A 56274-nucleotide genomic window follows, 5' to 3' on the forward strand; every position below is an offset into this window, starting at 1 on the left:
AAATCATGTAGGGGCCAGAGAGCGCAGCGGCAGGTGCCTGCCTGGCACACAGAGGCCCTGGGTTTGAGCCCAGCACCACGTGTGGTTCCCCGAGCACTGCCTGGAGCCGTCCCTGGGGGTGGCCCCAAAGCAAACCAAAAATTAAGTTCTCTTAGAATGGGCCGGTGCAGGTGTGAGTCCCTGCTTGCAGGAGCCTCAGCCCAGGTGTGCTAAAAGCAGGAGTAGGGTGTGGGGAGTGGGGCCACAGGAGCCCAAGGGTAAGAAAAGCCCAAGAAGCGCTTCCGTGCTGGGCCCCTGAAGGCCCCCCCCTTCTCAGCTACGGGTGTGGGGAGCGGCTCTGGCCGCCAGGGTCTGTGGCGGTGCTGGAACCCACTGGCCTCAGCCCGGGAACAGGCAGTGGGGGGTCTCCCAACCTTCAGTTTGGCCTCTCTCCCTCACCGTGCTCACCCTAGCCAGTCACAGGGTCAGGGCTCAGGAAGACCCCTCTTCTCTGGGCTGGGCTGAGATGAAGAACTTTTCTGAGACTTCCATAGAACCAAGAATCCAGAAAGTGGCAACACGCAGGCCCTCGTGGGGTTCTTTTAGGAATATTAGGGCCCGGGCCCAAACCCAAGGTGGACTCTTCACTGAGATGGGTCCAGACAGGCCCCCAAGCCCAGTCTCAATGCTCGGCCCTCAGAGAAGGGTCCTGATCATCTGGTTAATGCCAGGGCAGGTGGCCAGCATGGTGAGGCCTCGGCACTCCTGAGTGCTGACCCTGGAGGCTGGCCTCGGGGCCTACCACCTCAGACCTGGTGAGTATACTGTGGGCGGCATGCTTGGGAGGACTCTGCTTCCCAGGATGGCTGGGGATGGGGCCCGATCCACTAATTATCATTCTACTTCCAAACATCGTTTGACAAGAGGGCTGGAGCGATAGCACAGAAGTAGGGTGTTTGCCTTGCAAGCCGCCAGCCCAGCCGAGCCAGGTTTGATTCCTCCACCCCTCTCAGAGAGCCCGGCAAGCTACTGAGAGTATCTCGCCCACACGGCAAAGCCTGGCAAGCTCCCCGTGATATATTCGATATGCCAAACACAGTAACAACAAGTCTCACAATGGAGACGTTACTGGGCCTGCTCGAGCAAATCGATGAACAACGGGAGGACAGTGCTACAGTTTGACAAGAGGGATGCAGGGGCTTGGGGGGGGGGAGGCTAGGGGGAGGCCCCTCCAAGGGCAGCCCTAGGCCAGCCCAGCACCTGGCTGCCCCCAACCTGAGGTGCCATAGAAACAGAAACAATCATGGGCCTGGGAGCCGACCCTTCCTGCAGGAGAAACAGCCCCTGACGTGCAGAGCGGGCCCGGAGAGGAAACCAGCCTGAGAAGGAGGAAATGGCCAGAGGAAACTGCGCCCTGGTTCTGCCGATAGAGGCCATTGACCACAGCAGACAACAGAGCGTGGCCAGCGGGGACAGATAAACACGCATCTGCAGCCAGGGCCGGGCCCTGCGGCTGCCACAGCCACAAGGTGTAGCTGCGGGAACCATCACATGGGCCGAAATTTTCCTTTCTCCCTTCCCAACTCTGGCTGATCCCGAAAAAAACACAGCGTAGGACTGGAAGCGGCTTGGACTGTGGTCTGTGGTCAGTGCCAGACATCCCACCCTCGCCCCGAATTCTCTGAAGAATGTCGGCTGCAGATGCTGCTCCCAGGGAAGGTGAAGCAGAACACCCAGAGGGACCCACACCGGTGACTTCACTGAGGTCTGCAGTGGTCACCAGGACAGCTAAGACAGACTCGAGCCACAGTATGGCAGGCAGGGCTCCTGTCAAGGTCATAGCGAGCAGCCCCGCAAGGCTGGCACCAACCAAGTGGCTCAACTTGCCTGAGCTCATACAACTTGTATGACAAGCTCATACAACTTGTGTGGGTGAGATGGTCCAGGAGGGAAAGGCTCTCCTGCTAAGTGGGTGCTGCTACAAGGACCCTTCAAAGGCCTTTTCAATGTGACAGTTTTCACTGGGGGGCTAAGGGTCCCCCTGTGAGTGAATGCAGAATATTTCTATCCTTTCTTTTTCCTTTTTGATTTTTGGGTCACACACAGCAGTGCTCAAGCATTTCTCCTGGCTCTGCTCTCAGAAATCGCTCCTGGCGGTCCTCAGGATGCACCATATCGGATGCTGGGAATCGAACTCGGGTTGGCCGCTTGCAAGGCAAACGCCCTCCCCACTGTGCTATCACTCCAGCCCTGAATGCAGAACATTTCTGCAGTTCATTTAGCATTTGCTCCTGCTCCTTTAGCAGAATGACAGTGAGGCTTGTACTGGCCTTACCTTATCTTCATATGCCTATCTTTTCCATGATCAATCTTTCGGACATGTCTAAGTGAGAAGTTATTGGTAAATTTATAGATTTTTAGATTTTCAAACCTAAGAGAAAAGTTTTTGGTTTGTGTTTTTTGAGAGGAGGGGTAGTCCTGGGTTTCATGGAAGGTTGATGAGCCTCGAGTCCCTGGGCTGACCAAGGCCTTAGCTTTACTTCATGGTTATTGCTGCATTTTCCACAAGAGACTTCTCTGTTGGCCGTCTGCCTAGTGGGTGTGGCTCCCCGGTCTTTTCCCTGTGGGCCCAAAGCCTAGACTGCAGCCTCCTACATGCTCAATAAAAGTTCAAGAAATATTGGTTGGACGTTACAAACCCACATCATGAACAAGTTTCATGCACCCAAGAGTCTCTCAAAATTGAAGATGTCCTGGGGCCAGAGAGGAAGCTCTACAGTGGGTAGAGAGCTTGCCTTGCACGCAGCTGACCAGGGTTTGATCCCCAGCATCCCATATGGTCCCCCAAGAATTACCAGGGCTTAATTGCTGACTGACCCCTGAGCACTACTGAGTGTAGCCCCAAAACAAAACAAAACAAAACAAAACAAAACAAAAAAATTGAGATATCCTTCATTCCCTGAAAATGTAGAAGCTGGGGGCTCCACTTAAATTTTGTTTGTTCCTTGCTTTGGTGCCATACCCAGAAGTTCTCAGGGCACACTACTGGCTCTATGCTCAGGGACCACTCCCAGCAAGCTCTTAAGACCATCTGGGGTAAAGGGGATTGAATCCAGGTCAGCTGCATGCAAGGACACATACCTACCAGCTACAGCCCCTCTACTTAAGTCTTATTCTCTAGAATTCTTCCCATCTCCTGCAGAAACAAATGTTGGAACTAAACAAACACTAAAATTCTAAGTCCATTCCTTCCTTTCATTCACACACACTCAATCCATATGCATGCACACATACACTCACCCACACACACACTCAGACACAACACAACAACAGACAAATGTTTCATGCTGGCTATTTCTAAACATGGTTTATAACCAAGTACATAAGGAACAAACTGAACAACAACAACAAAAATTTTTAAAAAGAAGAAAAAACCCAACCCAGCAGCAAATCTTTTATTTCCAGTTTCCGATAAACTCACTTCCTGTTATTCTGCCCAGCTGGGTAGCCCATGTGTAGAATAAGAAGCACCGGTACAGTGTCTCTCTGGATATGGACGAGGTGCTTTGTGCTAGGCATTTTAGATGAAGAAACTGTCAAAATAAGCAGCATGTTTTTAAAGAACTAAAAATTCAGTAGCTAAAAAACAAGTCAATTAAAAAACTAAATGAAAAACTTGGGGCTTGAGTACAGCGGGTAGGGCCGTACTCTAAGTTGCCTTGCACGCAGACAACCCGGGTTCGATTCCCAGCATCCATATGGTCCCCCGAGCACCACCAGGAGTGGTTACTGAGTGCATGAGCCAAGAGTAACCTCTGTGCATCGCTGGGTGTGACCCAAAAAGCAAAATAAATAAATAAATTTGGTCCCCTTGACTTCATTCTCCTATTGAAAACAATAATTTTTTAGTCTTCTTAAATAAGTTTATTCATGAAAACTGTTTAAAACTGTAACTTATAGGGGCCAGAGAGATAATACAGTGGGTCAGGCACATGCCTTGCACCCAGCTGACCTGGGTTTGATCCCTAGTCTCCCATGTGGTCCCCCGAACTCCACCAGGAGTGATTCCTGAGTGCAGAGCCAGAAGTAACCCCCAAGATCACCAGGTGTGCCAGTCTCTAAAAGAAAACAACCAAAAAAATCCTTGAAACTTAGTAATTGCTCAAATATTAAATGCTAAGTATGCTTACTACATTCACTATTAAACAATTTTGGTTCCTCAATAAACCTTTCTTTGTCAGTCTGGTTGGAAAGATAGCTTGTGTGTAGAACTTTAAGTGCTTCTCCCTCCCCCCCCCCCCCCCCCCCCGCCACATCTGGCTGCATTCAGGGTTAATTCCTAGCTCTGTACTTAGAGATCACTTCTGGCAGCACCCCAGGGACCATACAGAATGTTAAGAACTGAATCCAGGTTGGCATCATGCAAGACAAGTGCCCAACCTGCTGTACTACCACTCTGGCCCATAAAACTTAGTGTTTTGTACACGTCACTTCAAATGGTGATGGAGGCAACTCAGGTTAGAAAGCAAAACACATGCAGGCTACTGTGAAAGATGTGGGTTCTAATTTCTCCTGTTTTCTCAAAACACAATGTGCACAAGGAATTCAGAATCTCTCAGTCTCTCTGTTCTTGTTTTCTCAACCCAGGGATAGTATTGGCATTCCTTAGCTTATGAGTTCTGTATGTGTTATGGGTGTGGAGTGGGAGAGAGATATATTCCATTTTTGAAAGCATAGCACTCTCCTTATTAGTCTGACTTCAGAAATAAACACCTGAGAAAGCATAGGTAGAATTCTTAGAGAGCGAGGAAGAAAAACCAAAGGCCTGAGAAAGATGATACAAAATCAAGCCCTGGCGATGCTTTGAGAAAGCCACTCAATTTGAGGTAAAGTTTCCCCTTGCTCCTTTCACATCACAGCTATTTTCTACAATTCTGACTAAGTTCATTTTCACTTCCTTTCATTCACAGACTTCATTAGAGGTCACAGTCCAGTGACCTTCAGGGTCACAGCCTGGCCAGGGTACACCCTCCCCAAATGCTGGCCTTATCTCTGCAAGCAGAGAAGCAGGAAACAGCAATGCCTTCCGGTCATGGCTCACTCTCATTCTGTAGCCTGTCTTGAACCAGGCAGGGTGCTGCCAATGGCTTCTGCTCTGGCCTTCTGAGACTCAGCTCTTCGGGGTGTTTTCTAACAAAGTCTTTCATGTGTGACTAGCTTGTCTTTTCCCAGGCCCAAATCCCAGGATGTTCAAGTAAGGTTCCCTGAAATCAGCAATCAGAAATTGCATTTTCCCTTGGAGGCTCAGAGGAAAACTAGGCGAATGATCCTTTCCAAAATTCACAAGCACATGAAATAATACAATCTAGCTATGTAGAATTATCATTAATACCAACTCAAGAGAATGTTGAGGCGAAATACAGTCCCCCTACTTGAGAGTGATTGCCTAGCCCACAAGGCAGGATTGTGCTGACTTAAACTGTTAAGAGTAACTTGACATTAGTTTTAGGTTTGCCTGGATGGCTTGGCTCACAGCGATGATTAGTAATCATTCCTTAGTCATGAAATATTTTATTCATATGCTGCTGAGCTTGCTGAGAAGTACATTTTCCACAATACAGAGCATCACTTCATATCTGGACAACTTAAACTCCTTTGAGCGTATATTCATCTCATCATTTGAGTTTCTGACTCCCATTAAGAATGTCAAAATTTTGAAAGTGGCCAAGATGGGGTGGGAGTGATAGTATGGTGAGTAAGGCACTTGCCCAACCCCAGCCCCCATATAATTCCCTGAGCACAGACCCACCAGGCATAAGCCATGAACACTGTTGGGTGTGGCCCAGCCCTCCCCCCCAAAAAAGTGGCTAAGAATTATATACAAATTATTTTGGGAGGGAACCACAACCAGTTCAAGAATACTCCCAGCTCTGGACTCAGGGAACCATGCCACATAGGGGCTTGAACCTGAGACTCCTGCATACAAAGCACACACTCAGCCCGCTGAGCTCCTTCCAGGAGTGCTCTCCTGTATATTAATCAACTTAAAGCTGAAGATCCCATTCTGAGCACATCTGCAAACTTTCAAGTGGTAACTCTCAGTGAATCAGAAACTCAAGACCCGACACATTTTCCGATGGAAGGCCATCGAAATGTAGAGGAAACGAGCTAGATCTCAGGTCTAATTTCCCCAGCGCCCACTCAGCAGGGTAGAGTCAAAATGCTTCATCTTATTCCCAAAAACCCCAGTTACACTTCCCCCCATTCCCAATGGGCGTGGGACCTCAGCCCCCATCGAGCTGTCCCGGTTACGGACCTGTTATCATCTGCTGCGCGTCATATGGCTCCATGTAGCCATCATTCTCACCAACTCTCTCGGCGTCCCTCTGGCCTTTGGTTCGCTTGGCATCGTAAGGGTCTGCATAGTCTTCCAGGATGATGACCTGTGAGAGAAGCAGCAAGGAGAGTGTGTCAGAGCTATCATAAGTAGAATGGCAATGTGGTCAAATCTTTCCCTGGAAATCTCTCACAGACCAGCAAAGAGCTCACCAGTCTCTGATGAGTTCAGACTTTTTGTGTCATGGACTGTGCAAATATATGACTTGGTAGCACAACTGACTGGCAACCACTCACTGAAACTTGCTAGTCCCTGAGATTCTTTTGATTTCTTGCTCCTCAAGCAAGCAAGCTTTTGTTGGGTGGTCGAAGAGAACGGAGGACACCTCGGATTTTAGAGCAGTAGACATCCACTGAGTGACCACCTTCCCCAAGACTCTGGTCTCTGATGGCAGACCAGCTGAGCAATACAGCCCTCTCAGGTCAGGCAATCACCAGTGACCACTGACCAGCTACCAGCACGACTTGCATCATGAGGGAACCAAAACAAACCCTAGACTTGCTTCCGGTCCTCCAGGAATTTCTAACAGTTCTTAGGAGACAGGCTTTATAATAAGCCAAGAAATAGGTCAGCACTAAACAGGACTGTGGGAATTTCCCAGGTTCAATAACTCCTGGCAGATGGGCTCCCAAGGGCTCCCTTTTAGGCAGTTTAGGGTTTTAATGGGACATTTCAGCCTATTTGAATCATCTGTCAGGGGCACACTGGGGTCTCCTGGGTTATTCCTGTTTTACTGTGTGTGCTTCCAAGTGGACACTGGCCAGCCCTGGAAAGCCTCTCTCCTGTCCAAAGAGAAGGGAAGCGGGTATGCAATCACTGTTCTGCAGCCATGGAGGGGCGGGTCAGGGACCCCTCCCCACAGAGGAAGGCCTGGCCCTGCTCCGCCACCCCCTATTACCTCCTCCAAAGACTTGGCTCTCCCAGGAGAAGAGTGGTGAGGAGACCATCTAAGGGAGAACTTCCAGATGTCTAAGGAGCATCAGACCTCAAGGGAGGCTGACCGTGAGGCAGCCAGACCTCCACTCACGACCTTCACTTTGTCCTTCCTCATCACCTGCCATGGGCACTGCATTCCCTGGGGAACTGGAAGGAGTGTGAACATTGGACTCAACCCTTGCCACAAGGCTCTCACCACTCAGTGGGCCCCTGGCAAGGATCAGCCCGAGCTGGTCCTCACCAGCTGTTCCTCCATATTTGAGACAAGAATGAGGACAGAACAGAGGAACCCACACAAACACACATGGCATGTATGTTATAAACTCCACTTTTTCATTTTTTTGGTGGATGGGGGTCACACCCATGGATGCTCAGAACTTACTCCTGGCTCTGCACTCAGGATTCACTCCTGAAAGGGCTCGGGGGACCAAATGCTGGGGGATCGAACCTGGGTCAGCTGTGTGCAAGGCTGTGCTCTCTCCGGACCCCTCTCTCTGACCCCCCTGGACCCTTGGTTTGGTTTTGGAATGACACCCAGTGGTGGGTGCTCAGAGCTTACTCCTGGCTCTGGGTTCAGGGATCACTTCTGGTGGGATGTGGGAATTGAATCCAGGTCAGTGTTGGGGATTGAACCCAGGTCAGCCGCACCTTCCCTGCTGTTCTGCCTCTCATTATAGGCTCCTGATAGGACCCAGTGGGCAGGAGGTGCAAAGCCCTGATAATTAAAATACCAGAGCCTGGAGAGCCGCCTGGGGAGAAGAGTTTGAGAATACAGGTTGAGGTCTTCCCTCTCTCACACAGATAAAATTCATGCAAAAGCAAGGAAGCCCAAATTTCTCTGGGAGAAGAGGCGTTCCCAGGCACACACTCCTTTTCTTGGGAGCTGCTCCCACTGGAAAACAAGCAGAGAGCCTCTGGCCTGCAAGTAGCAGGAAACACCTTCCCTCTTCCTCTGTCATTTCCTTCAGGGCACTTCCTTCTCTCTTTTTCTGCCCACACAGCCTTTGGAGCGTGGTGCCCCTCGTCCCATAAGGCTGATGCATAGCACATTTCCAGAGAATGAATGGGAAGGCTGTGGGCGGTGCTGAAGAGACTTTTCACAGCAGTGAGGGGAGCTTCCGAATTCACCCAGGAGTGTGGTGGCCACCAGCCCACTCCCTGGGTCTCTGAGAGTCCTGCCCAGAGGTTCAGTTATCCTCCCTTCCTTGGAAGCAGAGCTATACCCTGGTCTGACTTTCCAACCCCCTGGATGGAAATGAAGGTGAGCTCACCTATAAGAGAGTGAAGCTAAACAAAGACACAGGGCCATCACATTCTGGTTATTTCACTAAATGAACTCACAAAAGGAAGCAAAGATGCCATCCCAAGATTGAAGGGTGCTCAGGACTGAACCCCCCTCCCCATGGGTTTAAGTGACCATGCATAGGAATCAGCAAAGATTGGGGCTGGAGAGACAGTACAAAGGGTAGGAACTTGCCTTGTATGCAGACACGCGGGTTCAATCCCCAGCACCGCACAAGATCCCCTGAGCACTATCAGGAGTGATCCCTGAGCACAGGGCCAGGAGTAAGCCCTGAGCCCCCCTTGGTGTGGCTCCTCCCACTACCTCCCAGCCCACCAAAGAATTGTTGGGGCCAGAGAGACAGATGAGGTAGGGCGAGATGAGGACCTGGGTTCCATTTCTGGCACCCGCATAGGGTGACCCACCCAGTCTCCCCCCAAAAGCCCTCTAGAAGTGATCCCCGAGTGCAGAGCCAGCAGTAAGTCCTGAACACTGCTGGGTGTGGCCCCAAAACCCAAAAAGAAAAGAATCAGGAAAGTCGGTGGGACACACCCTTTCGGTCGGCACCTTCCCTGCTGAACCGCCAGGGCCTTTTAAGCTCCCTTCCCACCCGTTAGCTTCAGCGGGGTTTGGAGAGATGGACCAAGGGGGCTAAATTCCGTTTTCTGTGTTGTTTTGTTTGGGGCGGGGGGGAGGGTTGAGGAAGTGGTGTGTTCTTACCGTGTCTTGCTGCTTCACAGCCTTGCCCTTGTCCAGGTCAGGGCCCAGGGAGGATGGGGAAGAGGACGCCGAGGAAGAGCAGCTGCTGCTGCTACTGGTGCTGCCACCCGCGCCGCCCGGGTACGCGCCCTTGGCGCCCTTCTCCTGCGTGTCCACCTTAATGAGCCTGTTGATGTAGGTGCTGCAGCCCGAGCTCTTACTGGCGCCCCGGTGGGGCTCGTCGTCCGTGGCCCGCGAGTTCTTGCGGCCCTTGCCCGCGGCGGCCTGGATCAGCCCCTGCAGGCTGTCCCGGGACAGCCGGCTGTCCTTGGGGGGCGCGCCGCCCGGCCGGCCGGCCCCCAGCTCGGCCGCCGAGTTCTTGCGGCCCTTGCCCGCCGCGGGCCCCGCACCGCCCGCCTCCGAGTTCTTGCGCAGCTTGGCGCTGCCCGCGCCGCCGGGCCTGGCGCGCTCGGACACGGTCTTCAGGTTCAGAGGAAACTCCTTGAACCACTTGGCCGCCATGAGGGGGGCCCGGCCGGCGCGGCTCAGGAGCGTCGTGGCCGCGGAGCAGGCGAGCGAGGAGGCCCAGGCCAGGCACGGGGAGGCGCCAGGGGCCGGGGGCCACTGCATTCCCCGGGGTTCGGGCGCTGCAGGCCGCGGCCAGGTCCCGCGACGGCAAGGGAGCCGCTCCGGCTCGGGGTGGGGGTCCCCGGGGCGCCGAGCGGACGGCCGGGCCGCCGTTCCGGACACGAGCGGCGACAGGCACGACGCACCGGGGCCCCGCCCGGGCTGGTCCGCAGCCTGAGTTGCCCCGTTGGGGGGGATCGGAGTTCTCCGCGCGCTCCAGGGGCTGCCCCCGACTTTTTCTTTTTTCTCCGGGAGGAGAGGTCAGGTTCGTGGAAGCCCCCCGGACAGCCCAGTCCACACTCCCAGGGACGCGAGGGGACAGAGAGGAGGCGGCGGGAGTGTCCCTGGCGCCGCGACGGCCGCCCACCGGCTCCGCGCGTCCCTCCCCCCCGCGCCTGGCGCCTCCCAGCCCGCTGCCTCCCGCCCAGATCCGGGGGCGCCGGCTCAACGCCTCACTGGCCCCGAGGGGCCAGGGATGCAGGACTGGGAGAGGGAAGAAGCGACTGCACGTGCTGCGTGGACGCCCTCCTTGGAGACACCCTCATTTGGGCACCAGCGGCTCCCCCTTTGCACCAGCAGGACGGCTCTGGTCCGCGCACCGTTTCCAAATGCGCTCCGAGCGCGCACGTGCACCGCTCCAGACCCAGGACGTACACCCCTCTGCTCCCCGAGAAACAGGCCCTGCCGGGGCGCTCCTTCCATTCGGCTTGAAACGTTTTGGGGGTGTCGGTACAGGGGTGGCGACCAGGGAAAAGCGCAGAAGCAGCATGCATCGGCGGCCCAGCTGGCACCGCTCCTTTCCCCGGGAGCTCCGCCCTGGCGCCACAAGTGCCCGCCCCCAAGTTGCGGCAGGCTCGGCGATTGGTTATTGAGAGCTGGCCCCGCCCCGCGCCTGCGTTCTAGCCCCTCCAAGAGCCTGGAGCGCGTCCGCAGCAGGCGCGAAGGCTCGAAGTCTCGGCGACCGGTGGCGGGGCTGGAGGTCGCAGCGGCGAGCGGTGGAGAGGTATGAATGGTTAGTTGCAAGGCCCTAGGTCGAGGGCTTGCGGGGACAGAAACGGCACTTCGAGAGGCACGTGTGGCAGCTGCGCCCTGTCTGGTTGGCCCTCTGGGGTGCGGGGTGCGCCTCCCCCATGCAGGTTGCCTGCGGATGCTGCATCAGGCAGGTGCAGATTTTTAGATACCGGACAGTGGGTACAAGTGGACAGCGCAGGGAATTTGTGCACGTGTGAGGCGTTTTGTGCAGCTCTGTAGGCTCCTTAATGTTGAAAGGCGCTTCCCTCCTCTGCCCTCCTTTGGAAACTCCGTGCCCCAGGGGCTTGTGAGATGTCTACCGCGCCCGTTGGCTTCATTTCTGTGGGATCTGGGTGGATTGTTGAGCGGGGGATAGCAGAAGAAATATTTTGTTTAATGCCCGCAGTTCTTTGAAAATGTCTTGACTTTTAAAGAAAAGTTACTGAAATAGTTTCACCATAAAATTTACCTGGTTTGAGTAAGATTCGAAGTTTTTTAAAAAGGCGTATTTAGTATATTAGCACTCCAGTCCTCACTGCAATCTAATTTTAATGAACTTCCATCTCCCCGAAAGTGAAATTTTGTGCCCCTTTGGGACTACTTATAATCTATTTTCTCTCTATATAGGGAAGATTTGCGTATTCTGAATTTTTTCTGCCATACATTAAGTGTCCTTTTGTGCCTGGCTTCTCCCCCCCGCCCCCTTAGCATCATGTTCTGGAGATTCATCCCTGTTATAGCATATATCAATATTTTGTTTTATCTATTCATCACATGGGGGCATTTGGGTTGTTTGTTCCCACTTTGGGACTGCTGTCAACTCTTGCCAACAAATCTTTGGCCATATGGGGAAATGCAAATCACCTCAATAATGACACTTTACACCCACGAGGATGCCTAGAATAAACAATAATTGTGGGGACTCTGGAGATAAGTCTTTCTACCACTGTTGGGACTGTAAAATGGGGTAACCACTTTGGAAAAGTTGGGTCGTTTCTCAAAAAACCAAACCAAGAATTCTTTATGGTCTAATCAGGCCATGCTCAGATTCTCTTCTAGCTAATGAGTTGTAAGAGTTATATGATTAGTTTCTCAAGATTTATTATAAATAATAGTAAATTTTCTCAATTTGTTATTTTCTCAAAATATTTTCTATCAATATATTTTTTCGCTTTCTTTGGCCAACTCCTGGCTCCATTCTCACAGATCACTCCTGGCAGGGCTCTGGGGATCCTCTGTAGTGCAGAGATTGAACCCAGATCAGCCACAAACACATCAAGTGCCTTACTCCCTGTACTATCTCTAGCTCCCAACATATGTATTATTTGTCTTAAAAAAATAGCCATTAAGATACTTCTCCAAACTAAACAGTAGAATGAGTGCTCATGACTTTGGAGTCAAAAGGTCTGGATTCAAAAATCCAGATTCCTCATTTCTGTGCATTGATTAAGTGACTCGGGGGCACATTACCAGGTGTTTCTCTTTAAGCCTTCTGGACTTCACTGGTAAATTGGGATAACAATCCCCAGCTTTTAAGATTTCTCAAAACCTGAGTGGGACAATTAGCTGCTTAGCAGATACCTGGCAGGTCCTATAGGGCATCTTTGCAGGATTTATACAGGGTCTAGCTTGGGAGGTGTTGGTTTGTCTTTTCAAGAAGTCCATGGACCTTTCCACGGATTCCCAGGTAACTGGACTAAGTCCCAGATCTAGTGGAAACCTCTTCATTTTTTTGCATCTGTCTCTCAGTCTTAACGTTCTCAACCACTTTGAGTTTTGTTTAGATTTCGTTACTGCAAGGGCTGTTTCCTCCCACAGCTGGGAACAATTTAGGGGAAACCTGCTGCTTTCTTTCATATTTTATCGTTTTAATGTGTTTATTCTTAAAGAAAAAAATCCTACTGTGACTATGACAAACTTCTTAGCTGTAGGAAAGAACCTAGGCTTTGGAATTTTCAGGCATGATCAGGAGCTGTAGATAGGGCCCAAGGCTGTGGGAAGGACCTGGGACCTGATGTGTTCAGGTTTGTTCTACTACGTAAGCTGTGTTGTACCCTTTTCTGAGTACATTTTATTTTATTTTGTTTTGGGTCTACACCTGGTGATGCTTCGGGCTTATCCATGGCACTGTGTTTACAACTCATTCCTGGCAGGAATTATGGCACCTATGTAATATCTGTAATATCTCTCCAGCCCCCTGCCAATATTTTTGTAGTTGTAGTTTTGGGGCCACATCTGACAGAGCTCACAGCTTACTCCTAGCTCTCCACACCAGGATCACTTCTGGCAGACTCAAGGGACCATATAGAGTGCCGGGGATCAGATCTGGGTTGGCCAAGTGCAAGGCGAGTGCCCTACCTGCTGTACTATCACTCTTGACCTCCTGCCTGTATTTTATTTCATTTTTTATCAAATAAATTTTTTCTACTCAATGAAATTTTGTTATCTTTAGGTCTAGAAGTAAAAGAATATTAGCTCAAATTTCTCACTACAATAATTACCATATCTAATATAATTCTTACATGGTGACTTAGGTTAGACACCAATTAAGAAAACCAGTCAATAACTTCACTATTGATTTTTTTTCTAAGAAAGCTATTGGGTGAATATGAACAATCTAATTTTCTGTCATAAACTTTCAGTGCAATGGATTGGTTTATTTAAGTCAATTTCCTTCAAATGGAATCACCAAATAAACTGCCTGTATTTTAAACTAGGCAGTGTATCATCTGCTGTTCTTAGCTTTGGCTTTTCCATCTGCAAAATAGGAAGATAATACTCTAGCAGGGTGTAGAGAAATGCCTATGAAATCCAGCAAAAAGCAAATCCACGGTGACAATTATTGAGCACTTAATAGGCTCGGGCTTTAAGCAGCCTCTCACCTTTGTCATCTATGGTCAAGACTGGTTTGCATCTGACTGATCAAACGTGCTCCAGGTCGGGAGTTGGGCTCAGCTGCATCTGCCCTGCACTGTGGGAGGTGGCTGTGGAGTTAAAGACACTCACAGGCCTTATTCTTTCTCTTTTTGCCCTAACAAGCTCCAACTTGCTCAGGGGCTCCACCATCACAGTCTGCCGTCAGAAGCCTGACCCATGTGGACAGTGGAGGCAGCTCTGGGGGCAAACCTACCTTTTGTAGCTTCTCCAGGACTCCAGCACTTCCTGGTGTACGTCTCTGCCCTGTCGCCAAGGCCAGGAGCGGACACCGACAGCATGGCTTTAACCTGCCTCTGTGCTTATATCTGTTATCTAATCTTTTTACCTTTCTTTTAATGGGGATTAGTGTTTTCATTTATTCCTCCTCCCTTTCCCCCTCATCCTCTTCCTCCCCTCTCCCCATCTCCCTTCTCCTTTTCCTCCCCTGCCAGCCTCCCCCCACCCGCAGGATTTGCACTCAGGGACCATACATGGTGCCAAGGATTGAATTTGGGTCAGCTGTGTGCAAGGCAAGTGCCCTATCTTCTGTACTACTGTCCTGTCCCACTTATTTAATTTTGTTCCTTCCCCTGCTTTCTTTTGCAGCACTCAGGAGCTACTCCCAGTTCCCTGCTCAGGGGTCACACATTGCAGGTGTCTGGGGGACCAGAGCCCGGGGTCAAGCCGAGGCCTCTGCAGGGCAGAGCAGGTGCTCCAGCCTGTTGACTATCAGTCCAGTTCTATTTCCACTTTGTTTTTGTTACAAAGACCAGAGGTGACTTGCACTGTGTTTTTCTTTTTATTATTATTATTGTTTTCAGATTTTGAGCCACACCCAGCAGTGCTTAAGCACTTACTACTGGCTCTGGGAACAGGGATCATTCCTGGCGGGGTTTGAGGGACCGTTTGGAGTATTGGGGATTTAAGCTGGGTAGGCTACATATAAGGCGAGGGCCATACCCAGTGTACCATCTCTCTAGGCCCCAACAGGTTCTCTCTTGACCTTCCATCGTCCTAGGGATCCAGGGACTGAGAGGGGTGGGGTCCCCTCACTGTTGGGGATGCTGCCACTGAGCGTTAATGTCCAGGTGCCTGCCGAAAGGAAGGATTTGGGCCTGAGCCTCCTCTTGGCTTCTTCCCAAGGTGCTTTCTGTGTCCCGCTTCCTTGCCCTTGGCACTGTGGGTACAGAACACCCCCTTCTCGAGGCTGCATCATCGGCCTCTGTGTTCCTCTGCGACCCTGAGAAAGGGGTTTCCCAGGCCAGGAGTTGGCTTCTCTGACAGGGGTGGGGGGGCATCTTCCCTGGGGCTTTCCCAGGTGGAGGACACAGAATGTCTCGCTGAAGCTGGTCCTGCTCCCATTCCCAGTGGGGCCTCCAGCCACTGGGTCCAGGTATGGGGATGCTTTTCTGCTGTCAGACCCAGAACAGGGTTCCAAGCTTCCCCTGGCTGGAGCTTTATCCCCAGGGATGGGGGGGGGCGTTACTAAAAATGGAGAGGCCATAAGGAGGGAAGTCGGAGAGAGCAAAGGTGATGTGGGCTCACAGTCCAGTCTAACTGGCCATCGACTTGGGAGAAATGGCAGAATTTCACTGACCTGTCCCCCAGCCAGGAGTCAGTACCAGGGGTTAAACTGGACATGAAGGGATCCTGGGTGGACAGTTGCATGAGTCTCTGGACATCCAGCAGCGGGTGCCCCAACTCCGGGGCCCTGTGTTGGGATCCCCATGCACCCCCTCCATGGTAGGACGAGTGCCTATCTTTTGCTCCCATTCTTCCCTCCTGAGTCAGAGAACGGGCAGCTCCAGGCTTGGGGATCCCTCCGCCATCACAGGAGCTTCTGGTCTGTTAGTGAGAAAACTTGGCATCTGGTGACTTCTTGCTCTGAGCTGGGAGAAGAGTATGACAGAGCTGCCCCTTCTTTACGAGAAATTGGTTTCTTGCTCTCAGCCAAAGAGAGCACTGGGGGCTGAGCACTGTGCGGGCTGAGCTCATGCTGCAGTTTAGTTTCCCCAGTACCATGTGGCACCCTGAGCACCCCTGGGAGGGAGCCCCTGAGCACTGGGCTGGGAATCACCCACAAACCCCACTGGTTGTGGGCCAAGAGAAAGCGAACAAGAATTTGAAGGAAGGAGGAATACTTGGGTGGGACCGAGCAGGACGGGCTGTGAAGGGTTTGTCACAGATGCTTCCGGCTGCACCTTAGAACACCCATCTTAGAGGGGGGCCCAGCTGCGTTGTTCATTATGGAGGGGAAGGACTTTAGTGCCCGAGAGAAGGATGCAGGGGGCACAGGGCTTCCATGCCCCGATGGTAGGTGGAGCCGTCGCCTCTCTGGGGCTCTACAGCTCCAGGCTGCAGTAACCAGCCGCAGGGAGAAGGAACCAGAGACTGTACACCTGATTGGTGTCTCCCTCCCACACATGGGCAGCAAACCCAACAAGAATGTCTACATCTAGGGCTAGTGTCATAGAACAGCGGGTAGGGCGCTTGCTTGGCATGTGGTGGTCCCAGGTCCGATTCCAACACCTCGTATGGTCTCCCAAGCCTGCCAGGAGCAGCCCCGATCATTGCCTGATGTGGCCCCAACACCAAGAGTTTAAAAACATCCTAAGCTAGCAAGTGAAATGTTTCTCCAATTCCCTGTGGCATGTCATGTGAACCCAAGGAAGGGTGCCAGGGACCTCTGCTTGAGTGAGCCCGGGGTCCACTCTGGTGCGCAGGGGTTACCTCCTGGCTTGTTGATTGGTGTCTGGAGTCGGGGTGGGGGTGGGATGAACCAGAACCCGGGCACTTTGTGCTGGGAAGCCCTCTCCCATCCAGCGTGGGGGTGTGGACAGGGAGAGTTTGGGGCAGGGGAGCATTATTCTGCAGTTGCAGTGGCACACTGGAAGATGTTCACTCTCACTGGGGCTGCTTGGCTTTGCAGGGAACCCTGTCGGGAGGAGCCAGCAGCATGTGAGTTGTTCCCTTTTGCTGAGTCAAAGCACCTGCTTTCTCCTCTTTGCCTTCTTGCTCCTGTTCCCCACTCACCACTCCAGAGCTAAGATCCGCACCTCTCCGCCACCCAACCCCCAGCTTCTCTTACCTGTGACCATAAACCTAAACACGTCTTGGCTGTGAGCACTTTTCTGTTTTTGTTTTTGTTTTGGGGTTTTGGGCCACACCCGGGGATGCACAGGGGTTACTCCTGGCTCTGCACTCAGGAATTACTCCCGGCTGTGCTTGGGGGACCATATGGGATGCTGGGGATTGGACCTGGGTTGGCCGCATGCAAGGCAAGCATTCTACCTGCTGTAGTATCACTCTGGCCCCAACTGTGAGCACTTCAATTGGAAGCTGAGTCTGGGCGGAGGAAGGGGGCATGAGACTTAGCCTGCTGCTCAGCTCCGATGCTGAGATTGTTTCGTAGGTCCTGGGGCAGCCATGCCCAGCCTTCTGCTCAGCCCACCAGGAAGGATGGTGTGTGGGAGGAACAGAAGTCTCCAGGTGAGTTGACATGGGTGCTTGCTGGGATCTGAGCTAAAGAGCAAGTTCCTCAGCTAATCTGCTCTACTACCCAATTCCTGGGAGGGGAAAAAGACAAAAAGAAAATCTGCTCCCCGGAACCTCCGTCTTTAAGTGAACAAACAGAAAGCAGCCTCCACTAGGTGCCTGAGTTGCTGCCACCTCCTACCCACTGATTCTAGAACCCCCCAGCCCAAGGGAGGGTATCCCCATTGGGGGAGAGTACTTGCAGCAGGGGTAGGGGGGTCTACACCTGGTAGTGCTCAGGACTTATTCTTGGCTCTGCTCTCAGGAACCACTCCTGGCAGTGCTCAGGGGACCATATGGAATGCTGAGAATCGAACCCAGGTCAGCCACATGCAAGGCAAGTGTCCGGCCCACTGTACTATGTTCTAGCCCCAAACCCGCTTCTCTCATGTATCTTTTCTTTTTTCTTCCTTCCTGTGTGTGTGTGTGTGTGTGTGTGTGTTGGGGGTGGATAGTACAGCAATGCTCAGGGGTTCCTCCTGGCCTCTGCACTTACTCCTGCACTTACAGGAATTACTCCTGGCAGTTCGGGGGTGACAGGGGTTGGCTGTGTGCAAGGCGAATGCCTGACCCGTTGTACTGTTGCTCTGTCCCCACTTACGTCCTCTTTGTTGTAGGGTTCCAGAAGAGAGGGACAGAGGTGTATGTTGGCAACCTGCCCGTGGACATCTCGGAGGTGCTCTTCCGCATCATCACACTAGTCTGGCCTCTCACCCCCTTCTCTGTGCCGCCCTGAACTCCCCTCCCTGCAGTCCTGGGGTCTAGACTTAGCACAGCCCCTGCAGTGACCCTGGAGCCAGTGAGTGGACGGAAGGGCTCCTGTGCTTAGCCCTCCGCCCTCACGACCCACTGCTGCTCTGGGCCCACATGAGCTTCTGCCCTCCCCTGCCCAGTCCCAGTGCCCTCACTGGCCCTCCCTGCTCCAAACTCCAAGGCTACCCTAGTTACTCCCCTCCCCCAAGATTGCATACTCCTACCCCCCTCCCCCCACCCCATGTCTCTTTGCTTTAGGGCCACACCCAGTAGTACTCAGGGGTTAATTCTGACTCTGCTCAGGGGTCAGTCCTGCAGGATTCAGGGGACCCTTTGTGGTGGTGGGAATTGAACCCAGGTCAACCTCCTGCAAGGCAAGTGCCCTTGCCGCTGTACTATCTCCCCACCCCCCACCCCAGTCTCCTGATACCTTCCACTAAGGGGATTCTGTGCATGTGACTTAACGCCTCTTCTCCATGAGCAAACCCAGCAGGGATGAGGGTTTGTCTGCCCCGTTCATGGCACCGGAAATATTTTGCCCAGCCCCAGCAGGTGCTGCCTCAGCACTTGTTGGATGAAGGAGCAGAGTAGAGGCTGTGGGTGCAGATGATGTTTTCACACGTTCTCGGCAGAAGAGAGAATCAGAGTACACGCTAGAGGACAGTGTGGGGTCAGAGGTGTCTGAGTTGAGCACTCACAGGCAGAGATTTGAGAAGCTTGTGTATGTGTGCAGAGGGGAAGTGACACAGAGGGTGGCCACTAGTGCCTGCGACCCAGACCAGGTGCAAGGAAGGGCCCACCCACCCCCAATCAAGGCTAGGCCGCGCAGGGGTGCAGGGGTTGGCTGGTAGGGCAGGTGGGACTCTTGACTTTTCTCAGTGAAATCAGAACTGGAGGCATCACATAGGCAGAAGAGGGGACTGGGAGGTTTGGTCAAGATGGGGATGCCAAGTGATTCTATAGACCAGGGAGGGCTGAGGACGAGGGCGGGTTCTGGGAACCACAGGCCACAGAACAAACCCAGGGTAGGCTGGTGCTGAGGAGCAAGACACGGGCTGAGGGTGCGCAGGATGGGTGGTGGAACAGGGATGCTGGGAGCTTGCGGATAGCAGGAGGCACTTGGAAGTGGACATGGGGAAGTGGCAGAGTCAGAAAGAGGGTCTAGCACACGGGATTTGGTTTTTGGGCCACACTGATCAATGCTCAAGGATCACTCCTGGCTCTGAGCTCAGGAATCACTCCTGATGGTGCTTGGGGTACCATGTGGGATGCCGGGGATCCAACCCAGGTCGGCTGTGTACAAGGAAATGCCCTCCCCACTGTGCTGTGCTCCAGCCCCGCACATGAGATTTGAAATGGCTCTTGGGTAGTGTGTGTGTGTGTGTGTGTGTGTGTGTGTGTGTGTGTGTTTTCAAAAAGTCTCTTCCATTTTTATTGGTGTACTGTGTTACTCTGGATGATAGTTTTATACATACATCATTACAACTCCACCCTCACCACCAAGGCGTCCTTCCCCCCACCAGAGGGCCTGTTTCCCACCACCAGTGGAAACAACCCCTTCCATCCACCTGCCTCCCGCCCCAGCTCAGTTCTATAGACCAAATTTCTAGTTCTGTTGTCTTTGGTTATTTGTTACTCCCTTACTATATATCTTTATTTTATTTTGAGGTGGGAATATTTGGGATACACCGGGTGGTGCTCAGGGCTTACTCCTGGCTCTATGCCCAGGGATCATTTCTGGTAGAATTTAGGGAACCATATGGAGTTCCAGGGATTGAACCTGGGTTTATCACATACAAGGCAAGAGCCCTACCCACTGTCTCTCTAGTCCCTATAGATAAAATTTTATTGGCACACAACCTCACACTTTTCCTTGCAAAGTTCTATTGGCACACAGTCACACACATTTTCTTATAAAGTTTCATTAGCACACAGCCACACGCATTCATTTTCTTATAAAGTTTTATTGGCATATAGCCACACACTTTCCTTATAAAGTTTCCTTATAATTGACACATGCATTTACTTCCTTATAAATAAAATTTTATTGGCACACTTTCTTTTCCTTATAAATAAAGTTTTATTGGCACACAGTCACACACTTATTTCCTTATCATCCATGTCTACTTTTAGGCTACAAAGGGAATCTGAGTATTTCTTGCAAAGGCATAGACCTGCAAGCATAAATAATTTTCTGTCTGACCCTTTACAGAAGCTTGCTAGCCCCTGTTGATATCAGTGGGGCCTGATTTTCACTGCACAGCAACTTCAGTGGCAGTTACCTGCATCTTTCCAACCACAGTGCCATGCATGCCCTCACCCCCATAAAATAAGGGTTCCTGAGAATAGGCTTCAAGCTTTCATGTGTTTTTTTAAAAACTGCTGAGATGATTTCAACATGTAGCCAAGGTCATTAACTACCGCTCCATGTTATGAAACAGATTCAGGAAATAGTTTTCATCCTAAAGAGAAGAAAATACTGGGCTTGCTGGATCCAGTGGAAAGGATGATTTCAAGTCAGTAGCCCTGTTTTCAAGTCCTGACTTTTTTTTTCTGGGTTTTTGCCTTTTTTTTTTTTTTTTTTTTTTTTGCTTTTTGGGTTGCACCCAGTGATGCACAGGGTTACTCCTGGATCTGCACTCAGGAATGACTCCTGGTGGTGCTCAGGGGACCATATGGGATGCTGGGAATCGAACCCGGGTCGGCCGCGTGCAAGGCAAATGCCCTACCTGCTGTGCTATCACTCCAGCCCCAAGTCCTGACTCTTGATTGACTGTAATCTTAGGGAATCAGTTTACCTCTCTGTTCCTTATTTTGTTGTTGCTCTTTTGTTTGGGGGTTACACCTAACAGTGCTCAAGGCTTCTTCCTGGTTCTGTGATCAGGGTCACTTTTGACAGGGCTCAGGGGACCATATGTGATACTCAGGATCAAACTGGGGTCAGCTGGGGCTGGAGTGATAGTACAGCAGGTAGGGTGTTTGCCTTGCATGCAGCTGACCTAGGTTCAATTCTCAGCATCCCATATGGTCCCCTGAGCACTGCCAGGAGTAATTCCTGAGTGCATGAGCCAGGAGTAACCCCTGTGCATCGCTGGGTATGACCCAAAAAGAAAAAAAAAACTGGGGTCAGCTCTGTGCAAGGCCGGTGCCTAAGCTGCTTTACTATCTCTCTAGCTCTGACAAGGAGGATGTCACAGAATAATCCCATTTTTCCATTTATTTTGTTTTACATGGTTTTGTGGTGCTGGGAATCAAACTCAGAGCACTCAGACACAGGGGGCATGTACTCTATCACTGAGTTGCCTTCCTGGTCCTCAGCCTTCATGTTCATTTTTGGGCCACATCCAGTGATGCTCAGGGCTTACTCCTGGCTTTGCACTCAGAAATTACTCCTGGTGGTGCTCAGGGGACTATAGGGGTTGGCTGGTTATCAAATCTGGGTCACCTGTCTGTAAGGCAAGCACCATACCCACTGTACTATCTTTCTGGTACCCTGGTCTTAAAGATTAGGTGGAAAAATAGTCTATGGAAATGCTCCATAACTGGGAATGCCAAACACATATTCTTGTGCCCACAAATAGTTTGCTCAGCATCCTGTAGATTCATGTGCAATAAACATTAAATATTTAAAAGTGAATCAAATTAGAAAATTTGAATTTAAATATAATATAAGCAGCAAAGACAGCGAAAAATAAAAATGAGTTATTCATAAAGCATTTCTCTTTTCCGAAGCAAAGTGACTTTAGATGGTTAAAAGCCACTTTAAAAAAAAGATTGGTATAAATATACATTTTCCCCCAAATAAAATTTTCTATGGAGATTTGTTCATCACCACTGTGGGACTTACAAGTGTAATGTGCAGGTGGGAGGCTAAATTAGGAGTTGCTGTGGAACCTGCAGGAAAGCTTTTGCATCAGGAGTCCATTGGAGACCTTCTGGAAAACTCTCTGGGTCTGGGCAGGAACACAGGCCAGGCTGCAGGGAGTCAAAGGAGTGGACAGAGAGGAAACCAGGCAGTGGCAGCCTGGCCCTGGCTTTTGCTTGCTCTTTGGCAGAAAAGAGAAAAAAGAGGGGCTGGAGCGATAGCTCAGTGGGTAGGGCATTTTCCTTGCATGCGGCCGACCCGGGTTCAATTCCCAGCATCCCATATGGTCCCCTGAGCACCACCAGAAGTAATTCCTGAGTGCAGAGCCAGGAGTAACCCCTATGCATTGCCTGGTGTGACCCAAAAAGCAAAAAAAAAAAAAAAAGACAAAAGAGAGGGTGTAACCCCAAAGGGCAGGCAGTTCATGGAAACCCTTATCTCAGCACCTGTTTGCATTTGTGGAAGTAGGAAGGGGGTGATGGGGAGTGAGAGTGGGGCTGTGACCATGTGTCTGTACAATGGAGTCCAGACTCCCCTGGGGTAGGTGGGGAAGGGGCTCCTGCAGAAACCAGTGATTCTCAGCAGGGAGGAGTGGATCCCCTCCGTGTGCTGCCTCTTCATCTCATCTCGCCCATCTGTTCCTGCAGTCCCAGCAGTTCCCCTAAATCGTAAACTGTTGTAGGTCCCAGATCCCCAGCCTCAGTTACACCCAGGGGCCACATCCCTCATGAGGGCATGTTTGCCAAGTGGACACTGAGTGCTGGAAGCAAGAAGGGAAGGCAGGGCCTTGTGAATGCGTCAGTTCAGGGGCCAGCCTGCTGGGCTGCTCAGGCTAAAATGGGCCCCAGCCCAGGCGGAGATAAGGGGGTCACAGCCCAGAGTGCTGCAGTTCAAAGTTGCTTCTCCTGGGAGCCTGCCCCCGACTTGCTCCTGTCTGTATCCCCTTTCCTGGAGCCTGTCTCCCCAGGGAAGAAGCTGCCTGTCTCCTTGTCTGTAGCCTCACCCCTGCTGACCTGTCCAGGCCGAACCTCTCTCCTCCTGGCCTCTGTGATCACATTACTGAGCACAGACACACAGACACACAGACACACACACACACACACACACACACACACATACATAAACACACACACATACAGACAGACATATACACACACAGAACAGTGCCTAATGGGTTCTCCATAAATGTACTGGACAGGGCTCAGCCAAGCAGTGGGAGACCCGAATCTTGAGAACAGGGTCTAAATGACCTCTCTACGTCTTTCTCTTTCAAATGCTGCCCTCGCAGGTGGAGATTCTGTACCTGCTAAAGGACTTCAGCCCTCTCCACGTCCACAAAATCCAGAATGGCTGCAAATGGTAATGATCTTCATTGTGTAGGAGGGAGCAGGGAGCACCCCTCCAGCTCCTGGGCAGCCACTGCCAGCTGCCAAAGCCACACCCATGAGGCCTTGGCACAGCGGTACACGGAGACCCCTCTTCTGTATAACCCTGACCCAGCAGCTGGTCCCCCTGCAGCGTGGACACCCAGAGACCCGGGTTTGCTTCTGGCTCTGTTCTTGCCAAGGTCTCAGCTCCATTGCTGTGCCCTTGAATGCCCAGGAAGTTGGACTACTCATCTTTTATCATTTCCAGGGCCATAAATGTGCTTTGAATTCAGGGTGGACTGGAGAGAAACCCGGAACCAGAGCCATGTGGTTTGGGGAATTGAGCCCACCATGACTGTGGTCCCTGGTGCCAGAAGAGCCCTCTTGTGGGTGTGGATGAGAGGGACCATCATCACATGCCTGACAGTGCTCAGAGACTGCTCCCAGCTCTGTGCCTAGGGCCTCACTCCCTGAGCTCACTCCTGCAGTGCTCGGGAGCCATGCCCTGCTAGCTCCAGCCCCCTGACCTATCCCTCCGGTCCTGGGACCCATTCTGAGGAATGGCAGCATTAGGGGGTGGCATGGGGGTGCAGACATCACCAAGTCCAGTTGCAGGAGCCTCACATGCTGGTCCAGCCCTTCACCTCCCATCTGCAGACCATGCAGGTCCAGAAACTTCCTGCTGGGCTGTGAAAATGTTACTTCCTCTTAGGGCTACGACCATGGCTCAGGTGATTGAGTACATGCAAGACCCTAGGTTTGATCCCTGTCACTGCATGACCCCTCAGGCATTGACAGGTGTGGCCCTGTGGCCTCTCTACACCGCTGGCTATACATCCCAGAGTGGCCCCTATAAAGCAAGTTAGTGATGCTTAAACCATGGCCCCCCAATCAGGCAACAAGTGGAGTGGGACAGCAGATGGGACAGGAAGTAACTGGGCCTCATCATACAGAGATTCCTGGGGGAGCCCCTGTGCCCCCCACCCAGCCAGCTGTGAGCCTGCAGGGCCCACTGGCCACCTTGGATGGCTGGCTGTGTCCCCAGCGCCCCACCTCCTGAGACCTGCTCACAGCTGCCTCTGTCCTCTGCAGCTTTGCTTTCGTCGATCTGGGCTCCGTGCAGAATGTGGCACTCGCCGTGCAGAAGCTGAACGGGACGTTCTTCCATCAACGGAAGCTGTATTTGAATTCAAGTAAAAATGTCTTCAAGAGGACGCAGGGCGTGGCTGGGAGCACCCGGGAGCTGCTGGTATGGATTCTGATCCCCTCTGCTCTTGTCTAGGGTGTCTGCGTGGCCCTTGCGCCAGGCTGCAGGGCACGGAGCCTCCCCTCCCGCCATCTGCACTCTGTGCTACAGAGAAGGCAGGAGCTAGGGTGACACAAGGGACCGTTCACAGATGACCGTGGGGTCCAGGCAGAAAACGTGGCATTTGCCAGCCAGGGAAGTTCCCTCTTGATGGACAGGAATGCTTCGGGGGCATCTCCAGTGGGGGAGGGGGGTCGTTGAAAGTGTGTGCCTCAAGCAGCAGCCTCCGGACTGCCGAGGGGAGGGTTAAGATGAAAATAAATGAAATCTGCTTCCTCATGGGAAGGCAAGTAGTAGCCAAAGTGTGAGAGTAATGATGGGAGACGGCAACGGGCGGCTGTTCTGTGGTGGTGGGGTAGACAGGGGGGGACCTTTAGGCCCTCCGGCTCCCTTCCCAAGATTGTTTCCCAAAGTGATTGATATCATCCCCCTTGGGGTCACTGGAGAAGTCCAAAGGATGGGAGTGTCCTCAAGTGCAAGTGGGGACTTCACAGAACAGGTAGGTTTAAAGGTAGATTTCCGGTGCTGCTGAGTGATTTGATTTTTCCTGGAAAGGGGGCAGTCAGCCACGTATGTTCGGGGTGGCGGTGGGGGAGGGGCTCAATTCTCAGGTGAAGGTGAACCGGAAGCAGGGGATTCCCTTGTTAACAAGCATATGACTCCGCGCATATGTGAGAAAATAACTGAGCCAGAGGAGTTAGCGCTTCTACAGAGGAGTTCAGGGGGCAGAGATGCCCAATGGGGTCAGGGGTCCCCACACGTTTTCAAGGCTCCTGCTGCAAAGGGAAGAGACAAGAGAGCGACGACACTCTCTTCCATGGGGGGCTGCTCCCAGCACAGTTCTGCTGGAGCTTTCTTACCCCTGAGGGCTTAGAATGCAACGGGGGAGGGGTTTAGTAGGGAGGGCATTTTTTAAAAAATTTTTATTAGTGAAACACCATGAGGTACAGTTGTAGACTTACAAATTTTTGTGCTTGGGTTTCAGTTATACAATGATCGAGTACCCATCCCTCCACCAGTGCCCATTTCCCACCACCAGGGATCCCAGTATCCCTCCCACCCCACATCCCTCCATCCCACCCAGCTTCTGTGGCGGGACATTCCCTTTTGTTCTCTCTCTCCTTTTGTGTGCTGTGGTTTGCAAAAGAGGCATTGAGTGGCAATCATGTTCGGTCTATAGTCTACTTTCAGCATGCATCAGGGAGGGCATTTTAAGGCAGGCCTGGGGCTGCTGACAGGGGCTCTGTTAGCAAGAGAGAAGCATCTTGGCAGGCAAGGTCCTCCCCAGGGCTGGACTCATTGGAACTGGATGTTGTGAGCTGGACTGGAACGGCCACCTCTCAGCTGCCAAGGGAAGCTCCCTGCCCATTCAGACCATTTCTTGTGGTGCTGGGGTGACTCTCAGCCCAGTGCTGGGTATTGAACCTTGACCTCGTTCATGCCAGACATGTGCTCTGTCCACTGTCCGCCATTTAGCCTGCTTCGATTTCCTTTATTTTTAATTTAAATTGTTTTGGCGTCATACCAAGTGTGCTTAGGACTTACTCCTGATTCTGTGCTCAGGGGGTCACTTGTTGTAGGGCTCAGGGGACCTATTGGTGTGCCTGGGATCGAACCCTGATTGGCGATGTGCAAGGCAAGCACCCTACCTGCTGTACTATCTCTCCCTCCCCTTCTTCCATGTCCTTTAAATGCCACCTGTCTGGATGGGGAGCCCTGGGGCCAGGCCACCTGCTGGTGTCGGCAGCGTCTGTCACTCCCCCCATTCACAGGTAACCTCTGCTTCTGGGTGACCATCTCTCCTTCCTGGGGTAACCCATGATTCCTGGCCTTGTGGGGGATCCAGAAGTGACCCCTCATTGGGGGATAACCCCACCCCTCACCTCACAGTCTCCTCATTGCTGGTCAGAAGCCTCTCTAGAAGGCCTAATTCAAGCATTGCACCCCACTTCACCCACCCACCCCTTCTTTGATACCCATTGAATTCTGGAAGAGGATGTCTCAAACAGGTGATGAAAATCAAAGTCACTGAGAGTTTGGGCAGTTGGATGGTGTTCATCTCAGACCCTACTTTCCCCCCTCCCCATTTTATTTTTATGAAGTTCTTCACAATAATTTATTACATTCAATATTCCAACACCAATCCCACCACCATTATACTTTCCCGCCACCATTATTTCGAATTTTACCACCACCACCCAAGCCTGCCCCCAGAGAAGGTCCTAAATAATTTATTTTGTATAGCTTGTTATGAATAACATGCTAAAAATGATCCAAAAAAGTTTTCTTAGAAGAAAATGTGTGAAGATTGTTATATCTCACCCTAGAGCCATTAAGCCCTTGTCTAAGAGATTACTAACATATTGTTCCATGCTGAGTCTTGTGTGCTAATATTTATTTTTTTAGATTGAGGTTGATTGTCTTCTACCTTAACCCCAACAAATGTGGTGTGCTACTCTTGGTACATCCATCCGTGGAGTAGAGTGTGAAAGCTCACACAGCTGCAAATGTGGCCACACGCTTCAAGGATTCTAAAATTTTAAATAGGGAGATACAACTGGAGATGATGGGATCGGGAAGCATCTCTGCAGCTTCTTTCTTTCTTCCAAGATTTATATGTGAATCTCTGGATCATGGCTGTTAGTAAGCTTATATGGCACTGGAGGAATTTCAGGGTGTGACTGCCAGGCTCCAGGAAAGACAGGGAAATGGGGGGAGGTCACCCATTTCCAACTCTGTGAGAACCTGGAGATTTTGATCACAAAAACTGCATACCTGAGTTTTTCAGCAGATTCATTCTCATGTGTGAGGGGCTTGTCCCGAGCCTGTGGAGATCAGCCAGGAGCATGGCATCGATTGGGTTCTCCAGGTTTTTGACTGCTAGAGCTCTATTGGGGCTGGTGCTGGGCTCACCAGCCCCCATCTGGGTGCCCCAGATACGAGGTTCAGCCTGGTGTGGTGTCTGGAGTCATCTCTGCCGCTTGTGATTCTCTACCGAGGTTTAGTTGTGAGTCTTCAGACCCTATTTTGAAGAGCAAGACTGAAGCCCCCAGTCTAGCAGTGAGCTGCTGTAGACCCCATGCACTACCCCTGCAGTTTCTGCTCTCTTTCCTTCTTACCTCAGAGTCTGTGGCTATGAATAGGTGCAGCTGGCCTCCCCTCTCCAGGGACCTGCTCTGAGTGGAATCCAGCCACCCGCCTCTCTGCCTGTCCTCCCACCTTGCTGATGGCCCCCGTCCTTCCCACACGCCAAACTCACCTGTTCACCTGCTTGTAGTTTTCAGGCATTTCTGCTATTTTTTCTTTGTTATTAAACCTGGTGAATTCATTTCCATTTTAGTCATTCTCTCTCTCTCTCTCTCTCTCTCTCTCTCTCTCTCTCTCTCTCTCTCTCTCTCTCTCTCTCTCTCTGTTTTGGGGCTACACCCTGAAATGCTCTGCACTCAGGAATTGTTCCTGGCGGTGTTCAGGGGACCATGTGGGATGATGGAGATTGAACCTGGGTCAACTGTGTGCAAGGCAAACACTCTGCCTGCTGAACTGTCAGCCCCAAGACTGTGTATTTTTCAACTCCCCCAGTACCTCTCACTCCCATTTCTGAGCTAAAATTGCCCACCTTCTGTCCTCTGGCCAACCTGTTCTTCAAGGCTCTGGAATGTGTTTATGACTGTTATGGGGCCACTTTTTTGCTCATTCCGCCTCATTGGTGGTTCCAGTCTCACTGATGCCTCCTTTATGGTGGGTCCAATTCTCAGACTTCTTTATAAATATCATCATTTTTTATTGTAAGTTGGCTATTGTGGATGATTATCATAGAGAAGTGGTGATGTAGTCTTTATTGTTGATCTTTTTCTTGGCAAAAAGTGAAATGTCTGGGTAATCTCTTGATTTGATCAAGGTGGGTTTGTGCTGTCAGTGGGCATTCCTCTGTGCTGTATTTCCTCTGTGCAAAGTCCTTTTGTCCTGAGACTTGGAAAAACCAAGGTGGGTTAGAGTCTCGGGGTGCTCCCCCATTTGGCTGGGGAGCAGTTGCAAGCCCCTACCTGCTCTCCCAGCTCCCTCCCTGCACAGCACTCCCCCCCACAGTACCACTCATTCCTCCACACAGCACCCCTCTTTCCCTCACAGTACTCCTCCTTTCCCCCATAGTACCCCTCCTCCCCCCACGGCACCCCTCCTCCCCCCATGGCACCCTTCCTTCGCTCATGTACCCCTTTTTTCCCTCCCCCATGGTACCCCTCCTTCTTCCCCCATGGCACCCCTCCTTCCTGGACATCCTGCGCCCTGCATGGGAGCACTTTAGATTGTGTCCTGGACATATTTTACCCAGAAACAGAACATTCCAGATTTATATATATTCTTCCTAAGAATAAAATAAGAGAACTATATGGTTCATTCCACAAGGCCAGGAAAGCCTTGATATCAAACCAGACATGATAGCGTAAGGAAGCTTGTAGGCTTCCTTCACTCATGAGCATTCTCACAGCATTTCTAAATAAAATGCTGGCAAAGCAAAGTCAGCATTTGCTGGTGAAGGGAGAATATCCTGACAAGCTCGCCCCCTAGACATACTAAAAGTAGTTTAATATTAGAAAAACTTGGTCTTTCACTAACAGATTAAAGAATGAAAACTATGATTATCTTAAATAGAAGCAGCAAAAGCATTGAACAAAATTTAGCTCAAATTTATGGTTTTAAAAAATAAGCATTCTTAGTTGCTGAAACTAGGATATTCTCACCCAATAAAAGCTATCTACCAAAACCTCTCAGAAAACAGTATTTTAAGAGAGGAAACATGAACATTCTCTTTAAAAGAACTAAACAAGGACGCCCACCACTGCTCCAGCATATACTGTGATGGGCCTTGTTCTGTTCTATAGGACAAGAAAGGCAAAGACTTAAATTTTAGAATGGGAGGAACAAAAGTTATTGTTTATTAATAGAATTTCTTTACGATGGAGGACTTCATCTACAAGCTATTAGAAATAATAATTTAAGGGAGGAGGATCTAAGAGATCTTCTACACCAAGATCAGTTGCATTTGCCATGACTGAGAAATCTCACGCGCGCGCGCATGCACACACACACACACACACACATACACATTTTAAAAATAGACCATTTTATAAGAGCAATTTAAAAGGCATCAGGTTCCTAAGGAGGAAATCTGATGGAAGGGGAGTGCAGCCTTCTGTTGGGGGCAGTCCTGAGCTTTCTGGAAGTCTGTCCAGTGCTGGGAGATGGCTTTGTGGCTACATGCCTTCCTGGGAGTGTCAGGCTTGGAATATGATGCCCTATTGCTCCCACGTGTCCTGAGCATGATCCCAGCAGCTCTGCCAGCACCGCCCCTGCAGCGTGTGACCCCTACAAGCACTGCAGCTCGAATACGTGAGAGCACAGGTGAGCCTGAAGCTGAATGCATGAACATCAAGACCCACTAACTCTGCCTACAACCCCCAGGCTCTGCAACACTGATAGAGGGGTGGGGAAAATAAGTTAAAAAAAAAATATATATATATATAATAAAAAGCAAGTCTTGGGCTGGAGTGATAGTACAGTGGGTAGGGCATTTGCCTTGCACACGGCCGACCCGGGTTCGATTCCCAGAATCCCATATGGTCCCCCCTGAGCATCACCAGGAGTAATTCCTGAGCATCGCCAGGTGTGACGCCCCCCCCCCAAAAAAAAAGAAAGTCTTAATGGGAAGCTCATGAAGAAGTAGGAAAAATGTCTTGATCATGAATAAAAACAGTAAGAATTATTTGGGGCTGGAGAGATAGTACAGGAGTTAAGGCACTTGTCTTCAAAGCAGCTTATCCTAGTTCCATCCTAGAGCCCCCATAGAATCCCCTAAGCCTGCCTTTCCCCTCCCCCTCCTTCCCTCTCTCCTTCTCCTAAGCCTGCCTTTCCCCTCCCCCTCCTTCCCTCTCTCCTTCTCTCCCTCTCTCCCCACTAAGGTTTGCAATACAGGTACTGACAGGTTATCATGTATGTCCCTTTACCTACTTGAAGCACTCAATTTTTGTTCTGAATGATCATTTCCAACTATCATTGTCATACTGGTCCCTTCTCTATCCTAACTGCCCTCTCCCCAACGCTTGTGGCAAGCTTCCAAGCTTGGGCCAGTCTCCTGGCCCTCATTTCTACTGTCCTTAAGTAACAGCCTCATACTATGTTTTTATATTCCATAAATGAGTACAGTCATTCTATGTCTGTCCCTCTCCTTCTGACTCATTTTATTCAACATTATACTCTCCATCTATAAGCAAATTTCAGGCTTCATTTTTTCTAATGGCTACATAGTATTTTACTGTGTAGATGTACCATAATTTTTAAAAATACTAGCCTATTATCTCACTAGAATATATTCTTTTTTTTCTTTTATTTATTTTTTATTATTATTTTTAATTAGTGAAACACCATGAGGTACAGTTGTAGACTTACAAGTTGTTGTGCTTGGGTTTCAGTTATGCAATGATCGAGTACCCATCCCACTACCAGTGCCCATTCTCCACCCCCACCAATCCCAGTATCCCTCCCATCCACCCCCATCCCCCATCCCCCTCTGCCTCTGTGTCAGGGCACTCCCTTTTGTTCTATCTCTCCTTTTGGGTGCTGTGGTCTGCAGAAGAGACATTCAGTGGCAATCATGTTCGGTCCATAGATTACTTTCAGCAGGCATCTCCCATCCTGGGCAGATCTTTCCAGCACCCTTTATTTGGTGCTCCCTTTTCTATCTGAGCTGCCTTTACCCCTAGAGTGTGTGGCTGGCCTCTAAGCCATGGAGTGAACAACCTGGTATTTATCACATCTGTTCTCGGGTGTTAGTCTCTTATTTTGTTACTTTATGTTACCTAGATGAATGCAATCTATGTCTGTCCCTCTCTTTCTGACTCATTTCGCTTAGCATAATATTTTCCATGTAGTACCGTTTGTATGTAAATTTCATGACTTCATTTTTTCTAACTGCTACATAGTACTCCATTGTGTAGATGTACCAAAGTTTCTTTAACCAGTCATCTGTTCTCGGGCACTCAGGTTTTTTCCATATTCTAGCTATTGTAAACAGTGCTGCAATGAACAAACAAGTGCAGATGTCACTTCGACTATACTTTTTGGCCTCTCCAGGGTATATTCCCACGAGTGGTATTGAAGACAAAGTTGGCGAAACCCTCCATGACATTGAATCTAATGGGATCTTCAAAGATGTCACACCACTGGCCAAGCAAGTGAAAACAGAGATAGACAAATGGGACTATCTTAAACTAAGAAGCTTCTGCACCTCAAAAGAAACAGTGACCAAAATACAAAGACAGTCTACAGAATGGGAAAGGATATTCTCCAAATACACATCCCACAAGGGGTTGATATCAAGGATATACAAAGTACTGGTTGAACTCCACAAGAAGAAAACATCCAACCCCATCAAAAAGTGGGGCAACGAAATGAACAGAGACTTTCTCAAAGAAGAAATCCGAATGGCTAAAAGGCACATGAGAAAATGCTCTACATCATTAATCATCAGGGAGATGCAGATCAAAACCACAATGAGATATCATTTCACACCACAGAGACTGGCCCACATTCAAAAGAACAAAAGCAACTTGTGTTGGCGCGGATGCGGCGAGAAAAGGACCCTCCTTCACTGCTGGTGGGAATGCCAACTGGTTCAACCCTTTTGGAAAACACTATGGACGACTCTCAAAAAATTAGAAATTGAGCTCCCATTTGACCCATAATTTCTTTATCCAGTTGTCTATTCTCAGGTACTCAGGTTGTTTCCAGATTCTGGCTATTGTGAATAGTGCTGCAATGAACATAGAAGTTCATATGGCATTTCTATTGTGTGTTTTGGGTACCTAAGGTTATATACCCAGCAGTGGTATTGCTGGATTGTATGGAAGCTCACTTTTTATTTTTTTGAGGAATGCCCATATTGTTTTCCAAAAAGGCTGAACCATTCAGCATTCCCACTGACAATGAAGGAGAGCCCTTTCTCCCCATACCCGCACCAGCACTGATTGTTCTTTTTCTTTTTGTTGTGTGTCAGTCTCTTTGGTGTAAGATGATATCTCATTGTTTATTTTGATTTGCATCTCCCTGATGATTAGTGATGTAGAGCATTTTTTCATGTACTTTTTGGCCATTAGTATTTCTTCTTTGAGGAAGTTTCTTTTCTTCTTGTTTTTTGATGGGGTCAAACTTTTTTTCTTGTAAAGTTCTGCCTGTGCCTTGTATATCTTTGATATTAACCCCTTATCATATGGGTATTTGGGTCAATAATTTTTCCTTTTCCCATTCCATGGACTGTCTTTGCATCTAAGTCACCATTTCTTTTTTTTTTTTTCCCTTTTTAGGTCACACCCAGCAATGCACAGGGGTTACTCCTCAGGGGACCATATGGGATGCTGGGAATCGAACCCGGGTCAGCTGCATGCAAGGCAAATGCCCTATCCAGTGTGCTATCACTCCAGCTCCTAGGTCACCATTTCTTTTGAGGTGCAGAAGCTTCTTAGTTTAATGTAGTCCCATTTGTTTATCTTTGCTTCCACTTGCTTTGTCTATGGTGTTTTATCTTTAAAGATGCCTTTAGCTTCAATGGAGAGTTCTTCCTCCAAAAAAGTTTAACTAGAAAAGAGTAGCTGGAATGACCTTCTTTATCAGGGGTTGACTCAGACTTGTGTGAGGGACCCCCAGGTTCAATCCCACCTTCCTGCATGATTCCTTGAGACTGCTAGGTATGAACCCCCAGGTACAGAGAGTTAGTCTTCAAAAGGTACTATTTTGTTTTGGGACCACACCCATCAGTGCTTGTGCTTAGGGGTTACTCCTCGCTCTGCACTCAGGAATTATTCCGGCTGTGCTTGGGGGACCATATTGGATACTGGGGGTCAAACCCAGGTCGAATGGTTGCAAGGCAAGCATCCTATCTGCTGTGTGCTCAGGCCCCTCAAAAGTTACTATTAAGGAAGATTAGTTTGAGCCACAAAGTGGGAGAAGATATTTGCAATAATATAACCAAGATCAGGACAGCACTCAGCTGTCAGCACTTCAGACCCACACCCATTTCCCACACCAAACCAAGAACATTTCTCTGAGGCCCCTGGGGGAGTAACTTTCAGCGGTCTTTGCCCTGCCCCCCTCCCCCCACCTCCAGTCCCATCCAGCAGGAGCAAAGACTGAACAGGTATTGCCATAGGCCCAAAGCCTCTTTCCCTACTTCCCTGCCCCGCACCCCCTTTCCCAGCCCCTGACTCCCAGAAACAGTTGGCTCTTTATTTCTCCCATTTCAAGTTTGTTCTATACATGGAACAATCCAAGTCTGTAAGCTTGGGGGATTGGCTTTTTTCCATGAGCGTGTGTATATGTTTTGGGTCACACTTGTACTCAGGGCTCATTCCTGGCTCTGTGCTCAGGGATCACAGCTGGAAGGGTTTGGGGGACCTTATAGTGATCCAACCTGGGTCAGCCTCTTGAACTAGGGTCAACCTCCACCTCTTTTCACTCAGCCCCTCAGTCATTTCTTTTTAATGCTAAACAGTATGGCTCAGCAATCCAGAATCAGCTTGCTGAGACACCCAGAACAGAACGTCCGGGTCAGGGGTCCAGAGCTGTAGGATGGTGGGTAGGTCGCTTGACTTGCATGCGGCTGACCCGGGCTCATTCTCTGGCATCTCGTATGTTCTCCCAACTAATCGTGGAGTCATTCCTGAGACCATCTCTGGGTGTGGCTCAAAAACAAAACAAAAACATCTGGGTCAGTTTCTTATGTTTCCACCCCATGCACCTGTACTGTCTGTGGGCTGGTAGTTGAAGCCCCTCCGAGCTAGATGGTTTCTGGTTTGCGTTTTTTGCTTTGCTTGGGGGCCATAGCCATTTGTGCTCAGGATCACTGCTGATGCGCTTGAAGGATCCCTGTGTGGTGCTAGGGATTGAACCCACGTTGGCCACGTGCAAGGCAAGCTCCCTTCCTGCTGTCCTATAGCGTCAGCCTAGTAGTTTGACTTTTTTGTCCTGGCTGTTTTTGTTTCTGTTTTGTTTGCCGATCTCTAGATCTCAGTGTCCCTGAGGCCCAATGGATTAAACTAGATTGAACTTGCCTCCTTACTCTTTCATGAAGATTTGTTGTCCTGTCTAAAAACTTGGGACCAGCCCTAGATCTTAATGATTTTCTGGGTTTTTTTCGCCCCCTGAAAATTACGTAGCTTTATGTTTTCTGTTTAAGTCCATGATTCTTTTTGGGTTAATTTTCGTATCAACTGTGGAACTTGATTTCTAGCTTTTCTCTGATAGATGGCCAGCACCATCTGTTGCCCCAGCAACATTTGTTTAAAAAAAAAAAAAGCAGTATTTTTTTCTTTAAATTGAATTTGCAGCTTTATAAATAGTTGGGCATATTTGTGTGGGTTTATTTCAGCTTCTCAGTTTTATTCCATTGATGTGTGTGTCTGTGCCTCTAAACATAGTCTTAATTCTGTAGCTATAAAAGCAATATTGATATGGGTAGGCTGATACCTTCCACTTTAGTTTTTTTAAAAAATATTTCAGGCAGGGGCTGGAGCAATAATACAGGGAGTAGGGCATTTTCTTTGCACATGGTCAATTACCCCCCACCCCCTCCAACATCCCTCATGATCCCTACCCAAGCACAAACAGGAGTAATCCCTGAGCATGACTGGGTGTGGCCCCAAAACAAACAAACAAAAAAGTTTTAGACAGGAGACAGTGAAATAGCATAAGGGTCCCTCACTTGCCCTTACTTGCTTTGCCTTAGATTGATTGGTTTGATCCCCAGCCCCACATATAACCGCCCAGAGTGACCCCTGAGCAGAGTCTAGAGTAAGCCATGAGCACTACAGGGCTTGACCTAGAAATAAAAGTTTAGGCAGGTCAGAGATGGAGCTCAAAAACTGGCTGTATCTAGGACTAAATCTCCAGGCCACATGGGGGCAGAGGACTTGGGCTGCCCTCCCCAGGTCCCGGCCCACCTGCCCGCCCACCCTGAAGACTGACTGTCACACCCACAATTTGACTCTGGGTGTCATCTTAGCACACCAACAGCCCTGACACAGAGACTCCCAATTTAATCCCAAAATGGATTAGTGCCATACAGAGATGTCTCTGGAACCCAATCACTTACTATCTAGAAATTTACATTTACAATCACAGGCATGCGAGTTCTCATGATATTCAAAATGAGCAATGAAAAATAAATTATCTAGCATCTGCTCCTGACAGGTAGGCTTGAACAGTGGTGGGAAAAATTTGAGCAAAACATAATGCCCAAAATTAGAGAGTATTGGGGAGATTATCTGCCATAGAGGCAGGGTGAGGACTGGAATGGGGGTGGGGCAGGGATGGGTGTTCCATCATCATACGGCTGAATCTCAAACGTGAAAGTTTTGTAACTCTATCTCACGGTGATACAATAAGATAAAAAAGTAAATAATGTGGAGTTCATGCCCAATTCAATCAGCTTAATCAATGGCTGAACAAATAGCAGTACTCCTACATTATTAAAAAAAAAAAAACCACCACTGGCTGTAGCATGTGCTTTGCATGCCAGAGACCATCGTCAGTTCTCCTTACTGCAAAACCAAGCGATAAGCAGGAATAGCTCCTGAGCACTGCTGGGTGTGGCCCCAAAACAAACAAAAAAATAGTTTGAGGATATGGTTCAGTGGTCCGAGGCTCCCCTTGCAGGAATGAGACCTAGGTTTGATCCCCAGCACTTGCTTCCTACTTCCTCTGCCTTTGGATACGTTTATAGACCTGAAAACTTTTTGTTTGAATTTTGCTAGGAATTGCATTAGAATTTGGAAACCAGCTTTCGAGAGTTGCATCTTTATTAGCAGTGAAGCTCCCACGGATACAGAATTTTCATTTCTTTAAATATTTGATTTGTGTATAGTTTTTAAGAGTATAGTTATTATATAACATGTTATATACTGTATTATGGCATAGGGTTTTTGAATAGTTTTTAGTATCCAAATCCTAATACATTTGGGTAGATTTACATTTGAACATTTTGTTTACTGAGTGCTTATAAGTGCCGTTGTTTCTTTTGTTTGTTCATTTGTTGTTGTTTTGGTGCCACACTCAGTGGTGCTCAGCTTATTTCTGCCTCTGTGTTCAGGGATGCGCACAAGTCAAGTGCTCTAATTACTCTGGCCTCTATTCTACTTTAATAAAATTTTGATTTCATTTTCTTATTCTCCCTCCCCCATCCCTTCATTGTTGTGATGACCAGGAGTCACGCAAACACCTGACTGTGCTGTTCTCACATTAATTTTTGGTTTGGTTCAGAGGGCATAACTAAGGTACTTAGGGGTCACTCCCGCAGGCTCGGGAGCCATGTGTACCGGGAATCAAAGCCAGGTCTGCTCTGTGTAAGGTGAGCACCTTCTCAGCTGTACAATCGCTTCTGCCTGGGGGGGCGGGGGCTCATATTTAATTGTGCTCACCTGGGGTTGGTTGTACTTGCCAACACCACACTCTGGCAGAGCTCACGTGTGTACTATCTTTTAGTGATAGCTTGTATTTCCACCCGGTCCCCCCCCCCACACACACACACACACATACACACACCTGACGTTGCTCAGGGCTTACTCCTGTGTCTGTGCTCAGGGACCACCCCTACTGGTACTCAGGGGACTGTATGTGGGGGTGAGGGATGGACCCAGGTCAGCCCTGTGCAAGGCACATGCCTTACCCGCTGTACTATTGCTCTAGCCCCATAGTTAATATTTTTTGAGGAACTGGTATATGTTGCTCAAGTTTATCACTTTCATTGATTTCTGCTGGAAAGCACCAAATTACTTTTTTTTTCCTCTGTTTTCTTTAGGTTTAGTTTGCTTTCCTTTCATATTTTTCCCTTCAGGTAAAAACTGAAGCCATTATGGGGCTGGAGTGATAGCACAGCGGGTAGGGCGTTTGCCTTGCACGCAGCTGACCCGGGTTCGATTCCCAGCATCCCATATGGTCCCCTGAGCACCGCCAGGAGTAATTCCTGAGTGCATGAGCCAGGAGTAACCCCTGTACAACGCCAGGTGTGACCCCAAAAGCAAAAAAAAAAAACACTGAAGCAATTAGGGGCCAGAAAGAAAAGGGAGGTGGGGAAGGGAATTAATTTTATAGTTTCCTATGAAGAACCTAATTGCTTCTTTACCCAGTGTCCCCAAATTTTGATATTTTTTCATTTCAGTTTTGTTGTGTTTTCCCTTCATTTAAACAATTGTTGAATTTTTCTTTGAGTTTCTTTATTCGATGGCTTCCTTTGAAGTGTGCCCTTTTGTTTCTCACCATCTGGAGACTTCCATGTATTTTTTTGCTATTGATTTGTGGTGAGAGAATGCACTCCACATGACCTGCCCTCTGAATACTGGCTGAGACTTCAGAGCTGCAAAGACTGTTTGGGACAGGGTCGAATCACACCCAGAGGATCGGTTCCCACCCAGAGGATTGGTTCCCACTCAGAAGATTGATTCACACCCAGAGGATTGGTTTCCATCCAGAGAATTGGTTCCCACTCAGAAGATTGATTCACACCCAGAGGATTGGTTCCCATCCAGAGGATTGGTTCCCACTCAGAAGATTGATTCACACCCAGAGGATTGGTTCACACCCCGAGGATTAGTTCCCATTCAAGGGATCCATTCCCACCCAAAGGATGTCTGCTCTGCTGGTGCAGTACCCAGTAATGAGCTGTAGATCCTGTTGAGGGTGTCGAGTTCTACATTCTTTGGTTTGGTTTGCTTATTTTGGGGGGCCACACTCAGTGGTACTCAGGGCTTATTCCCGACTTCATCAGGGATCATTCCTGGTGGGCTCAGGGATTGAACCAAGGTTGGCTGTGTGCAAGGCAAGTGCCTTCCCTGCTCTACTGCCTCCCTGGTGCCTGGCTGTGTACCTTTTAAGAAGTTGGTCTGGATGTTATATTTTATGCATGTGAGTGTATGCATATGCAACTCATCAGTCTGCCAGTTTTGCCAATTTGAGTGCTAAAAGCTTTCCCTACTTTGTTTGTTATAACTGTCACTAATGTTTCCTCTGTGTTCATTTAGAACCACATTAGACAATGTTGCTAATTTTTGTTTCACTTGTCAGACATAATTGAGAGAGGGCAAGAAGAGGAAACTCCTATTGTACTTCTCTGTCCATATTTTTTCTTACTGTTCTTTCTTCCTGATGTTTCATGGTTCCTTCTTTTATCATTTCCTTTTTGGTTTAAAGAACTTCCTTTATAGTTGTTGTTTAAGGCATGGTCTGCTGGTGACAGATCCTTTGTTTTCCTTCCTTGAGAACCTCTGAATTTCCCCTTCGTTCCCCAGGATATTTCTCTAGGTTCTTTTCCTGTCAGCACTTGAGAAGTAGATTGCCATTTCTTTTTGCCTTCATGGCTTCAATAACAGAAAGCTGCTGTTATTTTCACCATTTTGTTTTTGTTTTGTTTGGGGGGGCCACACCCAGCTGTGCTCAGGGCTTACTCCTGACTTTGTGCTCAGGGGTCATTCTTGGCAGGGCTCAAGGGACCCTTTGTGGTGCCAGAGATTGAACCTTGGTTGGCTATGTGCATGGCAAGTACCTCCACCCTGTACTATGGCTCCAGATAGTTCGTATTTTTACCTTCTAAAGAGGTCATTTTTTTTTTCCTGATTGCCTTCAATTTTTTTTCTCACCAGTTTTTAGAGTTGAATTTCCTTGGGTTTATTCAACCTTTTGAATTAAAAAAAAAATCTGCTTCTATGATTTCTGTTGTTCTAGCTTATAGCACTGCACTGTAGCACTGTCGTCCTGTTGTTCATCGATTTGCTCGAGCAGGCCCAGTAACGTGTCCACTGTGAAACTTGTTGTTACTGTGTTTGGCATATCGAATACGTCACGGGTAGCTTGCCAGGATTTGCCCTGCGGGTGAGATACTCTTCAATCGCTTGCCAGGCTCTCCGAGAGGGGTGGAGGAATTGAACTCGGGTCGGCTGGGCCGGCTATGTGCAAGGCAAACACCCTACTGCTGTGCTACCGCTCCAGGCCCTTTTAGTAAGTATTTTGTTTAAAAAACTAGGTTATAGTTCCAACAATTCAATGAACATAATTGAGAACTGAAAATGAGCTTCATACTTTGTATTCAACAGAAAATGCAACCAAAAAAAGGGGGTATGATGCCACCAACCGGTCAACCTGTACCTGCTGGGCGAGTGCATCAGCAGCCTGATGGTACCTTCAGACTTTCTGATACCCCCAAATTGCCACTGTGCCTTTGGCCAGATCCCAACAACTTGGAGTTCACCAAGAAATTAGTTGGCCAAAAGTTAGGTATGTGGGAGCCACACCCACAAACCACCTCCAGCGCCACCCTGTGAGCTCTACTATTGACCTTGCTTCAGAGACCCCTAAATAAATCTCGAAAGAGATCAAAAGCCTCAGTTAAGCTTGGACCTATGCATGGCTGAATAGACCGAAGTAAATGGGAGGGTGCGGGTTGGCCTGTGCCCACCCAAGCAGAGTCCCTGGCAGTCACTTGCTTCCACAATACAAAATCACCACCATACCCAGCCTGACTTCACCATCTCTAGGATGGATCTCACCAAGATATAATCTGCTGAAAATTTTGTAATGTGGATCTTAGCGCACCAACAGCCCTGGCTCAGAGACACAGCAGCAAGTCCTGGAAGACATCACAGCACCAGAGATCTCTCCAGGACCCATACCAAGCCAATATCACCAGGGCACCCCAGATGAAGCAGATTCTAGCTTATAGCCCTGATTATTTTCTTTTTCTTTTTTTTTTTAAATGAATCACTGTGAGGTAGGTACAGTTACAGACTTACAAACTTTCGTGCTTACATTTCAGTCATACAATGATCTAGTACCCATCCCTCCACCAATGCCCATTCTCCACCACCAGCGTTCCCAGTATCTCTCCCATCACCCCTATTCCCCTCCCCTCATCCCCCTGCTTCTGTGGCAGGCACATTTCCTTTTACTCTCTCTCTCCTTTTGGGTATTGTGGTTTGCAATACAGGTATTAAGTGGCCATTATGTTTGGTATCTATAGTCTATGTTCAGCACACATCTCCCAAGTCCTGATTATTTCTGTTTGCTCAATTCTGTGGTTTTAATCTTCTACTGTGCCTTTTTTTTGGCAAGGGGCCACACTCAGTGATACTCAAGCCTTAGTCCTGGTTCTGTGCTCCGGGACCACTCCTGGAGAGCTCAGGGAACCTATGGGTGCTGAGGATGGAACCCAGGTCAGCTATGTGCAAAGCAAGTGCCCTGCTCACTCTACTGTGTCACTCCCTGGCCCATTGCTGTGCTTTTTATTTCTATTCCAGTCCTAAGCTGCCTATTATCTTGAAATCTGTTTTTTTCTGCTGAGACCATTTCTTTGGTGAGGATGCCTGTTGTCTTGCTTGTATGTGGCTGTTGGTGAAGCAGGTCATGGTCGTGGCTGTGTGGCCTCAGTGCCCATCTGCCTCTGTGCAGGTCACTTTTTGTGCAGCAGAGCTGTTCCTTCTCCTTGCCCTGGGGAGCAGGTGTCAGGTCATCTTGCAGCGTTCTCACTGCAGGGGAGGCTGGTGAGCATGTGCACCTCTATTTCAGAGGCTGCCTGAGCCCCCTGAGGCCATGGGACCTCCTGATTACTGCTGTGGTTCTGCTGATGGGCCCCTTAGACACCCCCTGCCAGTGGCTTATGACCGTTTTGGAGAGTTGTGACTCCAGCAGGCTCCTGGACACCACCGATGGGGACAAAGGGCGGGGGTCATCATCACTGAGGGGGCCAGTTACCGCCAGCACATAAGGGGGCTCCATAGCTGGTCAGTTGGGTTGATGACTGGCTCACTGGTGACACCCTGGTTGCCTACGTGGCCTGTGTAATATTATGGGCTAGTGGTATTGCAGTGACTCATTAAAGCCTCATGAGGTCAGAACTTGAGACTTCCCACTGGTCTCTATGGGCATAGGACTGGGTGTGGCATGTGTGGGAGAGTGTGAGTGTGTGTATAGGTGACCGTGCAAGTAGGTGAATGTGTGTGTATGTGAGGGTATGAATATGAGTGGGTGTGGGGGATATGTGTAAATATGTGTGTGGGGTGAGTTTGCTGGTGAGTAAGTGTTCAGGCATGTGTGTGAATATGCGAAGGTGTATGAGTGGGTTGGGGCATATGTGTGTGTGAATATGTGGGGAGTGAATATGCATGTGGGGAGTGTGTGTGAATATATGTGTATGGGGTGTGTGTGTGTGTGTGTGTGTGTGTGTGTGTGAAATAGCTTTAAAAACAAGGCAACATCAAGGATCAGTTTTTGGGGTAGCTGCAGGCAGCAGACAGGTGGGAGTGCAAGTCCTGGAGTTCCCGAGTGAAGGATGCACTTTTTCAGAATGAGTGTGTGCCTGGATGTCACAAGTGGGGCAGCTGCAGACCCGCAGCCTGGCACTCAGTATAGAAAAAGCTCAGACACTCAGATAAAGCTTCTGAGAGAGTCTGTGTGATGGACATGAGGCAGGCAGTGCCGTGGAATCCTGCGGGAACATTTGACATCAAACCACCCTGGAATGTGGGAAAAGACTTGTCCAGAAATAAGGGTGTCAGCAAATAATACAGTGAGAAAGATGCTTGCCTTGCACATAGCCAAGGTTCAGTCCCCAGCACCCCATATGGTCCCCTGTGCCCTGCCAGGAGTGATTCCTGAGTACCAGGTCAGGAATAAGACCTGAGAACCTCCAGGTATTGGCCAAAACCACCTCCACCCCCCTCAAAAAAAAGAGAAAGAATGAATAAAAGGAAGAAAGAAAGGAAAAAAAAAGAAAGAAGGAAAGAAAGAAAGAAAGAAAGAAAGAAAGAAAGAAAGAAAGGGGTCCAAGCAGTAGTATATAGTACAGCAGGTAGGGTACTTGCCTTGCACGTGGCCAACTTGAGTTCGATCCCTGAGCACTTCAAGGAGTAATTCCTGAGTGCAGAGCCAGGAGTAAGCCCTGAGCATTACCAGTGTGGTCCAGAAAGAGGAAGGAAGGAAGGAAGGAAGGAAGGGAAGGAAAGAGGGAAGGGAAGGGACAGGATGGGACAGATCTTAATATATATGCTTTAATATATATGCTTCCCTGTGGCCCTGTGTGCAGGGAGAGTGGCTGGGTTCTGCAGGAGGGGGTTGACCTGGAACCTGGGGCCGGCCCTGTGTGAACTGGCACCCCTGCAACTGCGGGCAGTGGGGCTTTGTGGTCCTGCAAGCGGAACATGGTAACTAACCCACAGCAAAGGTTCAGTTCTCTGGAACTAGAATCAAAGCCCAACCCATTTTCTTTGATTGGAGCAGGGTGTGTATGATTTGGGTCACATCTGGTGGTGTTCAAGGTTTACTCCTGACTCTGCACCTAGGGATCTTTCCTGGTGGAACTCAGGGCACCCGATACAGTGCTGGGGTTGACCGTATACAAGGCAGGCACCTTAGCCCCAGTGCTGCCTCTGGCCCCTTGCTGGTGAATTGGTGCAGGAGCTGCGGAGGGAGGAATCTGGCCCGAATATCTGGCGAGGGCAGCGGGTGGAGAAGGCAGGTGTGGAAACAACGGGGCTTTGAATGAAGGGAGCTGAGAGGGCAGTGGGTGGGGGGGGGTGTGTGGGAGGATCAGACCCAGGGGCCCTTTGGGTAAGTCCCCTTCTAGGGCTGTGTCCCCGAGGGGCACTGAGCCCTAGAGAGGGGCAGGGGTGTGACACCAATGGTGTTGAGGGCACGGGCAGCTCAGGCAATGAGAGTCTGCTGCTCCCCAGAGGCAGGCTTACCAGGTTGGTGTGAGGAGGGCAAAGGCGTGAAGAGGCCTGTGGCAGAGTCCTGGGTGCTGGCCTGGCTCAGTGGGGTGGGGGTGTTTCCTTGCAGCAGTGGAGGGAAGGCAGTGTGGCTAGGCCCAGGGGCTCTGCCTGGCTTCCAGCAGGTCCCTCCCATCTGTCTTCTGTTCCTCCTGCAGGAGGGGCCCGCGGTGACCTCACAGGTGCCAACACTGGTAAGTCCTGCTGGAGCACTTGGAGTCCCTGGAGGTGGGGGTGGGTTGGCAGGGTGTGTGTGGGGGGGGGGGGGCGGTAGTCCTTGCAGAGTCTCTGAGCTCAGAATCTGGGGGCTGCCCTGTCCCCCTGCAGAGAGCCGCTCGCCAGGCTGGGCAGTGCCACTGGCAGAGGGTCAGAGTGTGTTGCTTTTCCTCCTCAGGGTGCAGAGGAGACATCTGGTGAAGTGTCTGCCAGAAGCCTGGGTGAGACTCGTAGCCCCCAGTGTGTCTCTGCAGGCTGATTGCAGACCCTCTGTGCAGAATGGCCCCATCTGGTACTCCCGAGAGCTTTCTGGATTGCAGAGGGGTGCCCAGTACCCCTTCCTGCTGCCCCAGAGGCTGGAGGCTGAGCCCTGGAGTCCTGGCCAGCAGTACTGTGTCCATCACATCCTACCTCAGAGGGCGGCGCCTTCTGGGGGGGCAGGGGGTGCCTCCAGGACTCTACTTTCTGCTTTGCAGCTTGTGCACTGCCCACTGCTAGGGCCGGGGACATCCATACAGTTGAGAAACCCGGGACACCCATCTTTGCAGTCCCCATGGAGATGAGGTGAGCTGAGCTTGAGAAACCTGCACACCTGCAGTTTCTGGGATTCCCAGCAGGGGCGCCACACCCAGATTTCTCCAGGCTGGCTCCATAAAATACCTGGAGAGACCTGATCAGCCCCCAGCACCACAGTGTCCCTGGAGCCCCACCAGGAGTGATCCCTGAGCACAGTCAGGTTGTGCCCCCCTGAAAAAAAAAAGAATTAAGTTAATAAAATACCCACATCCCTTGATATGCCCTAAAGCCCCCAGCTTCCCTACCCTGGGACCCTGGGTGCCAGGAGTCATCGTGTCTCTTGTGAGGCTGGGGAGGTTGCACTGTGGACACCTGCTGTGCACGTGTTGTGTGTGCCTGGTGCCAGATGGCACTGCTGAGTCCGTTGGCACTGTCCAGCATGGCCCCCAGATCAACGACTCCGAGCCGGCTGCCATGCCCCTGTCGCCCGGGAGGGGGCGGTGTGGCGTCGGCCCCGGCTCACCTGCTGTCCCCGCAGGGGCTCCTTCCTGGCGTTGCTGCTGCGGGAATGCTTCCGGGACCTGAGCTGGCTGGCCACCATCTGCAGCGCCAGCGGGGAGGTGGGGCTGCTGGTCACCAGCGTGGTGCCCCAGACCCCGTTCTTCTGGGCCATGCGCATCACCGAGGTCTGCAGACAGGCGCCCCTCGCCCCGCGCCGCCCTAGGCTTTGGGGCGGAGGGTGGGGGCATCCATCCCGGCGACGGGTGGTGAGGCCGAGCCGTGTGCCCACCAGGCGCTGCACAAGAACATGCAGACGCTCTTCAGCAGCCTGGCGGAGGCCGAGGAACGGCAGCCGTACCTGCGGGACGAGGCGGTGCAGCGCGGGGCCCGTGGCCTGGCCGAGCTGCAGCTGGGCGACCGCGGCTGTGCCTGGAACAGGTGGGGGCGCTGGGGGGCGGCCCCCAGGCGCCTCTCAGGCCTGTCCCCTTTGCTTTCTGTTCGAGGCTACCTCTCCTGACCCCGCGCCCGAGGACAGTCCTGACTGCTGCGCGATTCTCGCTCTGGCGGCCACAGCACAGGGCACCGCCCCCTTTTCCCGCCTCCCCCCTAGGTGCTGGGTGCTGGAGCGGGTGGGCGCCTGGGCCGTGATCATGTTCATCGATTTCGGCCAGACGGCCACCGTCCCCGTGGGCTCCCTGCGCAGCCTGGAGAGCGACGCCTTCTGGACCGTCCCCCCGCTGACTCAGCCCTTTGCGCTGGAGCAAGGCGAGTGCCCTGGTGGGGTGAAAGGCTGGGAAGGGTTGTGCTCCCCATACTTCAGGCTTCTCCCCATCCAAGCCTCCCCTTGCAGAGCTGCTAAAGGGTTGCCTCTTTGTGCTGTGTGGGGCTCCGTGAACCTGTATTCCCCGAGGTGTTGGCCAGTGTCTGAGTTTTCCAGGCAGCTGGGGAACCACTGTCCTCCATTTCTGCCTCAAGCCAGTCAGTCGTCTTTCACCTGTTGCCTGCACGGAGTTTGGAGGTTTCAGCAGACAGGGATTCTGCTGGGGAAGGAAACGAGTGTCTGAGATCAGGACTAGGTGTCCCTGAAATGGGGACATCCCCCTGGTCCTTCCCCTTCTCGAAACTGGGGTTCGACGAGCTGTAAATAGGAAAGAAGTCTTCCCGGGATGGGAGGAGGTGAAGAGCCAGTCCTGGGGCTGGAGAGAGAACAGTCTGCTTTGTATCCCCAGCATGGGCCAGCAGCCGTCTCTAAGCCCCACTGAGTATGACCAGTCCCCTCCCCGCAGATACAGGGATGAAAGGGCACCTTCCTGGAGCACCCCAAGTCTTGTGCTCAGTGGTCAAGGGTGCCACCCAGAGGCCGACATGGCCATTGCACGAGGCGGCCCCAGCTCCAGGAGGGCCCCTTGGGGTGGGGATGGTCCAGGAAGAGAACAGCCCACGCCCTATGTCACCTCGCGTGTGAGCTGAGCTCCGAGAGGGCAGGAGGAGAGTGTTCCTCATCCTGTGGATGAAGAGAGTGAGAGCACAAGAGACCCGCTTGCTGGGCATGAACCAAGATCTTCTGGGGCAGGAGCAAGGATTAGGGTCACACGTGGTAGTACTTGGGGGACCACATAGTGCCAGGGATCTGCCGTATGGGGGTCAGCAGTATGCAAGGCAGAGTCCTTCCGTAGGCCCTGCCCTCGCTCTCCTGCTCCCAAGATGCCCTAGATCAGCCCGTCTCATGGGCCTGGGCAGTGTCAGTCTGGTCCAGGAGAGGGGAAATTCTCTGCAGTAGTGGGTTCTTGCCAGCACCCCACTCTGCCTTGTTCCCCATGCAGGACATGCAGGATGCTCTCCCTGCTCACTCAGCCCCGGTGCTCTCTCCGCTGCAGCCCAGCACTCCGAGAACACAGGCGCTCCCTGGCAGAAGGGCTCTGCTGTCTGGGCTCATTGTAACCCTAACAGTGCTTTACTGAAGGCTCGGCACAGACGGACCATAATTCCTGCCCACACGTCCCTCCCTCTCCTCCTGCCTGACCAGGGGGTGCTGTCCTTTGTTTTGCAGGTGTCTTGGGTTCTCATCAGATCAGCCATTGTATCCTCAGAGGGAAAGTCACAGGCACTTTGGGGTTGGAGGTAACTGCCCTGTTTTTCCCCTCCCCGAGGAACAGACTGAAGCTATCCAAGGGCAGGTGGGGACACCTGCTGTTCTGCCCTTAAGACTTGCTTTCCCTTCTAGCCACACATCCTGAAGTTTAAAGAATTTAAATAGAGGGGAAGAGCCAGGCACTTCCAGATCCTCTCAGATCCACACTCCTATAGCGCCTGCGTTTCCCCCTTCATCCTGAGGGGTGACCTGCTGGTTCCCAGTATGGATTTCATTCTTGTTTTTTATACAAGAGCAGACTCTTGCTTTCTCCTGGGCTTTAAGGTTCCCCGATGCAGGAGGCCTTTGGACCCGAGGAGACTTCCTTTAGTTGAAAGCCCAAGGCAGGCAGGATTTCTTCCCCGTGTCTTGTCTGCAGTCCAGAGCATGAGGAGCGCGCAAATGAAGTGGCCCTTCTCGCTTCTCCAGGCACCCCGCGGCTGACTTGGGTGGGGGGCCTTTAGTGAGCACGTGATTCACAAACATCATGGCTATCATGTGAATTGATGAATAAATGTTGGCATGGTTCTTGCGTTGCAGTGGCCAATTGCTGTCCAGACAGCTCTGCCCCCCACCTCCCCAGTGACCACATCCCAAAGGGCTGCCCACTCGCTCTGCTCCAGGCTTGAGCTGTGGCTCCTGTGTGGACCCAAGGCACAGGGGGGTGACCCCAGTTTCACTTCTCCTTGCCTTCTCCCGGAAGGGAAAGTTGCCTAGGATGATGTGACCTTGACCATTTAGTTTATACTTTGTAACTTCATTTAAAATCCTAAACTTAAGGTCCTAAAAGGAAGTGTTGCGTATAGCAAGAAAATTAAATTTCTGAGCAGTGACCCAGCTCACTGGAACTGTGAGGTTTCCTGTATGTTGGCTGAACAAAGGCTCCGTTATGTAAATAATGTTATTAGAACCGAACTATTTAAATAATTTTATTTGTTCCATCCTTTGGTAGATGAGAAAAAATACATTACAAAATACGTAATACAGAGATCAGAACCACAATACACAACTAAAAAACAGTCTACGTTCCTGCCAGGGCTGGTGGCAGGTCCAGGAGAGCCCAGACCATGAAAATCAGATTTTTGCTCCATGGATCAAATTTTCCCCTAAGTTCCTTCTTTACCTCCGCCTCAGCATACATTAGCACCCCTAATGGAACAGGTGTGGAGTTAGAACAGCATTGAGAACTCTCTGTCACCTAAAGCAGCAAGGCCGGGGGAAACGGCCAATGGAAGGTTGCAGTCTCAGAACATTCCAGAACTCCCCTGGCATCCTACTGGCTCCCAGGCCACAACAGTCTTCGCTTTTGAAACTCAGGGGCTTCTCGCTGAGCCCTCTTGGCTGTGTATGTCAGTCACCTGGCCACTGCTGGGCCTCAGGGGCACTCAGGCCCTCGGAGGGCCCATAGGCAGGAGCGCGCCTCTTTCCTCCCAACAGCATGAAGTTGCAATGTGGTAGCTCAGCGGACACCGGGCCCCGTGCTCCCCTTGCCAGCAGTTTCCTGAGCCCCTGGAGGGGTGAGGACAAGGCATACAGATCAAACCAATCCCTCCAATGATGCCCACCCAAAGGCCAGGCCTGGCCTGGAAGGATTTGCAGTTCTCCGAGACCACAACTTCAGAGCCGTGCCCCTTTCTTTCCAAGACCAGATGAAACGAGGGGTGAGGGGGTAAGGGAGCCACTGACCATGACCCTCCAATTCCTCTATGTAGCCACTTTTCCAGCGGAGGGAACCAACGCACAGCCGAGTTGCAGCCAGTGTTGCTGAGCAGACGACCACGTAGACACTTAGGCCCCCAAACCCACTCATGTCAGAGCAGTTCTGTGAAACAGCCTCTTAAGCCTTGTCGTTTTTCTTAGAACTCTGCAAACATTCTGACTGGAAGAGCAATCCTAGAAACAAGGTCATTTCCGCCTACTATAGCATCTCAGGCAGGCCCGGCGCCGTGTCCCCAGGGCGTGGGCACTGGACACTCCAGAGGCTGCAGGGAGCACGTGCTTCCACCTCGCCGGCCCAACAGCAAAGCGCAGCATCTCCTCTCCCAAAGCCTCAGGGGCCGGGTACCCCCACCCCCCAAACCGCCCAGCGGCTCAGGAGAGAGGGCAGAATGTGGGAATCAAAAGAAAGATGAGTCAAGACCAGGTCTTCAAATTAACAAACTGTAATTGTTTTCCCAAAGATACATTTTTTTTTTCATACACATCCATCATACACTGTAACCAAAAAAAGCAGTGTACATGAAATAAGAGAAAATAAATTAAAAATCCATAGCATAGGTAAGGAGGCTCTAGTCTGGAACACAGCTGAGTTCCCAGCAATAGAAGGAGGCTCGAGAGTTTCTTTTAGAAGAATGCCTGCTAGCAAGGGTTCCAGCCAGGTGTTGGTTGGTCTGTGAGTCGTTCTTGAGTACTTGAGACAGTTCTGTGTGTGTGTTTTTCCTTAGCGTTTAGAATAGCCATCATTGTCCTGCAATAGGCAGAGCTATCACGTCCAGGAAAAATGAGGGAGGGAACCACAGAGGCAGCGTGAGACCCAAATACAGCATTCAAAGGTAATTGGTCCAGTGGCGCCTGGGGAGGGAGAAGGGGGCCGGCCCCCAGGGTTAGCCGTCTTCCTTTGGGGGTGTGTACCAGCCTGCAAAGAAAGCCAAGACCAAAGTGAGGAAGAGCTGGCTGTGGTCCCTGCTCCCAGCCCCTGCAGACAGTCGGGAAAGGGATCGTGTGTACGGGAGGGAGGAGGGAGAGGCTGAGACTGCTGCAGGGGGGGAGGGGGCACAGCACCCGTCCTTTGTGCTTCCCTGGGCACTGGGGGAGGGGAACCATCTCCCCAGCCTGTCTTTGGAGCAGGTACGTTAATGGGACCGAGGGAGGCAGGGGGTGGGGGTCTTGCTATTTAGCAGGAAGTAAAACCTCAGGCCTGGCAAGTGTCCCAATCTCCGATGCTGGCTCCAGCCTCACCGTTTTTTTCGTGGATCTGCACCAAGGACTTGTAGGACTGCTGTGCTCTTGTCAGACTGTATTGAGACTGGGGAGAGGAAGCCACCGTCTCAGCCATGTTAGCAGTGGCTCTAACGCACCTGCCCTTCCCTCAGTCACCACCCAGCGCCTTGGCACTCCCCAGGAAGTCCTTCAGGGAGTGATTCCACAGCCTCCCCTTGGCCAGCATGTGCCCTCCCGAGCCCGGGCCGCTCCTGCTCCCTCCGGGGTCTCACTTTGTTGGCTCCAAACTGCACTCGCGCCTTCCCCTTGACCAGTGTGGCGCTGATCTGCATTATCACAGACTCTATGGAGTAGGCACTGCTCCAGCCCTGCGGGTGGCACATAACAGGGTCAGGAAAGCTTTCCACAGAAGCCTCCACTCCAGCACAGCCACCACTACCGAGCGCATGGGTCAGTAGGGCGGGCCCTGCCCGGCACAGTCAAAGGGTCTCATGGGGTCTCTCACCCGACCCACAGGGCCGAGCATAAGGCTCAGCCCAACGCTGGCCAGGACAAGGACAGGCTCACCTGTTTGGTGAGAAGTTCCATGCAGATGGCACCTCCGCCCAGAACATACCTGCAGGGGAAAGGCTAGTCAGTGTGGGCCTGAGCACCTGGTCCTTTCCCCCCCTCCACAGCAGGAGCTGCCCGGAAACTCACCCTCCAGAGAGGACCGGAGACACAACCCTGACGAACGGCGGGTCAAAGGGAAAATTATCCTGGGGGGAGACAGGGTCCAGTTAGGAAGGGCCGCCCTCCAGAAGGGCAGGTGGGGGAGGAGGGGTGACTGGAAGGACAGTCTCACTTTAAAGGAAAAGTTGAGGAGAATGAAGTCGGCGCCTTCCTTCTCTTTGAGGATCTGGAGATCGTTGTGCAAAGCGCTGTCCTGGTCAACTCTGAAACAACGGGCCTGCCCTTAGCACCTGGCACCACAGGCACCTGTGGCGGACCTGTCCCCAGGGGCTCTCTAACCACCCCCCACTCACTTGAGGAGTTTGACATTCCAATCGTACAGGCTGTCATTCACGAGTTCCACTGCATAGTTTCCTGGAGGAGGGGAGGGCAGGGGTAAGCGGGTGGGTGGGGCGCAGCACACAGGCTTCTAGGTGCACCCGCAGACAGGCGCAGCCCGAAACATCTGTGTATCCCAGAACCTTGGTGTCCCCAGCATGACACTCCAATGGCCCCGCAGAAGTCAACTCACCGCCTTTGAAACTCTGTGATCGGTAAATATCCCTGAGCTCCTTCATCAGCCGGTCAGTGGCCTGCACCGAGCCAGACACTGCACCCTGCACCAGAAGGACGAAGTGCAGCTCAGCCACAGGCTCACACTCACGGGGCAGCGTGTAGGGGATGGACGCCAAGGTCGGGCCCATCACAGCCCTCTCCCAAGTGCAATCTTACGCCAAGGTTGGGGACTATGGGGGGTGCTGGCCTACGACCCCCCCAGTCAGCCCCGCCACCCAGCCCGGCCTCACCCCAGAAGGCACGTACATTTAAGTAATCTTGCCTCTGGTTCTTTTTGATTTTCTCTAATATGGCCAAGTTTTCCTTCCCGATGCCATCATCTTCAGATTTCTTGCCCTCAGCTGGCTCTTCCTCTTTCATTTCATAGTGATCTAGATCTTCTGTGTCCTGGGACAGGTGTGAGGTGGGAGAGGGAGGAGAGAAACCAATACAAGCTGGGAGAGGGCCCATGAGTGACCTTCCCAGAGCCACACGCTGAGGAGGGCTGGTGAGCACAGGGCCCTTCCCACCTATGACACCCAGCCCTGCAGGCACCAGGCAACCCTACGAGGTCCTCAACAGCAGAACAGCCCAGGGAAAGCAGGCAGGGATCCTGCCCGAAGATTTCCTGAACCCTAACACTGTGTCGTATAGCTCATATCTCACCAGGTGACTGAGGAAGCCCAGGCCTGTCCCAGGATACAAGGAGGGTGTGGCCCAGGAAGGGAGGAGACTGAGCAGAAACCTGGGCCCCTCCCCACCAAGTAGCGAGCAAGCACTTCACCATGCAGAGGAAGGACCCCACTTCCAGGGCCCAGGCCCGACACAGAGGGGTGGGGTGTGGGGGAAGGAATGCGTGTAGCCTCACCAGCCTCTTTGACTGGAGAGCCACCTCCAGAGCCACTCAAGTCCCACAGAGCTGACCCGGATGGGCGTGAGAGCCAGACTCCCAGCGAGCAGTGCGTGCCCGTGAGGAGGGTGGCTAACGCCTACTGTTGGTTACAGCAGAGATGGGTCGGATGGACACATGCTCCCCGGACTCAGAAGCACAGCTCCACAGCACTAGCAAGCCTGTCTCACAGAGCACTGAGCTCCAGCACAGCAGGCAGGGCGTTTGCCTCGAACATGGTCAACCCGGGTTTGATCCCCAACATCCCATATGGTTTCCCCAAGCACAGAGCCAGGAATAACCCCTAAGCATTGCTGCGTGTGGTCCCCCTCCACCTCCTGGCCCCCGAAAGCCTTAGCAGAGCTAGGATGAAGTGGACTTCAATGCAGAAAATCTGGGTTTGATCCAGCACTGCATATTCCCCCACCGCCTGCTCCCTAAGCACCACCGGGTGTGGCCCCCAAACAAAGACAACCAAATTCTGACTCAGATGGGAATATAACTATAATATTCTGCAGTAACAAGAGTATCAGGTTATCATTATTTGACACTGATGTACCTACCAACACTTAATCCAACCTTCAAGACAGCTGTGGAGATACTACACTCCCTTCTTCTACTGAGAAAACACAGTTTCAAAGATGAAGTGTGCTCCATTCTGGAGAGTTCCACACTCCATTTGGGCTGAGTAATCTGTTAGTTCACTCTACCCTGGGAGTGCCCGGTCCTTCTTGGGGCACAGCTCCCCTTTACCTTCTGTCCTCCTCTCTCTAGCGTCAACACCCCCATTCAATGAACCAAGACCACAGCGTGTCCCAATCAAGACAGAAGCGACTGGGGATGCTCGCTCAGATCTCCTCCAAGGCCTCTGACTGGACTTCGCTGACTAGCTGAACAGATGTGCCCTCGGCCTCCTGGGCCCAGCATGGCACAACCCTCTCTGACAGGGCTGCTCGTAGGCTGCAGCCCGTCTTCTGTCCTCAAGCACTTCCCCCCTCTCGTTCTGGCCTGCAGCGGTGCGCAGTGAGCCTGACTGCTGCTGACTGAAGGGTTTCCCACCAATGCCGCCTACCTCAGGCATCTCCTCATCTTCATCCTCTGAAGACACGTCCTCCTGTGTGCACTGCAGCGGGGAGGGAAGAGACGGCAATCAGGGCCCCAGAAGTTTCCTCGAATGCAGCCTCGAACCCACTCCTGAGCCTCCAGGCCTGGAAGCTATGCCCACAGGCTGCCAGGCCCTCTGCCACCCAGATGGGAGTGGACGCCACAGCCTAGGGAATGACTTTACCACCTATTAGCCAGCTACCAGATGCCAAGGAACAAGAGAGGAGCAAAATGATGGTCTGCTATCTGCCTCCCCAACCCCAGTTTGAATTTCCCAAGTACCCAACCCAGATTGTTTCTTGGTTCTTAACAAGGGGTCTCAGCTGAGTCGCCCCTTAGGACCACCACCGCTAACACCAACAGTAAGAAGTCCCCTCCCTCTCCACATGAGGAATACGGCCCACGTCTGGGGAGCAGAGAGGAAGCTAGTGGCCAGCGAAAGCAAGGCCCTCACTCATCTGCAGTAGAAAAAGGCTGAGAGTCACAGTGCGCGTGTGGCGCGGGTGGGGTCGAAGCAGCTGCTGAGAGCACCACTGAGCGTGGCTCAGCCATCTTAAGTGGGGCGACCCTGCCCAACAGGGCTCAAAGCCCCCCATTCTCACCTGCTCTGCTGGCAAGGGCTGATCCAGCATCTCCACATCTGGGTGCTGAGGCAGGTTATAGAGTTTACACAGGTCGGAGATGATCCTCTTCAGATGCTGTAAGAGCTGGGGGTAGGGGACCACCATGACCTCAAATACCCCTTCCCCACCCCAGGGTGGACAGGGACAAGAGTGAGCCTTACAGCACTCTCCACCCACCCATATCTTTGTGCCATGAGCTTCAGAGGAGGAAATGTACCCACACCCCAACACCAAGGCCCCTCACCAGGGTATTCCCTTTCTTTATGTCCACTAGCCTCTCCAGGACAGCAGCCAAATTAGGGTCATCGGACTCCACCGACCAGATAGGGGGCACTGCAGGGTAGGACTCCTGAGGAAGAGAGATGGGAGGGCATCAGATTGGAGGCCGGGAGAAGCCAAGAGCCCGCCCTCCACTCCCCTCACTCCATGGAAACCCAGGTCAGTTAGATAACCTAGCGGCATCCCCCAAACACAGCCAGGAGACAGTCCCCGAGGGGACCCCTGTCGCATGCATGCTGGTTCTTTCCCTGAGCAAACCTGGGGACACTACCCCACTCGGCTACTGCTGAGCAGACTACACCCTCGCAGCTCCCAGCCTCACGCCCCATCCAACCCAGGCCCCTGACTTTCTGCTTCTACAATTCCCCATGTGAGGAGAGGGTGACCAGATCCAAACTCCATGAAAGGGAGGATCACGACCACTGTCCCGGGGAGCACTGGCAGAGCCCCTTGCCCTCACTAGAGCGGGCAGGGAAGGGGGAAAAGGGTCACGAGGGACGATAAGGGCACTCCTGAGGCAGAAACTTGGCCCTCAGGGGCCACAGGTCAGACCAAGAGCCCCTAGCAGGGTCCCCACAGGGCCAAGGGCAGCTGGGAGGGCAGAGAGATGCAGACCACCCTGAGAAGCAAGAGACCCCCTCAGGACACGCACCCCCTTCCACCCGTGGGGCTCTGCCCACACTGCTCAGGGCAGGGAGCCCCAGGTGGCCGACTGGGGTGTCCCCTGACCTGCGGGAGGGGAGGGGGCTTTTCCAGAAGGACTGGGTTAGGGTTAAGGTGGGGAAGGGAGGAAGAAACCTCAAATCCTGTGCGCAGCAGCCAGCCCACCCAGGCTCAAACTTATCTCAGCAAACCCACCGAAAGGGAAAGTGGCGCCAGCGCCCCGAATCCCACTCCTGTCCCGCAGGAGCTTCTCCCGGAGCCCCCCGGTCCGACGCAGGGACCGTCCCAGCTGCTGCACCCGGCGACATCTGGGCCAGGCCCCGCAGGACGCCCCTCCCGGGCACCCACCCGCCCGGGGTGCTGGGGGGCGGGCAGGTGGGACTTGGGGAGTCCCGCCTGCCCCGCCTGCCTGGGAGTGAGGGCCGGTGGGGGCTGGGAGCAAAGCCCCCCACCCGCTTCCTACCGCCCGGGACGCCCCGCGGGCGCGGGAGGGGAGAGGCCCATCCGCCGGCGGCCGGGGCAGGGGAGGGTCAGGGTCAGGCCCCAGAATAGAGACTCCCCCGCCGCGAGAGACGAACCCCCGAGCTGCACGCGGGGGTCCCACAGGTGGCCGGGCCCGAGCTCCGCGGAGGGGCCGGGCGGGGGGCGCGGGCACGAGGCCGGGGCGCCCCTCGGGGACCCAGGGTCCCGGCGCCCCCCCCCAACGCCTTCCCCGAGCGAGGGCCGGGCGCGGGGCGGCGCGGCGGCCACGGCGTGACCCCGGGGGGAGAGGGGCGAGCGGCCCCCGCGGCCGGCCGGGCTCGGGGCGCACGCGAGGGTCTCACCGTGATGTTGCAGTGGATGCGGACGGGCTCGCCCGGGCCCGAGCCCCGCGGGGGCAGCTGCGGCCCGGGCGCGGCCCCCGGCGCGGCCCCTCCGGCCCCGGCCAGCAGGAACTCGCAGCTCAGCTCGTCCAGGCAGGCGCTGGCGATGCGGAAGCGCTCGTGGCCGCGGTGGAAGATGGACTCGAGCAGCTTCAGCTCCCGCCTCAGGCAGGGCCCCGGCCCCGGGCCCCCCCCCCGGGCCGCCCCCGGCCCCCGGCGCCGCCCCCTGGCCCCCCAGCTGCTGCCCCGGCCCCGGCTGCTGCTGCCCCTGCGGCTGCGGCTGCTGCATCCTCCGCTCCGCTCCGCTCCGGGGCCGGCGGGCCGGGAGCCTCCGGCCTCCGCTCCGGGCTCCGCCGCCGCCGCCGCCGCCGCCGCCGCGGTCCGCACTTCCTGATCCCCCCTTCGCCAAGATGGCGCCGCCGCCACCTCCGGGACGGGCCCCCCCCTCCGCTGCCCGCCCCCCCCGCCGCCGGAAGCCGCGCGCCCCGCCTCCCGCTGCCGCTCCCGGCGGCCCCGCCTCCCGCCCCCCTCACGTGACCGCCCGGCGCTCGCCCCCCTCACGTGACCGCGCCGCCTTTCCCGCCCCCCGGCTCGTCAGGGGCCCCCTCCGCCTGGGCCCCGGGGCCCCGGGAGCGCCGCGGCCGCGTGCGCCGACGTCGTGCGTGCTTGCGTGCGTGCGCGCGCGGGCGGGCGGGCGGCCTCCCCGTCACGTGACCGCGCCGCGTGCTCCCAGAGGCGCCCCGCGCGCGGCGCTCGGCTTCCTGCTCCGGTTGGCGGCTGCCGCGCTGAGGGGCCGAGGGGGCCGGGGGCGGCC

The 56274-nt window shown here is 52.1% G+C and overlaps 3 protein-coding genes across 3 annotated transcripts in view; 1 reads left to right on the top strand and 2 right to left on the bottom strand.

Moving 5' to 3' along the window:
* The window catches only part of SHE (Src homology 2 domain containing E), a 15331-nt gene extending 5075 nt beyond the window's left edge, over positions 1-10256 (bottom strand). The window contains exons 1-2 of the mRNA XM_056123535.1: positions 9315-10256; positions 6296-6422 (exon numbers count right to left, since the gene is read on the bottom strand). Of these exons, the coding sequence (XP_055979510.1) occupies positions 6296-6422; positions 9315-9923 (736 nt within the window). The 5' untranslated portion in view covers positions 9924-10256. The remainder of the gene's footprint in view (positions 1-6295; positions 6423-9314) is intronic.
* Positions 10257-17239: 6983 nt separating this feature from the next.
* Positions 17240-46959, top strand: TDRD10 (tudor domain containing 10). The gene is made up of 12 exons (XM_056122802.1): positions 17240-17336; positions 17999-18057; positions 23288-23358; positions 24459-24611; positions 26078-26088; positions 43871-43906; positions 44162-44249; positions 44740-44887; positions 44995-45140; positions 45313-45467; positions 46753-46823; positions 46927-46959. The coding sequence occupies exons 1-12, from the start codon at positions 17240-17242 to the stop codon at positions 46957-46959; spliced, it is 1068 nt and encodes a 355-aa protein (XP_055978777.1).
* Positions 46960-48979: 2020 nt separating this feature from the next.
* On the bottom strand, positions 48980-55884 carry UBE2Q1 (ubiquitin conjugating enzyme E2 Q1). Its single transcript, XM_056122673.1, is given in 14 exon segments — positions 48980-49468; positions 49792-49858; positions 50046-50141; positions 50341-50389; positions 50473-50531; positions 50618-50708; positions 50799-50859; positions 51017-51101; positions 51307-51447; positions 53001-53051; positions 53635-53739; positions 53900-54004; positions 55422-55655; positions 55657-55884. Coding segments are annotated over 14 exon segments (1269 nt in total). The 5' UTR covers positions 55750-55884; the 3' UTR covers positions 48980-49436.
* Positions 55885-56274: the final 390 nt, after the last annotated feature.

This window comes from Sorex fumeus, unplaced genomic scaffold (assembly GCF_029834395.1).
Source record: "Sorex fumeus unplaced genomic scaffold, SorFum_2.1 ptg000047l, whole genome shotgun sequence".
Lineage (NCBI taxonomy): Eukaryota > Metazoa > Chordata > Mammalia > Eulipotyphla > Soricidae > Sorex > Sorex fumeus.

Excerpts from the sequence above, each read along its gene's own strand:
- TDRD10 (XM_056122802.1), top strand. The coding sequence starts at position 17,240 with ATGCTGAGATTGTTTCGTAGGTCCTGGGGCAGCCATGCCCAGCCTTCT. Across the intron at positions 17,337-17,998 it reads GGAGGAACAGAAGTCTCCAG|GGTTCCAGAAGAGAGGGACA; the intron begins GTGAGTTGACAT and ends TCTTTGTTGTAG. Across the intron at positions 45,141-45,312 it reads CGCGGCTGTGCCTGGAACAG|GTGCTGGGTGCTGGAGCGGG; the intron begins GTGGGGGCGCTG and ends CCTCCCCCCTAG.